The sequence below is a fragment of the Myotis myotis genome, unplaced genomic scaffold, assembly GCF_014108235.1.
Source record: "Myotis myotis isolate mMyoMyo1 unplaced genomic scaffold, mMyoMyo1.p scaffold_m19_p_15, whole genome shotgun sequence".
Taxonomy (NCBI): Eukaryota; Metazoa; Chordata; class Mammalia; order Chiroptera; family Vespertilionidae; genus Myotis; species Myotis myotis.
Window position 1 is genome coordinate 2,068,955 of NW_023416319.1, and position 69,712 is coordinate 2,138,666.

Genomic DNA, 69,712 nt, shown 5'->3' on the forward strand with positions numbered 1-69,712 from the left:
TAAAAAATATTTTTATTGATTTCAGAGAGGAAGGGAAAGGGAGAGATTGAAACATCAGTGAGAGAATCATTGATCAGCTGCTTCCTGCACGCCCCCTACTGGGGATGGAGCCTGCAACCCGGGCATGTGTCCTTGACCGGAATCGAACCCAGGACCCTTCAGTCCGCAGGCCCACACTCTGTCCACTGAGCCACACCAGCTAGGGCTGTCCTTTCTGCTGCACGATGCCACTCCTCTTCCCAGGCCAGCTCACCTGTCACCAGCCCTGACAGGTGAGCTGCTCAACCTGGCATCCCTCAACCCCCTCCCCCTGCCTTCCCCAACCTTCCCTCCCTTAGGGCCTTAGACAACCCTGAACTCTGCCCACCACTGCATGGTGGCAGCACCAAAAGCACAACAGATGGAGACAGACGCCTCAGTTGATTAACAAAGGTTTATTTTTATGACCATGGCTCCATGCCAGAAACAGAGGACAGGAGGGCATAGACAGGCACAGCCCTTACACTCACACTCGGGGACAGCCACCTCATCTTCCATCCTCTCCTCAGCCCGGCAAGGCGGGTGAATGGGGAGGCGACTGGATGGAAGATGTGCTATTTTCTGACCAGGGGACACACAGGTGACAGGACACAGTGGAACATAAAAACAGAGATGCCAGCAGTTAGATGCATGTCTAGGCCTGAAACGGACGGAAGTCTGGACTTGACCTGCAACTGGGAAGTACAGCCTCCACTGGGAGGTATGCCCTCCATTGGGAGGTACGGCCTCGCAGTGAGAGGGCGGGCCCTCGGGGAAGGACCCTGGTGCCTGCTGCCGTCAGAAATGGCCTTGCATTAAGACGGCTCGTGTTGCTTCCTGTCCCCGGTGGGTGCAGAGCACCCTAGGCCGACAGGTGCAGCCAGAAAAAGCATAGGTGGGCCCAGGGCCAGCAGCAGCTCAGAAAACGTTAACCTGTTCTGCTGATGTGAGAACCTCAGGTCTGCTTGGCTCCGTCGTTCTATCTGGGAGCCTGACACTGGGAGCCAAGACGGTGTCAGCCTGAGAACCGAGCCCCTGGCCAATGGGAGGGTGGATGGGTCCTTCTCAGATGAGCACAGTCCTAGTTTAGGCAAATACCACGTGAAAAAGGCACGCCACCAATAGGCCCCGAGATGTCTGCCAGACTCCTGTGCCCTGAAGATGGGGTCACAGGCCATCCTCCGGGCCGCGTTGATTCCCTGAGTGACTGGAGTCCCGGATGAGCCTGCTCTGTGCAGACACCCAACCCCGGGCACCGACACAGGCCTCTGCACCGTGAAGACACATCTAGAAGCACCAGGAGTCTTCCCTTACCCCTTCCTATCGCTTCCCGAGGGCCCTGCCTTTGGGGTCCTGACGGGGACACAGACAAACACAGAAGCATTTACAATGCAAGTGCTCGAGCCCGGGGCGGGGCTGACCGGGAGAGGTCAACTTCAGGGCTGCATTGGCAAAGTTGAAGGGTACAGCTTGGCTCAAACTCCCCTCCCACCCCCACCCGCCTTAAGTTGTTATTTCTGGGGACCCAGGAGACCCTCTTCATAACTCCAGGCGGGGTTTTTGAATAGACTATTGAGCATAATTTTTTAAAAGCTTTCTTCCCTTAAGCACCTGGATAGCATTATTTACAGAATCCACGTTTAAATTCACAGCAAACGTTGTTCTAGAACTTAGCACTAAACTACATTCCTAACCCCCCCCCCCACCTTCTCGAACGTTTGAGCTAAACATCGTCATGGCCCCGGCGGCTTCGGGTCCTTATTTTCTTGCCGGCCGCGTCGTCGTTCTCCTGTTTGGGAAGAAACGCAGCTCCGGTCACTTAGAGCGAGGACTTCTGTACCCCCTCCGCCCTGTGAGCCCCAACCCTCCCTGGGGCGACCCTTCCCAGAAGGGATTTGGAGGTTGGAGATGAGTTTTAGAATCCAGGGTTGGGGGCAAAATGCAGGTTTACAGTAGTGAGTACGGGAAACAAGGCTTGTGTTATTAGTAATTATTGTATTTGCCACCAAACCACCGTGATCGAGATCCGTCTGTGTCTTTGCTGACGTCAGCTGCTCTGTGCCTGTTCCCTCGTGACTCTAAGGGGCAGGGACATTCGGTGCCATCCTGGACGTGGGTGGACCCGCGTCAGGGCCTATGCAGCGGGTGCCGGACCCGACAGCCGCTGGTCAAGCAGGAATTCCCGCGGACGCCGGTCTCTAACTGCGTCCCCCTCACAGCAAGGGGACCTTTCAGCCTGTTCTTTGAACCCAGCAAATTGGAGGGCTCCCCAGAGGAATGCTGAGTGGGTGCCATCCTGCTTCGTGGGCTTAATCCCGTGCAGACAGCTCTCGGGCTGTGAGTCTGAAGGCGGTGGGCACTCACCATCCATTAACTTAGATGGCACCTGACTCGGGAGGGTGACAGGACACAGCCCTTCCTACTGACTGGACTCCTAAGAGTAGAGGTGCCTTGGGACACCCCCGACGTGGAGTCATTCTAGCTTTCCAAAGGGACCCCATGGAGACCCGACAGGGCCACCTCTGGGCCTTGGTGAGGCCCTGAACTCGGGAGCCTGGAGACCTGTGATGTCAGTACCAGGGGTGCAGTGAGCAGAGGGAAGCACTAGCCGGACGAGGTCCCGGCTGCTGACCCACGACTTCATAATGTGAATTCGCTGTTGACACGGGAATTCCCAGGACAGACAGCACTGGCCACAGCCACAGCGACAAAACTCACGCTTTACACCCGCGCTTCTGTGCTGTAGAACCCGGAGCCTGTCCGCGCGTGCAGCGTGTTTGTTCGCTTTTGCAACAGGAGCATTCTATGCTCGTTAAAAAGCGAAACAGTGCCCTGGCCGGCATGGCTCATGCTTAGATCATCAGGCTGCTCACAGAAGGGTTGTGGGTTCGAGTCCAGGTAAGGGCACGTACCTGGGTTGCAGGTTCTATCCTCCTCCTGACTGGGGCACGTGCTGGAGGTAACCAATCGATGTTGTTCTCTCTCATCGATGTTTCTCTCTCTCTCCCCACCCCACCCTTTCCACTCTCTTTGAAAATCAATGGAAAAAACATCGAGTGAGGATTAAAAAAAACAAGAAAACTATTAAAAAAAAATAAAGTAAAAACCGTTTAAAAAGTGAAGCAGTAAACGACTTGCCTGCTGTGACTTTTCCGCAGGCCGCTTGGCGCTCCGCGTCACTCTCGGTTTGGGCTGACTCTCCAAAGTGTCCCCGGTGGGAGGGACTGTCACCTTCCGTGCCCTCACGTGTGTGGAGCCCGCACGTCGGGGTCCTTTCTCTTCCCGAGTCTCCCCGTGGGTTTCCACGCTTGTCTCCCCGGCCGCGCTGGGCGAGGGCGCCTTCCCCCGTCTCCCGGGTCTCAGGCGCGTTCTCCTCTCACGGGCCGTGTCCCCCGATGCAGAGCTCCTGGCTCCATCCTCTGGGGTTTGACTCTCGGCCTCCAGGGAGGCCGTCACGGGCTTCTTCCCACTCCTCTTTGTTTGCACCTTGTCTGCTGTTAGGAGACTCTCAGGTGTCTGCTCAGCGCTGCTGGCTTTATTTGGGAGTCTGGAACGCAGCGACATTTCCTAAAAAACGGAAAAGACATCCACAAAATGCCAAGAATAAGTGATGCACATCTGAACACCCAACATGGAGGAAAACCCAAACTGAACTCAGAGGGAAACTCATCTGAACGTCTTACACGGGTTAATCTTCTAAAACGCCAGTAATCTAACTACTGTTTCCTTTGGAGAAATCACCACCTCTACTGATAAACCATAAGGAGTTTGGTATAAACCTCAGTCACAGTGTCATATATGTGAGGTCTGGTTACAGGCATCACAGGGCACTACAGGAACACGCCCCTAACATGGGCAGTGAATGAACGCCTCCGGCTTCAAGGACGGCTAAGGCAGAACCGGCTAAGGCAGAACCGGGAAACCTGCTGCCGGAAGTCCCCAATCTTCTCTCCCTAAGGAGTGGCCGCTCTACTGAAAACCTTGACAGTTGACAGTTACATTCTGCTGAGGACATCCCTCCCGGACAGCGTTCTAACTGGTTAGGTACCGCACTCCTGGCTGTGGGGTCTGAACAGGCCGAGCTGTTCCCTTCTCTCTACATCTTTGAGGATGAACACAGCTCATTCAGTCCCTGAGAAAAATCTTGTCAAAATCTGCAGTGATAACTTTAGCTGTATTTCTCCCCAAATAGCCTAGTCTCTCTAGAGGTGCCCAAAGGATTCTCCGCTGGGCCCGCAGGTACTCAGCACTCCTTCCGGAAGGAGCACCCACATAAACTCAGGTTCCTTCCGATCTACCAATTATGGGGAAACGGAGAACGTCCCCCCCAGAGCACCAACCAGTCACTATGCAGCAGCCATCCTCACCTTGCCTGAAAAGGTCGCCCCCGGTGCTCTTCGGCCCCTATTCTTAGTTTTCATGTCCTCGCTGGGCATGTCTTCCGTGCTTTCTGCCAAAGCTCCCCGCCTCTTCTTCACGTCCAGGGGTTCAGGCAGCTCACACCTCTCTCGGGGAGCTGCCCGCTGTCTCTTCGGTGGTGGCTTCTCCTCTGCAGGGTCCTGTGCTCGTGTGCCAGTGCGCAGCCTCCTCATTCTGGTGGGACTTCCATCTTCACGCTTCCTTTTGGGGGCCAGGGAAACGCTGCTCCCCCTTTGGGACTTTACAGGGTCTCTGCTGCCCACCTGGTCTTCCACGGGCTTTACGTCCAGGGCCCAGAGGACTCCTCTGGGCTTTGCAGGTTTGCTTTGGCCGGGTGCTTGCATTGGAGTTCTAACGCTCTCAGCTCCTATGCCCAGTTCCTCATCCTGAATTGAGCTTTGCAAGGGTTGTTGGCAGCGGGCTGGGCCTTCTGGGAGCTGGGCCTTTCCCTTCTGTGATCTTAGCTGGCGTTTGCTGCCCTCGGTGTTTTCTGCAGCACCCAGTTTCTGCCTTGGAGATTCCTTGAATGCCTTGATGTCTACTGGTTCTCTGTGGGACTGCGTGGTTTTCCCTGATGTCCTGGGAGCTGAGAGCTCTTCCTCTACATCCACCTTCCCGGGAGGCGCCTTGACCTGCCTCTTCCTGCGCCCTGGCAGGACTGCTTCTGGCTGTGGAGATTTGGAGGGCATTTCAGTGGTCATGACAACAGTCTCTGGTTCATCTTTGAGGCCAGCCAGGTCTTCTAGGGGCTGGGCCTTTTCCTTACGTGCCCTTGGCCTCCTCTTGCTTCCAGTTACATTTTCTGCAGGGTCTGCTTTCTCTTCTGGAATTTCCCTCAACAATTTGATATCTTTATCAGGAACCTCTGGTGCTCTGTGGGACCTCGTGGTTTTCGCTGACGTCCGTGTGGGCTTCCTGGGAGCTGAGAGCTCTTCCTCCATGTCCACCTTCCCGGGAGGGGCCTTGACCTGCCTCTTCCTGCGTGCTGGCATGACTGCTTTCGGCTGTGGAGATCTGGAGGGCATTTCAGTGGTTTTGACAACAGTCTCTGGTTCTTCTGTGTGACTTGGTATTTGGAAGGGCTCTTTCAGGCCGGCCAGGTCTTCTAGGGGTTGGGCCTTTTCCTTACGTGTTCTCAGCCTCCTCTTGCTTCCAGTTACATTTTCTGCAGGGTCCGATTTCTCTTCTGGAATTTCCTTCAACAATTTGATATCTTTATCAGCAACCTCTGGTGCTCTGTGGGACCTCGTGGTTTTTGCTGACGTCCGTGTGGGCTTCTTGGGAGCTGAGAGCTCTTCCTCCATGTCCACCTTCCCGGGAGGGGCCTTGACCTGCCTCTTCCTGCGCACTGGCATGACTGCTTCTGGCTGTGGAGATTTGGAGGACAATTCAGTGGTTTTGACAACAGTCTCTGGTTCGTCTTTGAGGCCGGCCAGGTGTTCTAGGGGCTGGGCCTTTTCCTTACGTGTTCTCGGCCTCCTCTTGCTTTCAGTTACATTTTCTGCAGGGTTCGATTTCTCTTCTGGAATTTCCATAAACACTTTGGTATCTTTATCAGCAACCTCTGGTGCTCTGTGGGACCTTGTGGTTTTCCCCAGTGTGCGTGTGGGTCTTCTGAGTGCCGAGACCTCATCTTCTACAACCACTTTGCCTTGAGGAGCTTTGACACGTCTGTTTCTACCTGTTAGCATGATGACTGGTTCTGGGTTTTGAGATTTGCAAGGTATTTTGGTGGTTTTGTCATCAGTCAATGATTCCATGATGTGATCTGGTGTTTGGAAGAGCTCCTTGAAGCCAACCAAGTCTTCAATGGGTTGGACCCTCCTCTTGGGTGTTCTTGATCTCCTCCTGCTTCCAGTTACATTTTCTGCTGAGTCCGGTTTCTGTTTTAGAGTTTCCTTAAATGCTGTGATACCTTTATCATCACCTTCTGGCTCTCTGTGCGAGTGTGTGGTTTCCCCTGGTGTTGGCTTCCTGAGAGCTGAGAGCTCTTCCTCCACATCCATTTTCCCCAGAGGTGTCTTGAGTTGTCTCATCATGCTGGTGGAAGTGATGACTGGTTCCGGTTGTGGAGACTGGCTGGATATTTTAGTGGTTTTGTCATCAATCATTGGTTCTACTGTGTGATCTGGTATTTGGAAGAGCTCTTTGAAGCCAGCCAGGTCTTCTATGGGTTGGACCTTCCTCTTGGGTGTTCTTGACCTCCTCCTGCTTCCAGTTACATTTTCTGCTGACTCTGGTTTCTGTTTTGGAGTTTCCTTAAATGCTGTGACACCTTTATCATCACCTTCTGGCTCTCTGTGTGAGTGTGTGGTTTCCCCTGGTGTTGGCTTCCTGAGTGATGAGAGCTCTTCCTCCACGTCCACTTTCCCCAGAGGTGTCCTGGAACGTCTCTTTGTACTGGTTGGTGTGCTGACTGGCTCTGATTTTGGAGATTTGCAGGGTGTTTTAGCGATTTTGTCATCAGTCACTGTTTCTGCGATGTGAATTGGTGTTTGGAAGAGCTCTTTGAAGCCAGCCAGGTCTTCTATGGGTTGGACCTTCCTCTTGGGTGTTTTTGACCGCCTCCTGCTTCCAGTTACATTTTCTGCGGAGTCCAGTTCCTGCTTTGGAGTTTCCTTAAATAACTCAGTGCTTTTACCATCACCTTCTGGCTCTTTGTGCGAATGCGTGGCTTCCCCTGGTCTCGGTGTTGGCTTCCTGAGTGCTGAGAGCGCTTCCTGCAAGTCCACTTTCCCCAGAGGTGTCCTGAAACACCTCTTTGAGCTGGTTGGTGTGATAACTGGTTCTGGTTTTGGAGATTTGCAGGGTGTTTTAGTTATTTTATCATCAGTCACTGTTTCTGTGATGTGAATTGGTGTTTGGAAGAGCTCTTTGAAGCCAGCCAGGTCTTCTATGGGTTGGACCTTCCTCTTGGGTGTTCTTGACCTCCTCCTGCTTCCAGTTACATTTTCTGCTGAGTCCGGTTTCTGTTCTGGAGTTTCCTTAAATGCTGTGATACCTTTATCATCACCTTCTGGCTCTCTGTGCAACTGTGTGGTTTCCCCTGGTCTTGGTGTTGGCTTCCTGAGTGATGAGAGCTCTTCCTCCACGTCCACTTTCCCCAGAGGTGTCCTGAAACGTCTCTTTGTACTGGTTGGTGTGCTGACTGGCTCTGATTTTGGAGATTTGCAGGGTGTTTTAGCGATTTTGTCATCAGTCACTGTTTCTGTGATGTGAATTGGTGTTTGGAAGAGCTCTTTGAAGCCAGTCAGGTCTTCTATGGATTGGACCTTCCTCTTGGGTGTTCTTGACCTCCTTCTGCTCCCAATCACATTTTCTGCTGAGTCCAGTTTCTGTTCTGGAGTTTCCTTAAATGCTTTGATACCTTTATCATCACCTTCTGGCTCTCTGTGCGAGTATATGGTTTCCCTTGGTCTTGGTATTGGCTTCCTGAGTGATGAGAGCTCATCTACTACGTCCACTTTCCCCAGAGGTGTCCTGGAACGTCTCTTTGTGCTGGTTGGTGTGCTGACTGGTTCTGGTTTTGGAGATCTGCAGGGTGTTTTGGTGGTTTTGTCATCAATCACTGTTTCTGCGATGTGATTTGGTGTTTGGAAGAGCTCTTTGAAGCCCGCCAGGTCTTCTATGGGTTGAACCTTCCTCTTGGGTGTTCTTGACCTCCTCCTGCTTCTAGTTACATTTTCTGATGAATCCAGTTTCTGTTCTGGAGTTTCCTTAAATGCTTTGATACCTTTATCATCACCTTCTGGCTCTCTGTGCGAGTGTGTGGTTTCCCTTGGTCTTGGTGTTGGCTTCCTGAGTGATGAGAGCTCATCTACTACGTCCACTTTCCCCAGAGGTGTCCTGGAACGTCTCTTTGTGCTGGTTGGTGTGCTGACTGGTTCTGATTTTGGAGATCTGCAGGGTGTTTTGGTGGTTTTGTCATCAGTCAATGATTCCATCATATGATCTGGTGTTTGGAAGAGCTCTTTGAAGCCAACCAAGTCTTCTATGGGTTGAACCTTCTTCTTGGGTGTTCTTGACCTTCTGCTCCCAATTATATTTTCTGCTGAGTCCAGTATCTGCTTTGGAGTTTCTTTAAATGCTTTGATACCTTTATCATCACCTTCTGGCTCTCTGTGCGAGTGTGTGGTTTCCCCTGGTGTTGGCTTCCTGAGTGATGAGAGATCTTCCTCCACGTCCACTTTCCCCAGAAGTGTCCTGAAACGTCTCTTTGTACTGGTTGGTGTGCTGACTGGTTCTGGTTTTGGAGATCTGCAGGGTGTTTTGGTGGTTTTGTCATCAATCACTGTTTCTGCGATGTGATTTGGTGTTTGGAAGAGCTCTTTGAAGCCCGCCAGGTCTTCTATGGGTTGAACCTTCCTCTTGGGTGTTCTTGACCTCCTCCTGCTTCTCGTTACATTTTCTGATGAATCCAGTTTCTGTTCTGGAGCTTCCTTAAATTCTTTCATGCTTTTGTCACCACCTACTGGTTCTTTTTGTGTATCGGTTGTGTCCCCTGGGGTTTGTGTGGGCTTCCTGAGGTCTGAGAGATCTACGTTCACTCTCTGGGAAGGAGTCTTGATACGTGTGTTCACCTTGGTTGGTGTGCTGACTGGTGGTGGAGATTTGCAGTGCATCAGTATGGTTTTGGCTTCTGTACCCACTGGTTCCTCAGCATGACTTGGGTTTTGGAGGAAATTGTGGATGCCCTCCAAGTCTTCCTTGGATTCTGTCTCTTGCAATCTCTGGATGCGGATCAGGCCTGCTCTTGGTGTACATTTCAGCTCTGATGATCTCCTTGATCTCCTCACAGTGATCAGTTTTTCAGAATTTTCTTTAGGTTCAATATTTTTCTTACATGTTTCAAAGGATCTTTCCCTTTCCTTCATCTCTCCCTCTGGTAGTTGTGCTTGTACTGATGATTTTCTCAGACATCTTCCCAAGATGTTCTGAACAGTGTCAACTTCTTTGTCATCCTTTTCACATTCTGCACTTGTCACCTGTATATTTCTGAGCTCCACGGACCTCCTGGATTTGTTTGTACTGGATGCCGCCTTCGGAGGCTCTGTCTCAGATCGTGGGGTTTTCATATTTCCATTTACTGTAACATACTGTTGTGTTAAGGCTGGGCTTGAAGACTGTTTATCCCATGGCCCTTCTGGTGCATTCTGAGCCCTGAGGTACACATTTTCTCCTGTAAGGAAAAAAAAAGCACAATAAATATATTCTCTTCATTGTGTTGTAACCAATTTGGTATTTTACCCTCAGGAAATATTGTGTATGAGGCAATAATTCACCCTCCTCTCCACCTTACTAACAATATGAATCTGCTTGTGTGGTTATAAATCTGTCTGACATATGAACCATGCACGTTTAAGAATAATGGTATTTGGTGGTATACAGTGGGCTCATACATAGGTGGTGGTTAGAATCCACAGGGATTAGATCAGGAAAAAAATTCCCACAGCAGGGTCTCCTAAAGGCTGCCCCGCCATATCTCAGTGACCTGTTTCCTTCAAACATGAGAAGCAGCTGTTTCCTTTTGAACCACCAATGCAATAATATGGCTGCAACGTCCACGTCACACTGGAAACATCTACTTTTCACCTACGGAAGCCTGTTCAGTGTGGCAAGGAGCTCACTCTAAAACACATGGTACAAAACGAGAGCAAGACAGACTCATGCCTCCCATCTCACGCCCACACTTGGACAATGTGCAATTATTGTGAGTTTGAGTAATTTACATATAAGTATGGTGAGAGATTACACTTTTCTGCTTAGCGCCCTCTTTACTTATAATAAAGAAGGCAAACGTGTTCACAGGTGGTTTGATTATTAAAGGCATATCCTTTCCACTCAAGTCACTGAATGCCAGTGCGGGTTCAACTGTGGGTAGGGATTTCCCCTAAAGCAATAGAACAGAGACGCTGGAAACTGTATCTTATCATGAGTACCTGTTGTAGAGAAATAATACAATATCTGTTACAAACAACAACACCCCCATCTACAGTTCTATGGAAGACATCAAGAGAGTTAGGGGAAAAAAAAAAAAAGTAAACCAACCAAACTTTTCTGGGGTGCAGAGCAGAGCTTCTTCTTCTGAATTAAGTGCTTGAAACTTTTTCCCAAGCAAGTCCTCTGAACTTGAAAAAGTGGTGGGACCTATGTTCATTGTTTGTGGCTTCTCTTTTGCTGGGGTCTTGAACATTTCAGTTAACCCTGTTATATGGAAATAGTGGAAAAAACAATGAATAGATCACTCTTATATATGCAAACAACATGTTAGTCCCCACACACAACCGAGGAATCACACCCTAGAACTCCTGGGAGAGAGGGTCTCCGGGGAGGAGATACATTAATAATAATAAAATCATTTTGTTAAAAGAGGGTGATAGGATGGTAAAATCTCATAGGTGCTCCCTCTTCTTTGCCTTTCCCCTTGGAAAGAAAAGCAAGCAAAGGAAGCTGTCTGTCTCCCGACGTTGTGCCCAGTTGAGCACTGGCCGGAGGATGGCGGCCGCCCTCACTGCCTGCTCTGCCAGGCACCCAGAGACCTAGTGACCTTGTGCTGCCTTCAAAATGCCCGAGGTTATGCAACTCTGAATACTAATTATGTACAAGTGAAACGTCCCCCAACTTTAAAAATGACACAGGGCTGTCCATTTTAGTACTGTCAGGTAATAACATCCCCATCTTTTCCGAGGACAACTCTTCTATGTTACAACCTGCCCTGAAATAAAAGAGCCCACCTAACAGGCTAAAGCCTCATCTCCCTCCACAAGTATCCAAAGTGGGAACCACTGGTCCAACTTGGTGGCATGAAACCCTAACCCTGGGTCTGGCCATGGTTCAAATCTGCTACAATCATAAGGATTCTTCTAATGAGAAAGGCAACATTGGCTCAACATTATTCACGCTTAAAGAAAACTTCTTCACAGTCCTTTGATTCATGAAACAGTTAAGTGACATGAAAAAAAGGAACTCTTGAAGCAAAACATTGCTCACACCAGTTGCTCCAACTCTGGGAAATTGCTTCGTATAAGTGCAGGGAAGGGACAATTATAAGAGCAAGACGGTCTCCTTCCTGAGAGCAGCTTCCAGTTTTATTTACACCTGTGCTGCTCTCTGAGGTAAAGGTGTGCATCTGCCTTGCATGCCTGCCTCATGCAGGACATGTGATCGCCAAGGTGCTGGGGGCCCGTCCCTGTTCCCAGATGCAGCTTTCTCGTCCTGGACCATCCTAACCCCAAGAAGTTGACTGGATCGTTTGGTCTCCTGTCCCCCTCTGCAGACAGACACCCATCCACTTCCTCCCAGAGCTAAGGGCTGTGGTTAAAAGAGACATGCCTAGCCCTAACCGGTTTGGCTCAGTGGATAGAGCGTCGGCCTGCGGACTGAAAGGTCCCAGGTTCGATTCCGGTCAAGGGCATGTGCCTTGGTTGTGGGCACATCCCCAGTAGGAGGTGTGCAGGAGGCAGCTGATCAATGTTTCTCTCTCATCGATGTTTCTAACGCTCCCTCTCCCTTCCTCTCTGTAAAAAATCAGTAAAATATATTTTTTAAAAAAGAGAGACATGCCTATGATTTTACCTGAAAGGTCTTCATTGAAGTCGATTTTTTTGTTGATCACGAAGTTGTTCAGCATTCTGTAGGGCCGAGCTGGCACGGTGACCTTTTCGATGTGAGCCTTCCCTATCACGATGGTGCAGGGAGAGGCGGCGTGGCCTGTACTGAACTCGTTGTGAACACTGCCCAGAGGCTTCTGGAAGAAAGGCAAGAGAGCATGGAACGTCAAAACACAGCCGCTTGGAAGGTAACTCCGGAGAGCATGATGGTAGCGGCCATGCACCGTGGACACAGACCTTTGGGGTGTTCGTTCTTCTCTGCCTTTTGCTCGGCGGTCTTGGAGGACCATGTCTCACGACGACTTTAGTTTGCGTTTGTTTGGCACAAAGTTTCACGACGTCTGCCCACGATCTCGCCACTGTCGAAAAGAAAAGGAGGTGAAACTTCCCAGCGCTGGCAGCAGTGAGGAAATTCACCCCGAAACATACGCATTCCCACAACACTAACCCATCAAATTGGCCTCTGAGGCTCCGCTCCGCCGCCGGGATTGAATTGTCTGCAGGATGCCATGTTGGCCGCGGTCCACGGAGGCCCTCCTGGCAGGCCCGCTGCTGCTCCGCCTCCCTCCCCTCTGAGGAGCATCTGTTTGATGTGGAGATTTGCTGCCACTCGAGGCAGGCGATTTGAGGGACCGCCGGCGACCATCATTTGCAAGTGGAGACGTTTTTGGAGGACTATGCACCAGGGAGCTCGTAAACATGTTTTGTGTGGTCACTTCCAAACGGATTTCTGAAGATCCTCCCTTTTCTGATGGCGGAGGCTGTTCCTGGCGAGATGGAAACGCTCCCAAGTTAGCTTCCTACAAACGCGGCACCTCTGGAACCTCTGTGATGACTCACCCGAGTAAGAACTGACTCTTTCAAAGCACAAGAACCCCCACAAACCAGAAACAAGCACGTCTGGTGGTCATAGGAAAGTCTTCGTACTGCTCCCCAATTCTCGAATAATTGTAACAAAGCTGGATTGGAATAGACACACCCCAAGAATTTTCGCTGTTTAAATCTTGAAGCACCAAAACATTTCACCCGCTGTCAAGAGCAAGGTGGGGGTGAGAGTCTGTCCCCCACCATTTAAGAAAAAAGAGAGAAAAAAGCAGCAAACAAGCCTTCCCTGGGGTGTTTGAGGAGGAAAGATGGAGGGAACCGCCCGAGGAGAGGCCAGGGCTGTGCCCTGGGTCCCAGCGAAGGCACCTGTGGGTGTGCGGCCACCTGAGGCCTCCCTGCGGGAAAGGAGGCTGCTCTTCGGGAGCCAGTGTAAAACGGGAAGAGGCCACACACCCCTTGTGTGCCTCTGCGTATGAACAGCAATGGAAGCACAGCCTCCCTGAGCTGATTGCAGCTCTAAGCAGCTGATGATGAGAATCGCAGCGTGTTCCTAACCAAGCGTTCCCTTTCGCCTTACACTCCTGGAGAACAAGCAGCCGCCCTGTGCTCATGTGTCCTGATGTCCCCGGACTCTTCTCATTGGAGTTGTCACTGTGACCCAGAGTGGCCCTCCCGCCCTGGAGACGGCCGGCAGGAGGCTGTGCAAGACGACCCGCGGGCTCTCACCTGTGCGTGGCCACCTCCCAGCCGCGGGGAGAAACCAAGTGTTCATTTGCAACACCCGGGTGAATGAGCTCGTTTAGACTTTTTATTGTTACTTTATATTAGAAAGGAGGTTTATTTGTAATTCTACTCGTGGGAGCAGCTAGGAGAGAGAAGGTACCCGGACGTGAGCCATCAGGCAGGAGGGCGAAAGCCAGCTAGGGAACGTACCTTGATGATTTTCTTCAGGACGGGCGGAGTGTGGGTGACCAGAGAGCGTCTTGTCATTGGCGTTTCTCCTCTTTTGAGAGGTGTATTAGGAGGTAAGTTTTCATCAAATAATTCAGGTCTCAGATGACCCCCGAAGGAGACCCGCCTTCTTTTGAAGGGCTTCCCCTCGGTCTTATCTAAAGGAATGAATGCAAACGGGAAAGGGAATGAAAAACCATCCTGGTACTTATGACTTGTTTCCAATTGATCTTAAAGACAAACCAGTGACTCCTGGTGCCGAAATACCTTCATTCTCTGGTGACGCCAGGGAAGCTAAAGGTGCTTCAAGAGCAAACGACAGATCGGGGCCAAACCATCAAAATGCCTGGCCCAACTCGACAGTACAGAGATGTTCTTTAAAATGCTGAAAACTCCTGCCTGGACACAGCTTCCTAAGGGGATCGGCCTGACGCAGGGGCGCTCACCGTGGAGCCAGGGCTGATGGAGATGGATGCTTTAGCAGTGACGCGAGAAAACTTTCCCAAAAGACACATCCTGGGGCCTCACCTGGACATGCACGGTGAGTAGAACGAGCTGGCAAAGTTCTGCCGGTGACTCTCACAGGCAATTCACGGGACCCCAGCCCCCCCCCCCCCCCCCCCCCACACACACATCTTTACAAACCAGCAATCAACACCGTGAGCCTGGAGGTCTCGTTTTACAGACCTGCACGGCTCTGCACTACGCACCCTGCAGAAGCACAGCCTGCGTGGTCAGGGCCGTGTCAGACGCCCGGAGACCCTGCAGAGGGCAGGCTGCCCAGGAGCCACGGGGGCCACAGAGGCCCTGCCTCCGCCACTCACTGGGGGCATTAGGCTGTCAGCTTCCTCACTTGCAGAACAGAGAGAACTGCCCGTTAGCTCCACCACCTGGCCTGCGGACGCTCCTGCTGGGCGCTCCTGCTGCAGGCACGGAGGGTCAAAGTGTGGATGTCGGGAAAGCTCCCCAAACAGCAGCTCGTGGGAACAAATACCCGAGGGCCACCCTATAATAACAGCTTCCCAAGGGCTCGCCGCTGACTTGGATCAAGCCCATAGGACACCGGTGCTTGTGCCTCAGAATGGAGCTGCCTGGGCAAAGCGATGCTGCTCATTCTCCTTTCTAGGTTGTGGCTGGAATAGAACCAAGCCTGTTCGGAGCAGCCTTCCGCCCCTGCTATGTTGGTCCTTCTCTAACAGCCCGCACCTCCTGTCACTCCCTGTCCCCTTAGCCAGGTCTTCAGGACAAAGCTCTCAGCGTGGACAAGGGACACGGATGCCTGGCTGTCCCCTTAGTGCCCTGGCTCCTCGGCCACAGAGCAAAGTGTTATTTTAGAAAGGCGTGTCACAAATTCATACCTAGACACAGGTCACAGGTACGTGTGAACGTTCGGGGGAAAATGAATTTAAAGTGAAATAAACTTACTAAGGGAATCGCCAATGTTGCTGACATCCACTGCACTGAGGCCCGGGAAACCGGGGGTGCCCTGCTGCCTGGGCGTGCCCAGGGCCCTGCCTGGAACCTTCTGCTCCGCGGGGACCAGCAGCGGGGAGAGCAGGGTCTGCTTTGGAATGTCTGTTCCTGTGGTGAGAATGCTGGCACTGGGAGACAGGCTCCTTCTCCTTTTTCTGGAAAAGACTTTTTCTGCTGTGTTCCCAAGGTCGCCAGCGCCTTCTCCTTTGGCGGGTGTTTGCTGTCTGGCCGAGAGCCTCCTGGGAGCAGACACCGCACTGCCTGCCCCGAGGTCTTCGCTTTGCTGCAGACTCACAGGTTCACCCCCAGGGGTGACACTCAGGTCTCCGCTCCGGCGTCTCCGGGAGGAATTGGGCTGTGGACATTGGACTGGGGTCTTGGCTTTGGTCATCTCTGTGGGGGGGATGCTGGGATTCGCGGTGGCCTCGAGAGTCTGACCCGGCCCCTCACCCGCTCTCTCTGCCTCCATCTGGCTGCTCCGACCAGATCTCCGCCTGGACTTGGGCGAGACCCGTGGTTGAGTCGCGCTCTGTGAACCGCCAGCGCTTTCGGCTTCTGATGCACGATGACCCCGTGCTCCCGATTTCCTACGATTCTGTAGAACAGTCTCCGATTTCACATCTAACTCTTCCTTCATAGACTCATAGAGCTTCCGAAAGGGAGACTCATTCGCTCCGTCCTTCTCCAGACCCTGTCCCCCATTCCAGCGCTGGGGGGTCACATGGGAACCTGCTCCGAATCCCCCAGCAGGGGGACCGGCTGCGTTTCCGTGGTTATCTCCAGGGGGCTCTGAGGAACCAACATCTGCTGTGCCTTTGGTAGTGGGACCTTCTGAGCCACGTGAGGGGGTGCGGGTTGCCCCGACATGCTCCCTGCGCTCCCGGGGCCCTCCTGAACCACCCTCTTCAGTGACTTGTGAGCGGGCGGCACTGGGATCTTGAACTTTCCCATCTTGACAGCGAGACATGAAATAAGAAACCAGATGTTCTCAATGGTTAACGTGTGCAGTATTCAAATCTTACAACTGTTTCAAACTACCTTATCGCCTAGCTCTTCACTTAGCCTACACGTTACTGAGTGTCCCAAAATGGTAAGAACAGTATTCTGATACTAATATTATGATCTGATCCAAATAAGTAAATCACATTAGTCTCCTGTAGCTAATCTGAGATAAAATGCTATTATTCTACTCAGAATTCAGCAGACAGCTGAGCAAGACAATTTATTTACGTGTGGCTTCTCCAATAAGCCCCCACATGACTGGAGAAGAAAGTTAACCCGGGGTCTGCCTGAGCCTGGACGTCGGACATGTGTGACACTGGTGTCCCCTCCTTGTCATTATGCTAAGATAACTGGCCTTGCAGATCTAGAATGAATGAAAAACTACTTACCGGGGTTGGAAGAGAAGCTAGACCTTGAGACCCGACTCGGAGATGCCTGTGAATTGGTAAAGAGTGAACAGCCATTTAGTGCCTTTTCCGAAACCAACAGCCAAGTTCATGAAAATACCCTGTCTACCGATGCGCATCTTTGCCAACTGCTCTTATATGACTTTGGGAGACTGAGAAATGGGCCGGAGACTCGCAGGCGCTACTGCTTAGATACAAGTATTTCTCCGCTGATTTAAAAGACATAGTGATGGGGTGCGTGCGAGCTGTTATAACGTCCTCAGACTTCTTCTCCTTCGTCATCTGAGGGACGTTAAACGTAAACATCACCGACACTCAGTACCCGCGAGCCTACCAAAGGCACAGAACTACTGACTTTATACTCGGCTTCACCAGAAATCGGCACAGGACCTGTGGGCTCCATTCCGCGTGTGTGCTCTTGGCTGGCAGACACCTAGGGTGTGTCTGAGCCCAGAAGTTAAGGCAGACACTACCCACTCGGGGCACAGGACCAGCCCCAGCACACCCACGTGGACCCCTGACAGTGCTGCCAGAGAATGTTCTAGAGGCCGAGGAGCAACCACAGAATGACATGTATTTAAGATATAAAGTCCAGTATTGTTTCCAAGAAGGAGAAAAATATATCATCTGAATAATTAAGAGGGAGGGGATATCACAAAATATATCCAAAGGCAAATAATTTAACTTCTTTCTTTAATCGATTTCCAATTTCTTGATATCTAACATGCGGCTTCTCAAACTTCCCATGGGAAGGGCCAGTTTCTAATTTCCAACCTGAACTTGATCAAGACACTTATGACTACATAAAAATGAAGTAAAATTTGCCCTGCCCAGGTAGCTCACTTGGTTGGAGCATCATCCCATAAGCCAAAAGATTGCAGGTTCGATTCCCGGTCAGGACACATACCTAGATTGTGGGTTTGCTCTCTGGTTATTTCCTAGTTGGGGCTAGTATGGTAGGCAATCGATTGATGTTTCTCTCTCATATTGATGTTTCTCTCTCTTCCCCTACCTCTCATTAAAAAAAAAAAAAAAAAAAAAAAAAAATCAATGAAAACATCCTTAGATGAGGATTGAAAAAAAAGTAATCTAAGTTCACCTTGTTTTAATACCTTGGTTACACTCTCCTATTCTAACTGGTACGTCACCCTCCCTTGTGAGACACTGGTCATCAGGGTGCACATAAATGATTTCCTGTCTTCATGCAAAAGAATCAGAGCCCAAAGTTTGATACCACCCCAACCCGGTCACCTGTTCACGTCTTTGTCCTGGAAATTCAGGTGACTTGCTTCCGTTCTGATGACTGTCACTTTCATACCTGAAGTGCACAGAATGACAGACACATATTCAGATTACTGACCTGTAGCCTGAGTATCTGATGAATATCCAAGGAATAAGGAGCAAACTTCAAGATGCTACCCTATTCCTGGAAATAAATTTAGAGCTGATTGCCTTGACTTTCTTTCGGAACACCGGAGTCTGAGGCTGGGCACCCCGACTAATTTCTGAGCACTGACCAGCCTGTATGATTCATGCTCCCTGAGTACCTGCTATGTGCGGACCTACTGCAGTGGGAACAGAATCGGTGTCCGCTAGTTTACGTTCAAGGAAATCAACCAATGGCTTGGAAGGCTAACCAGGAAGCCAGGGGCAGCCGATGCCTGAACCTCTGTGACGTCGCTTCCTGCAGAGACTAGAGCTATGCGATACCTTGAAAGCACTCTGATCTCGTCAGCCCCCACTTATTCCACCTGTGTCTGAACAGAGGCGGGCACGTTGCATGAAGATGAGAGATAGCCAGCAAGACGCATCGTTGCCCTCACAAAACCGCGGGCTCTGCATCACAGAACAGCCGCGTAAAAGGCAGACAGAACCTGGGTACCTGGTGAAAGGGCCTGATTCAAACTTAGATGCCACCTGAGTGCCATCGGGAGCAGCAAGGATTCTGGGATGGTTTCTCAGGGAGCAGAGCTCTGGATCCAGTCCTCTTCCTAAGACCCGTTTCCAACTCACTGTTGGACGTAGTCAGTCATCTCAAGTAATGTGAACTTGAACAGCAGCTCCTTTTGGGGAAATAGTTCTGGCCTCGGTTTCACATCAAATACTTCCTACCTAGAGCTCTCTAGCCAATAAACATACCCTTTAAAAATGAAGCAAATTCACAACAAGCACAGTAAAAGAAATGACCGGATGCCAGGAGGCACAATAGACAGTACTATTATCTAACAAAGGCCATAGTGAAGGCAGAGCTCCGCTCAGCAAAATGGGTGAAAAATGATCCAACTACACGTCTCTTCAAGAGACACAACTTAGATTCAAAGACACAAACAGGATGCCAGTAAAAGGGTGGGAAAGGTATACCTGCAAACAGCAACCAGAAGAGGGCTGGAGAGGCTACGCCAACTCAGAAAAAACAGACAAACATTGTTCTCAGAGACCAAGCAAACCCACAAGACTGACGATAACAAACGTGCCCCTAACAGCTGGTTCCAAGAGACAACCTCAACCTTAAGGATTGTGAAAAGTTCAAAGTATGTGATTAAAAAAAAGTAGTGTGCAATCCTAATCAGAAGCACTACTAAAGGCACAGAACACATCAAGATGACACATGATAGAGCCTCACCCACCGGATCATTCTAAACTTAAACACGTGGAGAGCAGAGCCACCAAGCATAGAAAGGAAACTGACAAGAGCCGAAAAACAAAATGCCCTTGATGTGTGATTTTCACTCGCTGGTTGCAGTAGCTAAGAATCGGGGGGGGGGGGGGAGGCGACTACTGTGATTCTAGAATTTGAACCTAATGGGCACAGACCATAGACAGAACGCTGCCCCCAACAGCTGAAGAACACACCTTCTTTTCAAACACAGATTAGTAAAAAGTTAACCCTATGGTATCACAAAGCAAACCCCCACGCATTTCAAACATGAAGTTACTCACACGTCCATCCAGAGTGAATAGATTGTGTAGGTAACTGTATATATAGGGTGTCCCAAAATTCACACAAGATTTGCAATTCAATTCAATTGCAAATCTTGCGTACATTTTGGGACACCCTATATTATTTCAAAGAAATACTCACGCACTGAATGCCACCACCATAAGGGAAGAAATCAGTTACAAATATGTCCATCATTATTACAAATTGATGGAGTTTAATAGACAGACAAAAGCACGGTGGTTAGGGATGCAGGCTTACGCAGTAAAACTCCAGGCTTTCGTGCGATCAGAAAGCGAGGTCAGAGAAATAAGCAGAGATTAGAAGTTGCGTGAGAGAAGCTTCAGGCATCTTCTGAGTATGCTGTAGGTGGTGGATTAGTTTGCTCGGGCTTCTGTAACAAGACACCACACACTGGGTGGCTTCAGCAATTTCCTGTCTCACTGTTCTGGAGGCTAGAAGTCCAAGGTGAAGGTGTCGGCAGGGTTGGTTTCCTCTGGGGCTGGCTTCTCGCCTTGCTGTGGTTTCCCTTTGCCACCTGTACACACAGTTGTCCCCCTGAGCACCTGCTCCCCTGGTTCTCTCTGTGTGTCCTCATCTCCTCTGCTTTAAGGACACCAGTCAGATCGGATTAGGGCCTGTTCTAACGGCTGCATTTTACCTAACCACCTCTTTAAAAGCCCTTAAGCCCTGCCTCACGTTCTGAGGTCCTAGGGGTGAGGACTTCGACACATACATTTGGGGGAGGGGGAGGCATTCAGCCCATAACAGGTGACGTCCACAGGGCTGTTCACGCCTGACTTGTTTTGTACCTTCCTCTATGAATACCTTTTAGTTTAAAATAATAAACTGAAAAACGTTTGCAGAGTCTCAACTCTTCCAATAAAGTGAAACTCCCGTAGGACCAGGTCACCCCTCCCGGGCAGCATGATGGGTTCTCAAATCCTTGAACGGGATTACGTCGGCCGCACATGTCCCTGTGATTTCAGATCGGGAATCAGCGTGGAGAAAGTCCATCTCAAACACTTGGACATTCACCCACCCTGAGGAGAACCGCAGAAGGCCTGCAAGGCTGGCTCCCGGAGCGCCAGGAGGCCCCCTATGGCCACTGACCTGAAGGAGCGGTCAATGACCGTGATCACGTCCCCATGCCTGAGTTGCACGGGCCCGTCGATAGCAGATCCATTCACCTGTGTTGGGTTTGTGGCACTGAAATTAAACAAGACTGCCTGAAAGTAGAAAAAGGGGGAAATGTGTCATGCCTAGGTAACAAGTGAAGCGAAGACTTTTAAAAATAGACCCCCAAGCCCCGCTAACCTTCTGGTCACTGACTTCAATCTTGCAGTGCTGTTTGGACACGACAGGAAGCTGGATACGAATGTCACACTCAATGCCCCTGGATTGAAAAGAATGAAGACTTTTTTAGGTTGTTGCATTTTAAAAATTACATCAGTGTTTCAAAATAAAACAGCATTTGACTCTATGTTTGATCTATAAATGTAATGACATAAAGAACTAATAAACTGGGTAAACATCAATGCTCTCTAGATTTTGCCAAAAATTTTTACAAGTATTCTATAAGCAACTATTTTAAATCTTTAACATTTAGAGTACTTAAAGATAATTACACTAGAAAACATCTATAATAATAAAAGGGTAATATGCTAATTAGACAGGATGTTCTTCCTTTCGGAGAAAGCCAGTGGGGTAGCAGGGCCCCGCCCGCTCCTCCCCCCAGGCAGAGGTGGGCGGGCAGGGGAGGGGGGGGGGTCAAGGCCCTTGCACAAGTTTCATGTGTCCGGCCTCTAGTTACAATATAAAATTGATTTGCCTTTTACTAAGATATCTATGCTTATAAGACCCAACTAAAGGAATATTTTACATCAGTTTTGAGAATGAAAATTACTTTTAATCCTGCTTTTTTTTTTCCCAACACAAAGGCTTATGTTCACTTGTAATGTCATGTATAGTTCAAGGTTTAATCATCACCAGAAGTGCTGTATTTTATGCCAGCACCTCTCTGTGCCTGTTTCTTTATAGACAAAAACAGGGTTACATTAGCACCTATATCATGGTGTTCTTCAGAGGGTAAAATGAGTTATGCATGTCATCATTTGGCTGGCACACAGTAAATGCTACTACTTGTGAGCTTGTTACTGTTGTTTTAAAACTATAGTCCATTTACTGACAGATGCACAAATCTATCACTAAAAGTACTAACCTGAAAGCAACAACAAAAAAAACAACTCACATTCTCTAGATTTGACTTGTCTTTTCACAAAAAGCTAGCGCCAGCAGGAAGCACAGAGAGGGAGACTTCCCAAACCCACAGAAACCCATCTGAGGCCCTCGGTGAGGTCCGCTGGGGGTCCCCGCTACCATCTAGTAACTAGAGTTTGAACAACTCTAGACTCTGATCTCTGTTCTCAACCTGAACCTCTGGAGTCTAAGATCTCTCTTCCCAACCATGTCCCACGACCAAACACTTACTAATGAGTTTCTAAATGACAAAATCGTGCATAAAAACGTTCATCGTTGCTGTATAATAACCACAGTTACTGCCATTCAACACCAACATGTTTTTAAACATTTTTTTTTCTTTAGAAAAGCTATGAAAAGTGAACAGCTACTTTAAGTGAAAGATGATTTGTTCTTTAGGTGAGAAAGTTCCAGGAAGAGAGACTGTCTCATTAGCACTGGGAGGTCGTTTGTCAGGAGACTGCCAGCTGGGACCACCGCAGGGAGTGCTTCTTAACCTCACGCTGCGGACCTTTCCGGCCACATAATGCTTCCTGGTGGGGACCCTCCGGTTCGGGCCGGGCGGGTGGCTGCACCCCTACCTCTGCTCATGGAGGCATGCACCGCCCACAGGGTGACACAGGAAGGGAAGCTCTCACAACACTAGCCCGACAGGAGCCTCCTTCCTTCCTTTGCTCGGCTGCGTCCCCAGGGTTTTCAGATGAACACGGCCGTCTTCTACAGAAGGGAGTCAGGGCACTGCAACCACCTACACGTTCCTCCATTTAAACATGTGCATCAAATCAATTTCAACACGTATGTTCGCCTGAAGCACCAGTTAACACACAAACATTGTCTTGAAATTCTCTTTGGTAATAAGCCGCTCCCCGGAGTTGACAGTACAGGGAAGTGCCCAGCCAGGGTGACAGCGGAGGGGCCGAGGCCCGGCCTGGTCACTTGGAATTGGGGCCTTCAGGTCTCACGCGTGCGCAGGGCTCACCTCCCGAACAAGCAAGTGCTCAGGCTCAGTGGGAAGTGGGGGCCGTCCAGCCCGCTCCTCTTGATGGTCACGAGGCGACCTGTCGGGCCCATTTTCTAACGAGAATTGGCGACTGATCCTTATGGGAAGGTCAGGCGGAAGCAAACCTAGCGAGCAGCTCTTCCCCGCAGGACCACGCGCTGGATCAAACAACAGAAGCAGAAAACGCGGGTTGCGGGGAGGGCGGCTACTCTCAGAGCAAAGAGCCAAGCAGCCGCTTGTAAGTCGGCGACTGGGGTTCCCTGCGCAATGCACCGGTCGCCCAGGCCCCCGCCCCATCTGACAGCTGGGGAGCCCCGCCAGGCCCTGGGCTGCCCCCCGGGCGCCCTCCTGCAAGCATCGCCCCCAAAGACCCGCGGCCAGGACGCCGCCCGCCAGGGTCCCGTCCCCCGGGAGTTCCCTCCAAGACCCCTTTGGCCGCGCTCCGGGGCGGTCCCCGCACAGCCCCGAGGGGTCACCGCGGCTGGGCCCGCGCCCGTGGCACAGCCCCGAGGGGTCACCGTGCTGGGCCCGCGCCCCTGGCACAGCCCCGAGGAGTCACCGCGGCTCCAGCCCCGCCTCTCGCACTGCCCGGAGGGGAGTCCGCGGCTCCGGCCCCCGCCCCCGCGGCGCCCAGACTCACCGACGAATCGCTGCACCGCCACCCGTGCGTCCACTGCTCGTCGGGGCGCAATCCAAGTCCGCGCGGTGAGGAGCCCGCCCCGCGTCCACTCGCACCCAGCGCCCACCGCCCGCCCCGCGCTACAGGGTCGGGGCCTCAGCCCCGGGCGCGCGCCCACCTCCGCCGCAGCCCGCTCCCCCCGCCGGCGCCCTCCCCGGTGCCCGGTGCCCGGTGCCCGCCCAGCCGCGTCCACGAGCTGCGCGGCGTCGGCGACGCAGGCGCGGAAAGCCTCCCGCCCCGTCCCCCGATTCAAACCAAAACAGCGATTCAAATTTGGCGCAAAGCGCTGCGATTGGACGCGGCGGGGCGGCATCCAACCAATGGGGAGGGGCGAGGGCCCGGGGCGGGGCGGGGCTAGAGAGGCGGGCGGGCGGGCGGGATCCGCTGGAGGGGCGGGGGGAGCGGAGGCGAGGGAGGAGTGAGAGCCCGGCCGGGCGGGCTCCGCGGAAGAAGCGGGCTCTGGGCGCTCCCCCCGGGCCACAGCGAACGCGCGGGAGCCCCGCTTGCAGCCCCGTCTTTAAGGACCAAATGCAGTTGTACAGTGAACACTTGTACGCAATATGCTGTTCATTGCTGGAAGGTTAAACATTCTTTAAGTTTCTGTATGTCCCCAAAGATAACCAATTATTATCAGCAGTTTCCCGGTTATACATGTGTTATTTTCTTCCCAAAACACACTGAACAGGTCACGTGGTTCTACATTTGTGTTCTCTCTTAATAAGCCCGGAGGCTGCATTTGTAATGAACACATCCTTCCCTTTTATTTTATTTTTTTTTTTAAGGCAGCAGAGCATTGGGCTTTGGAAGCCACCCTTTGCCTAACCACCACTACTGCTATCCTTGCGGGTTACGATGGTTTCCTCCTAGAAAAAATTCTCCAATGCAAAACCCTGTGGGTGGCAACAGTGGGTGAGTGCCAACTAACCACAGGGTTTCTCCGTGGAGCCAGTTGCCTGGCGGGGGAGGGGGACTTCCGTGGGTCCGCGTGTGGTTAAGAGAAGGGTTCCAAAACCTGCCCGCCCCTCCTGTCACTTCCCTCCCCTCGCCCGCTCCCCTTGGAGCAGGGCCATCCATCAGGGCTCTCACTGGGTGGCCTGGGGACCCCGTGGGCTGGAAACCACCTCTGCTTGGTGCTGGAATAGCACCAACCTGAGTTCTGGGCCCGTTCGCTCCTGTTCTCAGGGTGTAGGCTGGGGTTTCCCGAATGCAGAAGCAGAAGTGAGAACCCAGCTGCCTTTTACTAAATCAGGCACTACAGAGAATTGCAAAAATATAAAACGATGCTCTTCGTTTCCCTACCTAGAAAAAACTGTTTATGTTAACATGAAATGAGTGCATCGTGGCTTTAAACGGACAAATGACGTGTTTGTAATTATTCAGCTAATCACCATCATGTGCATTCACATGTGCACGTTCCCGCTGCTGTGATACGCCAGAGCTGGGCTCGTGTTTCCACTTGAATTTAAACATTACTAGTGAGATGGAGCCCTTTTCTTTCCGTTTAAACATCTAATCTTTCTGACAGTCACCTTTTTGTGCCATTTCCTTGTTTAGCAGTTAATGTCTTAGAGTTTCCGTTGTCAATTTATTTAACAAATCTATGAATTCTTGTTCTCCAGTCAGTAGAACTTTAAAAGTCAGTCCTAACCCCAACGAAAGTTGAGAAGCCGCTGGCGAGCAGGGGCTGTGAAAAGTCTGTGACTCACAGACCTGAGGGGGGGGGGGTGGATCAGGACAGGCCTCCCCCGCAGGTCTGATGTGGCCTGAGACAGAAGCCTGGAGGCTGGCCGCAGTGTCCTTGTGAGCAGGGAAGGGGCCCGCTAGAGAGGGGCCAGAGGCAGGGCTTGGTGTGAGGAAGGAGGGAGCCGCCTCCCCCTCCTCCCCCCCCATGTCCTTCATCACTTCTTAGGAAAGGATATAGATGTCAGAAACATCCAAACCTATAGAGAATTTTTTAAAATATGTTTTTATTGATTTCAGAGAGGAAGGGCGGGGGAGGGAGAGAGAGAAGCATGAATGATGAGAGATTATCACCCATTGGCTGCCTTCTGCATGTTCCTTACTAGGGATCAGCCCTGTCTGGGAATCAAATCGTGACCTCCTGGTTCATAGGTCGAGGCTCAACCACTGAGCCACACCTGCCGGGCTAGAGAATTTTTATAGGAGTTTATTTGAGCCCAGCTGACGAAATATGCTGGGGAGCAAGAGCTCAAATGCTCTGGAAAATAGTTTCTTTTATGCATTTGAAAGTAAAGAGAGAAGGAGGAAGATGGGAGAAAGCAAGGCGGGGATTCGATTGTGGGAGAGTCAGCGAGATGACCACTCTCCTGGGTGCTGGGGTTTATGTGTGCTAGCTCCCGTGGCACAGACACCGTGGGCAGGCCTTCTATTAGAGCCACAGGCCTGGGGCCGACGCCCACCATCACCTGCCAGGTTAGGAATTCAGGATAAGGTCACCCTGTGAGGTTACTGCCACAGACCGCCCCCACCCCTTTTTTTCATCCACAAATGGTTTTTATTTAAAAATTTAAATGACAATAATTGGCAGCTTTTCAAACAAAAATCCAGTTTTTGGCTTCTTGAAAGCAAAGGATCAAGACACCTTCATCAGCCCCTCCTCCTCCGTCGTAGAGGCGGGAGTCTGGGTGGCAGCCCTGGGGCGGGGAGGGGGGCGCAGTCCCCGCCTGCGCCCCTCTGCACCCCTCTCTGCCTGCCTCCTGCTGCCCCCCGCCCCCCCTCCCTATCCTCTTGACACCGAGCACTATCGCTGGGGCCGCAGCGCCATCTGGCGACCAGGCCGGGCCAGCGGGCCCTTTGGTAGCGGCAGCAGCTCCCTGGGAGCCGGAAGGTGCAGAGCAGAGCTGGGCGCTGGCTTCAGAAGGGTGCTGACAGCCCGCGTCGGGCCGCGTGGATGTGACATCAGGCAAAGGACAGTTCCATGTCCCACCTGGCGGGTGTGCTGTGGTCATCGCCCTTTTCAGACCCCGGGCTTGGAGACAGGCAGCCTGGGAGGGGCCCAGAGACGCTGTGGCCATCCTGGATGACAATCCCGTTTCCGGCACTATCTCACCAACCTCCGTGCCCACCTCCCGGGAGAAGAATCCTCCCCATGTCACAGATGGGAAGTTGGGGCTCGGAGGGTACCGTGGCTTGGTCCGCGAGCCACGGGCAGCAGGTGGCCGCGTGTCTTCCTGCCACCCACGCCCCAGAGCCCTCTCTGCACTTCAGTGACCTTCCTGCCTGTGAGTGTGAGGCACTGCCCAGCGGAGCAGCTGGGTCCAGGACTTAGGACATTTCCCATGGAGTTTGGGAGCGAGACTCAGATGCAAAGGGTGGAGCCGTCTGCTTCCGTGATGTTCTGGAAAGCTCCACGGGGAGCAGGTGGGGTGTGGAGAGGAGGCGGCTGGGAAGCAGGGACAGGTGGGGAACGGAGTGGGGGAGGGGAGGGGAGGGGCGGGGCCAGAGGTGCAGTCTGGAGAGCTGGGTGAGGAGTGTGAACCCTGGCGCAGTGCTCAGGCCGCCATAACAACGCCCACGTCCCCAGAGGCTTAAACAACAGAAATGCATGTTTGTTTTTTAATATATTTAATTGATTTTTTCCAGAGAGGAAGGGACAGGGATAGAGAGTTAGAAACATCGATGAGAGAGAAACATCGATCAGCTGCCTCCTGCACACCCCCTAATGGGGATGTGCCCACAACCAAGGTACATGCCCCTGACTGGAATCGAACCCGGGACCCTTCAGTCCGCAGGCCGATGCTCTATCCACTGAGCCAAACCGGTTTCAGCCAGAAATGAATGTTCTTTTCGATCCGGAGGCTGCAAGTCCAAGATCAAGGCGGCAGCCGGGTTGGCTTCTCCTGGAGTCTCTCTTCTTGGCCTGCAGGTGGCCACCTCCTCACTGCGTCCCTGGGCGCCTGGTCCTTCCTCTGCGTGAGGCCCCTGGTGTCTCTTCTTCTTCAGGCAGCAATCCCAGGGGCTCAGGGCCCCGCCCCAAGGATCTCACTTTACCTCCATCACCTCTCCAAAGGCCCTCTCTCCAAACACAGTCACGTTCTGAGCCCCTGGGGGTGAGGACTTCAACCTTTGGGTTTGGGGGGTGCAGTTCAACCATAACAGACCCAATGTTCTCTTTTCATATATCTATACTAGTATTTATAAAAGGCTAATATGCAGTGTCTCCTCTGAGTTCTACAGGGAAACCAGGAGTTTGATTGCTCTCTATGACGTGCACTGACCACTAGGGGGCGGCGCGAAATGAAGGAAGGCCTCTGCCAGCAGCTGGAAGGCCCCAGTGGGCCTTGATGGCCAGCCAGGCCTAGGGACCCTACCTGTGCACTAATTTCACGCACTGGGCTCTGGTATGTTTTTATTGATTTCAGAGAGGAAGGGAGAGGGAGAGGCAGAAACATCAATGATGAGAATCATTGATCCGCTGCCTCCTGCATGCCCCATGCTGGGGAGCAAGCCCACAACCCAGGCATGTGCCCTGACTGGGAATCGAACTCATGACCTCCTGGTTCATAGGTCGATGCTCAACCACTGAGCCACGCTGTGCAGGTGACCCAAGGTTCTTGAAGAAACCCCAGGATGGCGGGTGGCAGGAGAGGGTGCTGTTGTTGGGGAAACCCAGGGTCTGGATCTCCTTGAGCTTGGGGGTGGGGGTGGGGAGCAGGCAGGTGAGGAGGAGGCAGAGGCCTTTGAAGCAGGAAGGCAGCTCTGATGACCAGTGAGAGCCCGCGGCCAGCCTGCTTGTCTACAGAAGGGGCTGCTGGGATTGGGGGTGTGCGGGAGGCAAGCTTGGCTTTGCACTCTCTTCGGGAGTCAGGCTTTTGATTATTTCCCCTTCTCTGCCTTGGTCTCTCATCTAACCACCGCCGTTCCCCTTTCTTCCAAACCAGAGGAGGGCGGGTAACCCCGGGTGCTGTTGGAAGGAGCCTCAGTTGAGCCCACCTACTTGTGTCCCTCCCCCCGCCCCCCACCCCCCTGTTGGTGGGAGGCCCAGGGAGGCTCTGGATCTAATGTGTCAGAAGCATCTCCCAGGACCATTCAGTATCATCTGCTATGGAAACGACCTCCCTTTCAGAAGCCAGGCGAGGCAGCCTCTTGATCGTAGGTGTTTACATTTCTTGGGCTCCCTAACCTGCTCCTCATTGCGGGGCTGATGGGTGTAATAACGAAGCACGCGATGATGGACGAGGCTATCACATGATCGATTGCCTGTCCACCAGGAGGGCTGTGCACCAGGGGAGGCCAAGGGGAGGCTGAGGGGAGGCTAAGGGGAGGCTGAGTCACTGTCCCAGAGTGGAGCCCCTTGGTGGTGCACCAGGAACCTTCTGGAAACCCGAAGGCAGCGCTCATTTTAGACTGGGAGCCATCAGTGAGGGCCGCTGAAGTTCAGTGACGGCGTTGGAGCTGTCTCGCCACCCCAATGGCCCGTCCACTGAGGCAGGCTCCTCTGTAAACAGGGAAACTGGGCAGCTGACGGGGGGCTGTTTCCTTCTGCCTTTTCCCAGCAGCTAAACCACAGCCAGGGCTTCCCGGAGCTGAGTGAACCGAAATGACGCAAACAGAAGTTACTGGATCCCATGCCAGACAGTAAACTAATGTGAGGACTTTGCTGGCTCCACAAACAAGGTCTCTGCATTGGGTCTTGGGGAAGCACACACAGCCTTGGGGCACCACCAGGACTCGTCGGGGTGGCAGGCGCCCTCTGCTGGGGTTGGCGGACTGTTGCACCTACAGGTTTTCACAGGAGCAAGGGTGAGTGGGTGCCTCTGACTGCAGCCACCCCCCTCAGTTCCTGCAAAATCATGGGGAGAAACAGGAACATGGAAGGAGGCTGGAACGAGTGAGTTAAACCCTGCACTTAGGAAGCAGTCTTGCCAGCAGAATCCACCCGGACGCTTGATAAATGCTGTGGATTCAACCACCAGTTCCTGAGAAATAACAGGGGATGGGGAACCCCGACAGGGGACCCCACCGTGACGCAAACTCCAAACTGAGGGAAACTCTATGGGAAAAGGGACTTGTCTTCTTCAGATAAATAAGTTGATGAAGATAGAGCTAGTGATGGGAAGGAAGAGAGAGAGAGAGAGAAAGAGAGAGAGAGAGAGAGAGAGAGAGAGAGAGAGAGAGAGAAGTGTGTGGAACATATCAGACAATTATAACACGTGGAACTTATTTGCATTTTGGCTCAAACTGTAAAAAGTATCACTCAGAACATTCGAGGGGAAATTGGGAAGCGGAACTCTGACCGATTATCCACGAATGTTAAGGAATTCTCATTAGAGTGCTCTAGGTGTGATGGTAAAAAAGAAAACTTTGCTCTTCTGGGCTACACCCCGAAGGCCTGCAGTTGGGGTGCTAGGCTGCCTGGGACTTGCTCCACAGTAACTTGGGAAGGAGGGAGGGAGGAGGGCAGAGGGAGGGGTTGGGGTCAGCCATGAGTTGGTCCTAGGAGGCTGGGCTGTGGAACTCAGGAGGGACTCGGGGGTTCATGCTGATGCCCCTCTTTACTTGTGTGCCTGTTGGCGTTTTCTTGGGCGAAGAAGTTTGAAGGAAGCTGCTCTGGCTTTTCTGGGATGACTCGGACCCGCTCCCCGGGCTAGAGGTCTCTGCCCACCTTTTCCTGGGGGGCCCTCCGGTCCTCCCAACCCCTTGCCTGCTTCTTTTCTTTTTAAAAAATGTTTTTTATTTTTATTTTGTAAAATATATTTTTTATTGATTTCAGAGAGGAAAGGAGAGGAAGAGAGAGACAGAAACATCAGTGATGAGAGAGGATCATTGATCGGTTGCCTTCTGCACGCCCCACACTGAGGATCATGCCCGAAACCTGGGCATCTGTGACCTCCTGGTTCATAGGTCGACGCTCAACCACTGAGCCACGCCAACTGGGCTGCTTCTGCTTCTTTCTCGCTCCTTCTTAATGACCCGAGGATGCCTGGGCTGCATCCGCTGGAAGCTGGGCCCCTGAGCAAGATGCTTCGAAGTCTTTCCATTTCGGGAAGCGTTTCCTCCATCAGACCGGAGCTTTCCGTGAGGGGGTCTCCTCCGGCCACGGAAGCCGCTGCCGCTCACGGTGGGCTGAGATGCCACCTTCCCCGTTCAGGTACGTTACCAGCCGAACCCGAATTATTAGCCTTCATACAATTTTAAAACAATTATTGAGCTAACCGGATGCAAATTAAACAAAATGAACCTATAAATATATGTGTTTTTCAAATTAGTAATTGGATTTTTTGATGATCTTTGGCGTGACATTGATAAGCTGCCGCTCATAACGGTCTAATTAGGCAATATGTAAACTTTGGCACTCGCTTGTGTCCTAGTGGCTTTTTCAAATGATGTTTGTAAAATTTGCAATTTCATATTACAGATTAAAAATTAAAAACTGCAGGAGGCTAACATTAAAATGAGAATTCATTTCAGGGAAAGCCCTGTAGACAGAATTCGCCCTAATAGAATTGTGCCTGCGAGGCTGCAAATCACGGTGTATCGGTACACAGGGGAAGGCCTGTCAGAGCCAGCATTGTGGGCCCGTACTTCTATTCACAGCGCTCAACCCATCAGCGGAGCCACTTTGGGGAAAATGTGAACATTATCAAAGAACAGTAAATTAGCAAGAAATTAAAGCATATACCCTTGCATTTCCAAAACAAAAGATCCCTTCATTAAAAACCTTTCATCAGTGGTTTAATATTCATAGCAGTAATTTGCATAACTAAATCAGTTTCCACTGATGAGAGACGACCAAAGTTTTCCCACTAATTTCTTTTTTGAATGAGCTCTCTAGTTTTTTGATTAAAATTTCACACCAGTAGTTGAGCAGCCTTGAATCCACGGCTTAGCCGTATTTGCAAGTATCATCGTTTAACGCAGATTAAAAGTTATTTCTTAGGAGGGAAGGTATTGTTCACGCGGCTTTGTTTACTTTACCTGCTTGTGTCTTTCTCTCCTTGAGAGTTAGGCCTTGGGTAACAAAGCTCTATGGGGCAGGAGGGAGGGGGTGGCATGGCGCTGGCTCCCTGTTCCTCCTGGACCTGTAGGCAGGCACCATGCCCAGTAGCCACTGCGACCTGCCAATGAGGACACAGCCATCAGCCCTGAGTACGTTCCTCATCCCAGCATCTTTGAGCCTGCAGAGACCTTCCAGGGTGCGGTTCTCTTAGGAAAAGGTGGTTTCCCTGGGGGTGGGGGAGGCCGTTGTTTATACCCTGGAGAAGGCAGCCAGCAGAGGGCGTCTGTGAGCCCAGTGGGAGCTGCCTGCTCCTGGAAGAGCTCCTGGCCCGGCCCAGCCTGGGGGCCGCAGCCTGTGGGGGTGAGCCAGGTGTCACCCATCTTCTTGATGAGTTTCACCTCCTCACCCAGGAAGTGGTTCCCCAGGAAGTCAGAGCTGAGGGTCTGTGCGGGAGAACCAGGGCCTGCAGCTCCCAAAGGGCCTGGGTCAGGCTCCTCTCCAAGGCCAGGGCGGCCTCCATGGCATCCTGAGCTTTGCCCACTCACCTTGGGGGGCTTCAGCTCGGCCTGGAAGAGAATGCGGCCACCACGCTGGTTTTGCAACTTTAAGCTGCTCAACGCCCTCAGCTGCTTCTCCACCAACTCACGGAAGAAGTGGCCCCTGCCCTCCATGGCCACATCATCCGGGTCGCCCAGAGAGAGGTAGGTGTGGGGGCCGCAGCAGCAGGTGGCCAGGCGGTTGGCCGCAGCCTCCACCTCGGTGGGATCATTCTGACGAATCTGGGAGCTCATGGCTGTATGGCAGTAAGGAGTTAAGGTAGAAAAGAAACGGGTGCGTTGGGTGGGCTCGGAGGTGGGTGTGAAGGTGGAGACTGGGTAAGACGCGGGAGGGTGGCCTGAGGCTGGGAGAAGGGGTGTCCCTGGGTCTGTTCGTCCAAACACCGTTGAAGCAGGAGATGGACCCGGGACCAGGACCACCGAGGGCACTCGTGCCTGTCTTCTCGTGACCCAGCTCCTCACAGGGGCCTGGTGCGGCCCTTCTATAACCCGCAGGGAGGCAGAGTGACCGCGGTGTGCGGGGCGTGGGCGCTTTCCCGCGACACGGCCTCCGGGCTGTCTAGCAGTTTAACCCCAGTTCAGAGCAGACCTGCGGCCTGTGCTCAGAGCCAGACGGTGCGTGGTTAGTTTCTCCTCACTTTCTTATTTCTTTATTATTTTAAATCCTCACCCAAGGATAACTTTTCCTTTGATTTTTAGAGAGAGAGTGTAAAGGAGGGAGCGAGGGAGGGAGGGAGAGAGAGAGAAACATCAATGTGAGAGAGACTCATTGATTGGTTGCCTCCCACACACACCCTGACCAGGGAACCTGAACCCAGGTACATGCCCTTGACTGGGAATCGAACCCAAGACCCTGCAGAGCATGGCCCGATGCTCTAACCATTGAGCAAGGTTGGCGCGGGCTCCTCTCACTTTCCACCAGAGGGGCTCAGAGGTCAATCAGTGCACATTGGGGCGGGGCGGGGGGGGAGTCACATGACTTCACCAGTGGGGGTGACTTCAGTGGCTCCCCCAGTGGAGAGGGCTGCCAAGCCGGATCCTGGAAAGACGAGGTGCCCCTCCCGCTGGGAGCAGCTCTCCAACTCTGTGACCTCTGCAACCCCAGTCCCTGCCTAAAATCTGGCCAAACGGTTTAAACCCTGAGGGTGGTGAACCCTAAAACACTGTCTCCCCCATTAACCCAGCTCTGACTCGAGGTCGGGTTCCTGGAGATCCTTACATTTTGGATCAGTTGCCTTTCCTCAGGCCCAAACGGAGAAACCCACCTGCTGGCATAAAATAGGGCATAGGGACACGTTTCTATACGGCACACGGGGTGGGCCTCCCTGGGTCCGGTTCTCACTTACGGGGAACCTTTCGGACACTTTGGACACCCTGGTCTGTCTGCGTCATGGGGACCCCGAGGCCACGGCGGGTGCTGAAGGTCAGACCGGGGACCAGTAACCGTTCTCTCCTGCCAGCTGTGCGCGCGCCTGGGATGGCAGGTTCCACGCTTCGGCCGGTGAGATTACGTGGACCCGGCAAAAGCCAAGTCAATTTCTTCCTCATCGAAGTATCAAGTCAGCGTTCCAACCTGGGAGCCCTGCAGCCAGACCTCGCAGCGGCTCACTCGGATGCCTTTGAAATTAGAGAGAAACATCCTGTTTCGTAAGAACTTAAGGAAAAGTGATTTTTTTTGCCTTCGGCAGGCCTGTTTGTCATTCCGTGGTCCGTCTCTTAAACAGGCATTTTTCTTTCTTTCTTTCTTTCTTTCTTTCTTTCTTTCTTTCTTTCTTTCTTTCTTTCTTTCTTTCTTTCTTTTTGTTTTACAAATATTTTATTTATTTTTTAAAATTGTTTTATTGCTTAAAGTATTACAAAGGGTATTACATATGTCTCTTTTTTTTCCCGCCCTTGACAATCCCCTGGCCTCCCCTACCCCCCAGTGTCTTATGTCCATTGGTTTGCTTATATGCACGCATACAAGTCCTTCGGTTGATCTCTTACCCACCCCTCCCACCCCCCACCCCTCCCCGGCCTTCCCGCTGCAGTTTGACAGTCTAAACAGGCATTTTTCATGCGCTGGTCCCCACGGCTGCACTTAGCGGCCTCCTGACCGAGTGGGGTCAGACGTGGACCCTCCCACGGCCCCTGGAGCGGTCAGTACCATCGTGGGAACAGGGAGGAGACAATCGGCAGGGCGTGTCTTGGGCAGCGAGGGAGGAAGCGTGGACCGTGGACCGAGGGCTCCTGCGTGCGGGGTGGTGCGGGGTGGAGTATGTCCCTTGCGAGGGAAGGGAGGTGGCGTGGGGGGACCCTGGCCTCCCCCCATGGGGCCTGGTCATGGATAAGCCGGTCTGAACTCAGAGCATCCTCGCCCCTGCCCTTCTCAGCAGCGTTGTGCCAGCCGGACGAAGGGCTGGCGCTTAGAAACCCGCCACGGCCTGGGCCCAGGTGGGCTTGAGACACAGAGAACCAGGCGCCTGTCCTGAGAGCCGCGTCCGCCCGCCGGTCAGTGAGGCTGGCTGTCGTGCACACTGCCTTCTGGTCTTCTCTCCATCCGGGTCCCCTTTCCTGGCTTCCCGTGCCGTTTCCAGGTGGGCACGCTTTCCCCACCGAAGTCCATGAGTTGGAGGACAACCCGCAGGCTCTTTGGGTATTAAGTAGACTCGTTTCGTAAAGTGCCGAGCCCCACTTTCTGTCCCGATGTCCAGTCCCGTCTTAGAGGGGTTCCGCCGTGGCTGGGGCCCCGCTCCACGCCCCTGTGGCCTCCTCAGGGGAGAGGGCCCTCAGATCTCAGCACATCCACGTCTGAGGCTTCCAATCCCCGACACCCTGCCGGCTCAGGAAAGATTCCGTAATTAAAAATGCGGAAATGTTAATTACCTGAAGGTACTTCCTGATGGGTAGCCTGATCGGGAGGGGAATTGGTGGTATTAAGACAGGGGAAATGATTAGACTCCACATGTTCCCGGAGACGGTCTCCTAAGAGCGCCCTGTCTGGCGTCCTGTGGCCGGTAGGAGAGCGCGCGGGACCGAGGCTGCCGGTCACAGAGAGGGTGGCCCCTGGCAGCCAGCTACTCGCAGACCCGGGGACGGGGCCTGCAGCAGAGGGGGAGAGACCACTGAGCTCGACACTTTTAAAAATTTATATATATTTTTTAATTGATTTCAGAGAGGAAGGGAGAGGGAGAGAGAGAGAGAGATAGAAACATCACTGATGAGAGAGAATCATGGATCGGCTGCCTCCTGCATGCCCCCCACTGGGCATATGCCCTGATGGAAAATCGAACCCTGACCTCCTGGTTCATAGGTCAGAGCTCAACCCCTGAGCCACACCCACCGCGTGAGCTTTGACAATCTTGTGGCCGCAGGAGAGAGGGTGTGGGGGTGCAGCTGGGGAGGACCCGCTGAGGATCCAGGCAGGGACCGGTGGGTCGGCTGAGCTGCGTGAGCTTCTGTCCCTGAGGTGGCCTCTCCTGCAGGGGTGGAGGGGGTCTCCCCTGCGGGTGTGGACCCAGCACCTTAGACGTGCCTGTCACGTGACTTGAATGTCCGACCGTGTGTCAGGCCCTGGCAGGCTTGGAGGTCAGGCAGAGCCCCAGGACCCAACAGCATTTGCATCCGCGATGCCCGTGTCAGTCCTCTGACCGCTGGTCTCTGATCCCGGCTGGGCCACCGCGCCTCCCGCCTCCCAGCTCTGGCTCCGAGACGCCGGGCCTCTCCCGGGTGCGGCCTGGGGCTCTCCTGGGTGCGGCCTGGGGCTCTCCCGGGTGCGGGGGGGGGGGGCTCTCCCGGGTGCGGCCTGGGGCTCTCCTGGGTGCGGGCGGGGGCTCTCCCGGGTGCGGGGGGGGGGGGTCTCTCCCGGGTGCGGGGGGGGGGGCGGGGGGGCTCTCCCGGGTGCGGGGGGGGGGGGTGGGGGCTCTCCCGGGTGCGGGGGGGTGGGGGCTCTCCCGGGTGCATGCTCACACCGGGACAGGCTGAGCTGAGGTGACGTTTCACCACATTTCCCAGCCCCTCTCCCTCCTGCTGTCCCAGGCCCAGCGCTCCCCTGTCCCAGGTGCCCGCCCACCTGGAAATCAAAAGCCGAGCTCGCTGCGATTCCCGGGCCCTGCCTGATGGGAGGCGTGCAGAATAGCCGGGTGTCTGGGGTTTTGGAGTAAAATTTCTTCTTCTGACTACAACAGATTCGCATCTCATCAAAACCCTTAATTAAAAAAAATCTCAGGTACTTAATTTGATTTGCTTATTTGCATAATATTGGAGGACAAAAGGAATGGGTCCCACAGCCTGCATTCCTGCTGCAGGCCCAGCTCTGCCCCCCACAAGCTGCTCCCCCCCCTGTGAGCCCCCCTTCCCCCTCCCCCCAGCCTCCCCCCTGCCACCTGCCCCCTGCGATTGGCCGCAACCAGGGTTGACCTTGGGGAGACAGGGGCCTTGTTCCTGTCAGTGTGATTCAGCGGCTGGGGTGCTGGGGGTTGCTCCATACGCTGGAAGATTCTGGAAAACCCTTTGTAGGAAACGGGCTTTTGTCCCCCTTTTCAACTGCTGGTTTAAACCGGCAGATTCTCTAAAAGTGGGCGCCTTTTGCCTGCATGGGGCCCGGGGTACGAATGGAATGGGAAGTCAGGAGCTGCAGGGAATCAGCTTGGTGGGGTGCTGGCAGGGGGGTGAAGGGGGCGCCTGGAGGCCTGCCGCCTGCCTCCCGGTGGGTCTGTGCCTCCCGTGGCCGACTTCTGTTCCCCAGAGGGGTCCCCCTCCCTGCCCACATGGGAGCGCCCCATTAGCGTCTAAGGACAAACGTTCAAAGCAAATTTGTCTTAAGGACCAAATATCGAAACCGAGAGGGACGGGAATTTCCGTGTCGATGGGACTGACATGAAGCACCAGAGCCAGGTAGCACAGGGGCCCTACCTGCTGGGGTCCCAGGGCGGGCCATGTGCTCTCGGGCCAGCAGGGGGAGCCCCCGAGTCCGAGGGGAGCCAGGCAGGCCGCCGGCTTTCAGCGCAGGACAGAGCCCGGCAGGAAAAACCTACCTGCTGAGAAGGGCAGCTGCAGGGACCTGCTCCGCTGTCTACATCGCCCATTAAGCGCCGCCAGGAAAAGGTAAAGCCGGGCCATCACCATCGTGAAAAATGCTTGTGTCCCTTTTACGATTAAAAAATGGCGTCTGACAAGAGTATTTTCCCCTCAAATGGTCTAAGCGACCGCTTCGAAGAGCTGCGTTTCACGTCTTTAATGTGGAATTATTCTCTGATCTGTAATAAAGCACCAGCCAGGCACGGGATTCGTATTCTGGAAGAAAGGGCTTAATGAGCTAAAACATTTCTGTCCGGGGTAGGGAGCCGCGTGCCTGCGGAAGGAATGTGGAGGAGAGAGGCAGGATGTGCGTGGGACCGAGTGGGGAACAATAGGTGGGCCCCTCCTCCCTCCCCGTCCCGTGTCCCGTGTGCACCTCAGCCAGTTGGCAGGGCCGCACCTCACTGTCCCGGGAGGGCCGCCTGGAGCCCTGGGTGCGGACGGGGTCTGCCTGCGGGCGCGCTGGGCTCTCGCAGGAACAGGCGCTGAGGAGGAGCGGCCGCCTCTTGCCGGCATGTTTCTGGCGTCGGATGCGGGCCGTACATCATCTGCGGCGGACGGACGACTTTCCGAGAGCTGACTATTAGCAACTTAATTGCCCTTGAATATACAATGCAGGCTAGATTGCCGGCAGACAGTGAAATTACAAAGAATGGCCTCCTGGGCGACATCTGTTACCGGAGTTTTCTGGAAGAAATCAAAGAAGATGTGGCGGCTCCTGGAAGTTTCGGCCGGAGTTTCACAAGTGTGTCTCGCTCTGTTTTCGGGCCCTGTGAGGACTCTGGCTGTGGGCAGAAGGGCCGTTAACATGTAGCGCATGGGCAGACAGGTCCTCCCGGCAGCATCATCCATGTGGAGGATCGTTGAGTTATCAATGAAGAAGGATCTGTAAAATATACATTTGATGGTAGTGGGTTCATAATAAAGCCTAGTCACTAGATGCGTTTTTATGAGTTTTGAGAAATAGATCTGGGATTAAGAGGACATGCAGCAAGACCTCAATTATAGAGCAAATTGGATTTTTTTAAAACATTTTTAAAATTGATTTCAGCGAGGAAGGAAGTGGGAGAGAGAGAGATAGACACATCAGTGATGAGAGGGAATCATGGATCGGCTGCCTCCTGCACACCCCACACTGGGGATTGAGCCCTCAACCCAGGCATGTGCCCTGACCGGGAATCAAACCATGACCTCCCGGTTCATGGATCGATGCTCAATCACTGAGTCACTCCAGCCTGGTGCAAGTTGGACTTTGAAACCTCGAATATCCAGAACTGTGCAAGTCAGGAATTTGAACAGCCTGCAATATAGGAGGTTCTTTATCTCCAGAGTTGCCCCAAAACAGATATCTCGTCTATAGTGGCAGTGTCTCCAGGGATGAGCAAATGGCACTGGTTTTGTTTGGGTCCATTATAAAAAGAATTCAAGTAGAAGGCTGGTCAGTGTGCACATCTATATATATAAAAGCCTAATATGCAAATTATCCACTCGGGAGTTCAACCGGGAGACAGGGAGTTCGATCGCTCGCTGTGACGTGCACTGACCACCAGGGAGTGGTGCAGAATGAAGGAAGGCCCTGGCCAGCAGCCAGCAGCCTGGGAAGGAAGGCCCGGCCAGCAGCTGGAAGGCCCCAATCTGCCCTGATTGCTGGCCAGGCCTAGGAACCTTACCAGTGCATGAATTTTGTGTACCAGGCCTCTAGTTTGGACATAAAACATGAAACAGGTTAATGAGAGTCATGTGGCGCCTGGGCTATGGAATGGAGTTAATTCTGGTTAGTTATGGGTGCGAACATCTTTTGAATTCTGGTAACCACTGAAGGACACAGAACATTTCTTCACATTAATGCACAATAAAATGCCTTCAAATAGCTCAGTGAATTATAGCAGGTTGTTTAGGGTCACGTAACCACCAGCACAAGCAGCACTCAGCCCAGTCCCTTCTCCCCCAAACTGCTCCCTGCTATTCCTCTCAGACACACGCTCTTCCAATCTTCAGCACTGGCAGCCATGTTCCACTCTCCACCTGACAGTTTTGTCTTAAAAAACAAAGAAGTTTTACTGTTTTTTTAGAAGAAGGGAGAGGGATAGAGAGATAGAAACACCGATGAGAGAGAAACATTGATCGGCTGCCTCCTACATGCCTCCTACTGGGGATCGAGTCCACAACCCGGGCATGTGCCCTGACCAGGAATCCAACCGGTGACATCTTGGTTCATGGGTTGACACTCAACCATTGAGCCGCACCAGCTGGGCCAGTTTTATCTTTTGCAGAGAGATGAGTGCATAGAATGAAGCAGTAGGCACCTTTGGGGACTGGCGTCTTTCACTCAGCACGGTGCCTGGGAGATTCGCCCATGATGTTGTGTCCATTGGTCATTCATTTCTTTAACGTCTGGTTTCTAACCCGTTGGAAATGCTCCCCAGCTTGGGATCTGCTCATTAGAGGAAGGACTTCGGGGTTGTTTCTAGATTTGGGTGATGGTGAGTAGACCTGCTGTAGATGCTTGTACACGGATTTTTGTGTGAACATCAATTTTCACGCCTCAAGGAAAAATCCCCGTGAGCAGATTGCATGTGTATGTTAGGTGCGTGTTTAAGTTTGTAGGAAACTCCTGTTTCCTGGCGCGGCACACTGTTCTGCGTTCCCGCAGCCGCACTGGAGAGGCCCAGGTGCTCTGCGTCTCCTTGTCAGTACTCCGTCTTCTGAGGAGTTTTTGGCCCTTTTAGTAGGTGTGTCCCGGTGCACTCACCTGATGGCTAATGACAGTGGCCATCTCTTTGTGCTTGTCGTTCCCATACACTCTGCAGGAAAGTGTCTATTCAAGTCTTTTGCCTATTTTAAAAGTGGGTTGTGCTTCCTACTTGTGAGTCCTGAGAGTTCTTTATGTATAATGCACACCAGTCATTGTTAGATATGTCATTTAAAAATATGCCCGGCTGGGGTGGCTCAATGGTTGAGCATTGACCTGTGAACAAGGAGGTCATGGTTTGATTCCCGGTCAGGGCACATGCCCAGGTTGCGGGCTCGATCCCCAGTGTGGGGAGTGCAGGAGGCAGCTAATCACTGATGTTTCTCTCTCTCTGAAATCCCTTCCTCTTTGAAATCAATAAAAAATAAAAATAAAGAAATAAAGAAATATTATCTCTCTGTTTCTTAGATACTATTTATTAGATACTGTTTCTTAGATATTATTTCTAGTTTTCTGAGAGTTTTTAAAAAAATCATGAATGAGTGTTGAATTTTGTCAAATGATTTTTTTTTTTTTTGGCAACAGTTGATATGATCATGTGGGTTTTCTTCTTTGTACTCTCAATATGGTGGATGACACAGATTGACTTCCACATGTTGGACCAGTTTCGCATGACCAGGATAAGCTCCACGTGGTCAGGGAGCACTATTGATTTTGCATCCTGCTAGATTTGATCTGATGGTATTTCATGGGGGTTCTATATCTATGCTCACCCGGTGCATCAGTTGGTAGTTTTATTTTCTTGTACTGTCTTTGTCTGGTGTAATGACCAGGATAATGACGGCCTCATAAAAAATGTGTTGAGAAGCGTTCCCTCACCTCCTGGTTTTCTTTAAAGAAGGGATCGTGTAGAATTGGTGTTATTTCTTCTTTAAATGTTTGGTTGAGCTCACCAATGAAATTGCCTGGGTCCGAAGGTGTCTTTTGTGGGAAGGTTTAAACCACAGGTTTAAATTATTTGAAGTTGTAGGACTACGCAGGTTTTCTATTTCATCTTGGGTGGTGTTAGCAGTACGTGGTTTTGGGGAATTGATTCATTTCACCGGAATTGCTCTTTGCAAGTAGGTTTGTTGTTAGTATTCCTTTATCACCCTTTTAGTACCTGCTACTATTTGTACCCTTTCTTTTATTCCTGGTATTGAGCATTTGAGTCCTCTCTTTCATTCCTGGTATTGATCATTTGAGTCCTCTCTTCCTCTTGTCAGACTAAAGTTTATCAACCTATAAAAATTTTTTAAAAATCCTCACCGAGGCTATTTTTCCAGCACTTTTAGGGAAAGTGGAAGGGAGGTGGGGGGAGACAGAGGGAGAGATGGAGGGAGGGAAAGAAAGAAACATTGATGTGAGAGACACATCATAGGTTGCCTCCCACACGCACACTTACGGGGCCAGGGATGGGGCCTGCAACTGAGGTACATCCTCTTGACCAGGAGTCAAACCCATGACCCTTTGGTGGGTGGGCCAACACCCTAACCACTGAGCAAAACCGGCCAGGGCTGAAGTTTATCAACTTTTTAAAGAATCAGGTTTTGCTTCATTGATTTTTTTTTTTTACTTATTTTCCTCTTATTCCTATTCGTATCTTTGTTGCTTCCTGCCTTCTCCCTGCTGGGGGTTTATTTTGCTCTTCCTTTTTCTAGTTTCTTAAAGTGGAAGCATAGACCATTGATCTGAGGCCTTTTGCGTTTTCGAATGGGAGCATCTAATGCTGTAAACCTCCCCCTGGGCCACTCCAGTGAAAAGAGGATGAATAGTAAGACTCAAGTCATCTCCAAGAAAGCGAATCCCAAGCTGTCCACCCCCACCCCCACCCCCACCCCCCGGCCCACCAGCTACTTCAATTAAAAAAAAAAATTCGCTTGTGTGTCTGCAGAGCTGGGCTGGAGAAGGGTCCGGTGTCCCTCACCTGCCCTCACTACCTACAGTGGGGCCTTGACTTAGGAGTGTCCCGACTAATGAGTTTTTTGAGATACTGGCTGTCTCTTGGCCGATTTTTTGCATTGAGTTGACAGAGTAATTTGAGTTAACGAGCTCCTTAACCAGCTCGGTCTCTGAACGAATTAAACTAGTAAGTCAAGGCCCCACTGTATTTGTATTTCTATGGCAAGATGGTGACCTCAGGTCTCGAAGGAAAAGGGAGATAATGTCCTCCAGCTCCCGCTCGCTGTCGTGGGATAAATGCACCATGTAAGTTAGAAAGAGCCCATGACGTGCCAGCGGGTTGGCCTCCCGCGCCCGCTCCATTAGAGCCTCAGGGCGAGGGTGCTGTGTCCGGAGGACGCTTCCGTCAGACCACATTTCAGACCCAGAAAACGCCCCCGGGGACGCCTTGCCCGTGAGAGCTTCTCCCAGAGAAGCGGAACCAGCCACAGAATTGCGTTTATCAGGCTCCTCACAGGAGCGGGGCGGCGACGGGTCACGGGCTCGGGCCACGGCCGCCCTGTGTCATGACTGTTCCCACGTCGGCTGCCGCGGAGAGGCCTGGCCTCCCGGGTGTTTGTGGGATGAGTAAATGAGCAGCCAGTAGAGTGATGGCGGAAAAGACTGGTCGGCCTTTAACAGCCCCGCGGGCGCTTATTTACAATCAACGCAACGGCGTGACGGCCTTCCCAGCTCAGAACGCGGCCTGGGGAAGCCAGCTGGCTCCACGCATGGCAGTGCCATCAGGGGAAGAGCGCCAGCCGCCCCCCCACCCCGCCCCCCATCCTTGGGGGTTCGCGCTGGCGGGTTAGATGAGCTCCTTGCAAACTTTCCCTCTTTCCAGGAGGCAGGGCAGGCAACCTGAGCTCGTTTTGAACGCAGATTTCTTTTACTTCAAGTTGCTCTCTTTTAGAGCTAATTTAGCAACACACATGCCCTTTCTCAAGATTTTTATCAGGTGGTGCTGAACTTTTAACAAATATAATAGAAAACATTCCCCCCGCCCCCCGCCCCTGAGAACGTGGAGGGGATGGGGACGGGTTTTGACCTCATCAGCTGCTTTCATCTGGCCTCTGGACTCAGCTTTACAGAAAGCACAGGGCTGCCCGCCCGATCTTGATAAAGAACAGTTTTCTGTCCATTAAAAAACCACGGAGAACTGTTTTCAATCTGGAGAGGACGGGGTACAGTGGAGGCTGTGGGGGCACCCGTCCGCTCGCCCCCCCGACCTCCCCACCCCTGTTCCCCGGACAGGGAGCTCACAGTCCTCCTCTGGGTCCTGCTCCTTTGTGACACTGGTGCCGTCTGGGGACACTGCCCTTCCCCCCACGGCTAACAGGGGGCACCCCCCACATCCAGGGCAGGGCGCAGAGTGAGGCAGTGCGTCCAGTGCAGGGACATCTGCCTGCTGAGGGAGGGAGGGAGGAAGGGGTCTCGGGCTTCATCAGAGAATTTTTCCAAATGGGAGGAGGTCGGAGGCCAGGGGCCCCCTCCCCAGCCAGGGCTCAGGGTCCTGCCCGCGGGGTCTGTAGACAGTGGGAGCTGCTTTCGCAACGGCGTGGCGTGCACATGAGCTAGTGCGGCCCTGCTCCCAGTGCCCAGTGCCTGTGAGCGGGAGGGAAGGAGCCCTCTCCCTGCCAAGCCCCACAGGGTGCTCATGGTGAGCGAGGGCCGGACAGGTTAGTCCTCGGGCCGGTTGGAAAGTTACAGAAAGGAGGGACATGGCAGAGGGAGTCGGGAGCCAGGAGCCAGGGATGGAGGAGCGTATTTTATTTTTTTAAAGATTTTTTTTATTGATGTCAGAGAGGAAGGGAGAGGGAGTGAGAAATAGAAACATCCATGATGAAAGAGAATCATTGATGGGCTGCTTCCTGTACACCCCACACTGGGGATCAAGCCCACACCCAGGCCTGTGCCCTGACCAGGAATCGAACCGTGACCTCCTGGTTCATAGGTTGACACTCAACCCCTGAGCCCCGCCAGCCGGGTGGGTCTGCATATTTAGCAGGAAAATTGAGATAAGCCTCATGGGAAAGGTCAGGCCCCGCCCCCCGTCGTCCCCGCAACCAAGCCAAATGAAGACAAATGCCCGAAACCAAACAACAAGAAATCCCAGGCATGTGATGGGTAAAATACTCAGATCTGTAGCCTCATGTCCACCTGGTGAGGATTGCAGGGGAAGCATGAGTCTGAGTACTGACCCCGATGGGGCAGGTCACAGCCGCGGGTGGTTCGTCACCCGCCACCAGCTCCTCCTCCGCCTCACCTCCAGGAGCAGCACCTCCTGCCTCCCCCTCGGACCGTCTCCTCGTGTAAGTGTCCTCTCTGTCACCCCACCTGTGTCCTTGGACACGCTCGCCAGGACCTCGGCTCCCACACCCACGGGTGCCGGCAGCCCCAGGCCCTCCCTGGGCTGCGTGCACCTCCTCCGCTTGGCCCATGGGCGCAGCCGCCGGGGTAGGTGGCCGGTCCGAGATGGACTCGGGGAAACTTTCAGAAGCTGATGGGCGAGTCAAAGCGCAGGAAACATATTCAGACTTTGCTGTCGCTTGTTGCCAACTTGCTCCTCGAAAAGGGCTAGTCGCTTGCGTTTCCGCCACAATGTGGCACTTTCCCAGGTACTGGGAGGAGTTTCCAAATCTTTGCCAAATTGCATTTCCTGGGTCCTGTGGGGATGAACGTTTTTCGTATGTTAATGGCCAGTTGGGTGCTCTTGCGGCTTGTGTGTGGGTGTCTTTTTGTAAAAGGCGAAAGATTTATGCGGTCTGAAGAGAAACCAGAGCATGTGGGTGTCTTTTTGTCCGTGTTTGCATTGGGGTGTTTCCGTCCTGTGAAAGTTTTTTGAAGGGTCTGTTCTAATGAAGAGACGGTCCCTCAAACAGGACTGCTCCGGAATCTCGGGGAGTGAGCAGTGCCCAGGCCGCGTGCTCTTTATCACGCCCACAGCTGCCCGGAGCTGACCGCTCTGGCCCCTTTGCTCCCGGGAAACCTACTAGGGCTTCCAGGTGGAGGCATGGGAACCCGGAAACCGTTTTTTTGTTTTTGTTTTTTGTTTGTTTGTTTGTTTGTTTGTTTTGGCAACCCTGAAAATACCTGCTCCAGGAAGCTGGAGTGTGAAAAGGCGGAAACAACGTTGTTCTCCCTCCCAAATGAATATGGAACAAGGAGCAGCTTGTACTTGGGGATTAACAAGTTCTCCAGTTGCCATAGGAACCGAGAAGAGGCATTTAAAAATATATTCCACCTGACCTTGTTCCTTTTGATGGATGGATATGAAGACTGGCTGCAGGCCAGGTGGCCCGTGTGGCTCCAGGACTGGCCACCAGAGGGCGCGCGGTGGCCTTCCCGGCATCCAGCCAGGGAGTGACCGCAGAGGGTCCACTGGACTCAGAGCCTGTGGGTCCCGAGAAGGAGGCAGCCCGCACTGTGCGGACCCACGCAGCCCGGCTGAGTCTCTGCCTTTCCCCGTCTTCGGCAAACCTCTTTCTCCGAGTTTCACTGCCCAAGCCCCCAGTGAGGCGGGCAGGGCTGCAAGTGGCGGGGGAAGACGGAGGGCACCCCACCACCCCACTCACCTCTGCTGCCTGTCTCCCTCCAGAGGCGCAGTGTCCCCGACCCGGGGCATTCTCCCACCCGCATCCCCTCGCCGTCAGGGAGGCACGTGGCTTCTGGCCTGGGGGAGGGAGGTGACACGGAGACAAATGTCCCTCTTCAAAAGGGACCGGAGCCAGTGTGAGTAGCTGTCGCCAGAAGCTCTCTGTGTCCATGCTGCATATTACTTATTCATCAGCATCGATATTCAGTATCAATACATGTGCGGCAGGTGTCGGGGAGAAAGCATCAGAGAGAGAACAAGTTATTTATGTGTCATATTTAGAAACCCCCACGTGTTTGGATTAGGGGTGGGTATTGCCGGACAATTTAGCTTCCACGGTTTCCCTCTAATGTGAGGTTTATTGAGATCTACGAGGCAGCGGCCGGGGGTGCCTGAGGCCGGGCAGAGTCCCGAGGAGCGGAAGCGGGGTGCTGCCTGGTGATTTCGGCTTCTGCGGCCCCACGGCAGCTCGCCTCTGCTCGTCCGTTAGGAAGGCGCCGGGACTCGCTCTGCATGGATAACGGCTCTGGAATGTGGCCTTCGAGGAGCAGGAATTGGTGCAGCCAGCCTGCGGGCTGGGCATTTCCATCATTCCAGAGGTGGCCACATGTTTCAGGGGAGGGCGGCTGCGAGTTACCGCATCCACAGCAGTAAATAACGAGGTGCGGTTCCTGGAAGGGCCACCAGATGGCGGCCTAGAGGCTGCCAGGAGGCCCGGCAGGTGGTCCTCAGCTGGGAGAGGCTGTAGCTCCTCCAGGTGTGGGTGGCCTCCTTTGGCCTGGACGTCATTTCACCCAGAGGGACGAGGGTGCCCCCCTGAGGACCGAGGCCTCGGAGGAATTGTTTTATATCCCCGATCTCGTCCCTCTGTCCCAGAGCTCACTGCCAGCTGCCTCCCGGGCGGAGCTCTGGTTGGAGCCCAAGGGTTTGCTTTGGGGGCTGTGGTTTGCCTGCAGAGATGCAGCACGGAGCTGGAGGGGGTGGGGCGGTAGCCAGGGAGGAATGGACGAGGGTGCGGTCAAGCCCCAGCTCTCTGCTATGGGCTGAATAGTCTTCCCTCCCGCAAAAGGTCACCCCAGTCACCGCCCAAGGGGCCCTTCCTCGGAAATAGGGTCACTTTGGATTTCATTAGTTACGATGAGGCCATGCTGGAGTGGGGTGGTCCCCTCCTCCCATGACTGTGTCCTGAGAAGGAGGCAGCCACGTGGAGACAGAGACGCAGGGAGATGCCGAGATTGGGGGAGGTGGCCACGAGTGGGGGAGGGGGTGGGGCACAGAAGCTGGAGGAGGCAGGAAGGACCCTTCCCGGAGTCTCCGCAGGCAGCCTGGCCCTGCCCACACCTTGACTCTGGCCTGCGGGTCCCCAGAACTGTGCGTCAATAGTGTCTGTTCTTTGGACAGGACCCCTGTGTGGTCAGTGTTCACAAAGCCCAGGAACCAATGCGGAGACCGGAGGGTTCTCAGTGCCTGGCAAGTCTCGGCCCCTTTTGTGCCGGCTGTGGACACAGGAGGCCCCAAGACCCCGCGGTGGGAGGGACGGCCCTGGACTGCACCCCCAACACTCCCCGCCCCGGCCAGGCAGGCAGGGGGTGGACGGAAGCCGTGGCTGGGACACCGACTGGGTGTCCCTGCTCAGCCTGCTCCCCACTCATGGTCCTTGGAGTCATCTCCTCCTGTGCAGACCTGTGGCTGAGGGTGGAGAGCAGGACGTGTTTTAGGTTTCAAGTCCATTCCAGGACTCGGAGCAGGGAGCCTCCTGAGTGAGTGCCACGTGTCATGAGAGCTGCCTGAGCACATGCTCGGCTGATCCCCACAACTCACCCGGGAGAGTCATGCCTGCGACCTGCTCCGGTCCCATCGAGTCCCGCTGCGTCAGAGCACGAGGACAGGGGGGGGGATGTGGCGTCCTGGGCACTGACTGTGGCCTGGAGAGAGAGGGCCACCCGACCCCATGACTCCATGGGACCCCAGGGGGCCTGGGAACTCTTCCTGGCCAGGTGATAAGTGAACAGAGGGGCCAGGGCCTTCCCTTCCCCAGGGGCAGCGTCTCTGAAACAGGGCTGCTCCGCTGAAAACAGGAGAGGTGTGGGGTCCCGGCTTCTCCCTGGACCCCGTCTGCTCTGGCAGCCAGGCCAGGTCTGAGGCCCCACCGGCCAGAGAGTGAGAGAGGCTGGTGGTCCCAGGGAAAGGGAAGGTGATCGGGTCCCCTCTCCTCTCTCTTGTGATCAGAAACCACATTTAGCTTGGCCGACGGGGCTCAGTGGTTGAGCATGGACTATGAACCAGAAGGCCATAGGTTCAATTCCTGGTCAGGGCTCATGCCCGGTTGTGGGCTCGATCCCCAGTATGGAACTTGCAGGAGGTGGCCGATCAATGATTCTCATCATTTATGCTTCTATCTCTCTCACTCCCTCTCCCTTCCTCTCTAAAATCAATAAAAATATCCTCTATAATAAAAGGCTAATATGCAAATTGACCGAACTGCAGAACAACTGGTCACTATGACGTGCACTGACCACCAGAGGGCAGGTGCCAGTGCAGGAGTTGCCCCCTGGTGGTTAGTGCCCTCCCACAGGGGGAGTGCTGCCCAACCACAAGCCAGGCTGATGGCTGGCAAGTTCAGCAGTGGTGGCGGGAGCCTCTCCCACCTCCACGGCAGCGCTAAGGATGTCAGACTGCGGCTTAGGGCTGCTCCCCGAGGGCTCCCTGAGGGCACAGGCCAAGCTTAGGGGACCCCCCACCTCCCCCCACCCCCCTGCACGAATGTCGTGCACCGGGCCTCTAGTATTTAAAAAAAAAAGAAAGAAACCACATTGTAGTGGGATTTCAGCACCTGGGAGCCTGGGCTCATTGCTCTGCTAACCTCTGATCAGATGCAGACCATTCGCAGGCAGCCAGCCCCAGGCAGGGTGGGCCTACGTCCTCTCAGAAGACAGAGCCAGGGAGTCAGGTGCGCCTGCTCCAGGCCTGGCCAGGGGCCCGGGCATTGTGTCACATTCCACAAGGGGGGTGGGAAGGCGGAGGGATGGTGGTGGAAGTCGGGGTGGCGGGGAGAGGGGCCATCTGCGGCCCCAGCCCCCTCGTGGGTCGGGCACCCTTGTGGACTTGGGGTCTTTGTGTCGCCCTCGGCTTCCGGCACCTGTGAATGGATGGCTCTTTATTCACCGAGCTTCTGTGTTTGAAAGATGGTCTCCAACAAAAAGATCCTATCAGTGTGTTGCACTTTAATTTATTTTCACCTTTTTTTCTCCTTCGGAGACCCTGGTGGTTCGGCACTTTGTTTACCGCAAATTAAACCCCGAATTGTTTACCGGCTCCAGGCCCCTGTGCATCGCTCGCTCTCCTTTTTTTTTTCTATAATCACAACCTGGGATTCATCTGCAAAAGGCCCTCATCTGCATGAGAATTATACAATTAACTTTTGATTAACCACCTCGTTCTTGTGGAGACCACAGTGGGTAGGACCCTCCGCACGGAAACAACTCCCCTTCTCGGGGAGCAGGCCTTCCATTCGGCGGGTGCGTTCGACTAAACAACAACAGTTGGCGACAATCAGGGTCACACAATAGGCGAGGCTGCAGGGTAGAATGTCATCTTTAAATATAACAGCGGAGATAAAGGCCCCCAGATCGCGCCTTATCAAAACACAAGCAAATCCGAGCGCGCTCTTGTCTGGGGCCCGTGGGGGCGGCGGCGGGCACCATTGTCTGGGCGCCACGCGGCAGGATTTGCATGCGGGGGGCTCGCAGACACATGACATCACGTGGCGCCCTTATCTCCACGTCTGACAATAATTATCGGGGAGAATATACGCAGAATGACTTTTTGTGTGATTTTGATGCCTCCCCAACACAAGGAAGGGGAGATAAGGGCGCGAGGAGAAAGGGGCGAGTCTCCGAAGGCTCTCCCCGGAGCTGTTGCTTCGATTAAATTCGCGGTGCCACGCCGTGCGGCTGAACAAGGCGTGAGCGAGCCCGCGGGCCTTTTATGTGGGGGGATAATGGGCCTAACACAGCCCGCGCCCAAAGATAAGATCCATTGTGCGAACTGACAAAGGCGGCGAGGAGACACCACCCTAGAATCGCTCTGAGCGAAGTTCCCTCTCCCCTCCGCGCCCTCACCTGGTTCCGCAGGCCCACGCGGTGCGGCCAGGCCCGGAGAGCGCCACGGGGCCTGGGTGTCCGGAGCCCTGGGGTGCGAGCTCCTTGGCCTGGGGCCAGCAGGGACCCAGTTAGGACTTTCCAAGGTCATGCCCTTCTTCCCACTTTGCTTCTTCCCCAGGCCCAGCAAGGAGACCTTCCTCTTAGGTACCAAGGTCCCCGGCAACTCGGGGAAGGTCGGATTCAGAAGACACCGTTCAGGCCCTCACTCCGCTCGCATCCCACGTGGCCCTGCTTGCCGGCCATGGGCTGTCAGGGCCACAGGGACGAGGCTGCCCTCACAGAGGTCGGTTCGGTCCCTTCTGCTCCTGGGCATGGCAAGCGCCAGGGCCGGGCACGGCGGTCAGACGGAGCTGAGGCGCTGATGGAGGCCCCCGGAAGCTACAGCCAGGGCTCCCGTCGGCTGCTCTTCCCCAGCCTCCTGCACTGGGGCTGCGACAACACGGCATTAGCTGTCCTCCGGTTCCCTGTGTCAGCCTCCCCCACCTGCCCCGTCAGCGCCCCAGGGGGGTGGGGGGGCCCAGGACACTCCGGATGCGGAGAGTGAATGTTCCCGTTTGATTTAGACCCGGACGCCAGTCGTGTGTTTTTCCTCCACCCGAGAATGACCCACAGTCAGACGTGCTCAGCATGTGTGCCTCTCAGCGCGCAGCCCTTTCTCGCAGTCCACCCGCAAACATTCTCCCTCCTGTTCTCTCCTGTGGGTCTGGGTCTGGGTCCCAGTGGAGATTGTTCCAGAAGGCTCTCCCCAGATGCTCTGATCCATTGTGTTTGCGCAAGGGGTCTCTGAGCTGCTGTGTTGGGACAGGGAGGGTGTCTGGACTGGCCGTGGCTGACAGTGACCCACACATGCATGCAGGGAGGCCACAGGCTGGGGGACAGGAGCCGCGAGCCCTTGGTCTGAGTGTGCTCTGTGTGTGTATGTGTGTGTGAGGGGGGTGCAGGGGGCCAGGAGGAGGGGCGGGGGACTTGGGGGGCAGTGGGGGAAGTAGGGCCTCCCTTCCTCTTTCCACACTCCTGCTGTGTGGCCTCAAGGAAGCCCGTTCTTAGAGCCCCCGCTCCTCCTCTGTAAGGCACAGGGCCTCTGGGGGCGCAGCGCATGGGGTGGCCCCTGAAATGGCGGAGGGGGCGGTCAGAGACCTTGGGGACTCCTCGGCAGCTGGCTTGTCCTCTCGGGGCTCTTTTGCGGTGGGAGGAGTTGGGGAACACAATGAAAATCTGGGTGCAGCCCCTTGTGTGGGAACCTTGTCCAGAGCTGTTCCCGCAGGCAGGGAGCAAGCCCAGCAGAGAGGCCGCTTGCCCGCCGGACCAGGGCAGCCGGCACCTGTGACATCTGTCCCGTGGCCCGTCTCTCCAGGGCAGGGCCCCTGCTTGGCCCTCGGGGCTGCCCGCCTCTGCAGGCCTCAGGGGAGGAGCCACCCACCGCCACTGCCAGGATGCAGGACCCACGTCACAGCTGAGGGCGGACTCAGAAGCCGTCACCCAGGGTTGATGTGCTGGTATTTCCGTGGGAGCTCGAGGAGAAGGGGCGGGAAGGGTTGGAGGACCACGGAGCTCTCTGTGCTGCCTTTCATTGTAGGCCATCGACTGGGGTCATTCACTGGGGGGCCTCTGACGCCTTCTGTGCCCGCACCCCCCCTCCCGCAGGACCCTTTGGGCGGACCTTTCCGCCCGAGGTGGCCTCCTCATCCAGCCAGGCCCCGGGCAGGTGACTGGAGGCCGCACCCAGCGGCTCAGAGCTCCATCCCTCCCTCACGCCCGCAGAACATCTCAAGAGCCGCACTTAAAAAAACCAGGAAAGCAGCGAAGTCTGATTTTCAAAACCTTCTCCCGGTGTGTGGCTGAAGTTCTTTTAAAAATCCATAGAAATGCGGATTCGCGGCCACGGGGGCCGGGGTGGGGGTAGGGGTGGGGGGTGGGGTGGGGTGGTGGTGGTGGTGGTGGTGATTTTACCCAGGTTGCCACCAGGGATGAAGCTCAAGCCATCCTTCTGAAGGTCAGTCACAGCACGTGGTGGGGTCTCACGGAATGGGGCTGAGCACGTGGTCCTGGGCGGGGTCTTTCCCATCCTGACGGGTTTACAAATGGGCACGAGGGGCCCAGGGCGGCTGGAAATGCCCGCTAGAACCGGCCTTGACCGGCACAGTGAGGCGGCAAGGTCTCGGGCACCTCGAGGGTGGGAGAAAGCGCTCAGCCGAAGCTGAGGTGGCCGGCACCACGACTATAATTAAAAAAGGCTCTGCAGATGGATTCTTTAACTAGTCTCCGTCTTATATCATAAAAAGTGGAAAAATATAGGAAGGGCAAATTGGGGACTGGGAAGATTACAGTCATATAGCTTCTCAGCTAATTGATTAGCAATTATGGCTGGTAATATTGTTCATTTTAATTGTGTTTAATCTGTATTTTGGTAATAAAGATTATTGTTTTGGATTATGACTTTATCCTGCTATACTAATTACTAACTTGTGAAATTAAAGTGTATATTTTCGCATCCCGAAAAAATTCACACATGCCCTCTAACGGAGCTCCCTTTCCGAGCAAGCCCACGGTTCAGGATTGTTTTATTCGGAACATCTGAGAAGGACTTGGTTTTGGCAAGCAAAGTAAATATTCGGTCTCTTTACTAAGAAATATAGGCTTTAAAAAATGTTTTAAGGGGATGGAAGAAACAGAAGCTACGCCAGAAATAAATCTGAGATCTGAGAGAACACAGTAGATTTACGCGGAGAGCGGGTTTTTCGTTTGCAGGACTGCACTGAATCATCAAAGAAAGAAAGGGAAGAAAGGCTGTGCTAAGTAGCGAGGGATCTGAGGTCTCCCGGAGTTCTAGCTGGTATATTACACTAGTTCTGGCCTGTTACATTCATGATATATTTTTTAAAAAATATATTTTTACTGATTTCAGAGAGGAAGGGAGAGAGACATCAATGATGAGAGAGAATCATTGACCAGCTGCCTCCTGCATGCCATCGGGCCTGCAACCAGGACATGTGCCCTTGACTGGAATTGAATCCAGGACCCTTCAGTCCACAGGCTGCTGCTCTGTCCACTGAGCCACACCGGGCAGGGCCACATGAATGATATTGATTGCGTACCTTCGCGTGTGAACCGTGTGCTCTGAGACATGGGAGGGCCTTCAGGTTGGAAAGCCGTTCCCTACAGGTTCCCCCCCGCCTCCCCTCAAGCCCCCCATGAGGCTGAGTGGGCCTCACCCCCATCACCAAAGGCATTCCTGCCCAGAAAGGGTCCCACCAGAGCCTCAGCCGCAGAGGCCGGGGTGCGACGCACCAGGCCTCCTGACCCTTGCTCTGCCCTCAGTCCCTCGCGGATGTGGCTTTCGTTACAAATAGCCCCAATCCCCTTGCCCACTGCACTGCGTGTGGGCGTGTCCCTAGGACGAGGCCGAGCCTCCCCACCCCACCCGGAGGCTTCGGAGCTCTGAGGTTCAGTTTCTGGCCACAGGCATCCTCCGGGGTTGCTCTGAAGGCAGGGCGGCTCCAGGTCCCAGGGCTGCATTCCCCCTGAGCCCTGTAACCTCTGAGTCCGGCCTGGGCGCCCCTCCCCTGTGCCCCCCACTCCTTCTCTCTGTCCTTGGAGCTGCATGTGGAGCAGGTATCACCTGGCTGCTGAGACAGAGAATGTAGCGAGAGTAGCATTCTCTCAGATAGGCGAGGTGGGCCCTCGCCAGCTTGGCTCAGTGGATAGAGCGCTGGCCCTCGGACTGGAGGGTGCCAGGTTCGATTCTGGTCCAGGACACATACTAGTCTCAGTTGCAGGTTCCTCAGCCCCAGTTGGGGTGTGTGCAGGAGGCAACAACCAATCAATGCATCTCTCTCACCCTTCCGATCTCTCTAAAAATCAATGGAAAAATAACACAAAAATAAAAGCATAAGATAGGCGACGTGGGCTTCAAACAGCCTTCCTTTTATTAAACAACAACAAAGCCATGGATGTCTGCGGTGCCTCCACCCGGGCGTCCCAGATCCCTTCCTCTCGGCCATGAACCACTGGAATGAAAGGCTTTAAAGGTGCCCAGGGGTGAAGCTGGCAGTGAGTGCAGCCGCCAGAGCCACGGGCGAGAAAGCAGCGAGCTCTGCCCTGGCCTCGTCTGGGCGCGGAATCAGAGATGAACCCCGTCCCTAACAAACGCAGCCTCGCACATTCTCTGAATGAGCGCGCTGAGCGAAGCTGGCACGATCCAGCCTCCGGGGCGCGCTCTGCCCACGGCGCCCGGCCAGGCCTGCCCTCCGTGGCGCCCTCGGTGCCCTTGGAAAGGCCCGCGTTTGCCTGGCGGCATCACAGGTGTGGCTCCTGATCCTAGATACGTTTTGGAGACATCACTGGAGGGTATGGCACGGCAGCGGGCTTTTCCGGGCTCACGACCCAGGCCAGACACGGTGGCCGGGGACTCACCCCGATCGGAGAGGACCCTTTGATTTATTTTTGCTCAGCATGTGTGCCAGAACCAGCTGCATTACAGGCTGGCTAATTGAGACTTGGCAGCGCACAGCCCAGATCAAAGCAGCGGGCACAGATCTCGGCTCCCAGGCCGGTGGGCACTGAGCAGTCTGGGAGCGCAGTGAGCCGCCCGCTCCCCGGCAGGGCAGCGCGTGCCAGCCTCAGCCTCAGCGGCCCCCGCTGACCGGGCCTTGCTGCGCCATCCGCTCCAGAAGGAGCCGCTCGTGAGCTGTTAAAGACGGCAATGAAACAGGGTGACAGCGGTGACAGGGGAGATGGAGGAGCCATCCAGGAGGGCAGTCTCCGTTTTCCACTGTGCAGGGTCTGTGCTGGGGCCTCTCCACGCCCCCCCCCCCCCCGCCCCCCAGAGGCAGCGGGGAGGCCCTGGTGGGACCTGGTGTGGTGGTGGCAGTGGCGGGGTGGGGTGGGGGGAGGTGCGAGATCCTGCAGAGAAAGGCACATGAAAGGACATTTTATAAGCTCACAGGCAACCCCCTTCAACCATGTTCCCGGACGTTTGCTAATCCAAGATTGCTGTTTTCAAGAAATGACAAAAAGGAAGGCTCGTTTAGTAATAATGACACAGCTATTGGACACAAGTGCAAATATCCTCAATATTGATCTATAGACTTCACAGAGAAAGCACCCAAATCCCAGCTGCCATTTTCTTGATTAAGAAGCTGTTACTAAAAATCATGCATTTATGGGAAGGTGGAGAAAGCCAGAACCGCTGTGAGAAAGAAGGTTGAGGACTCACAGGACTCAACTTCCAAACGTACAAGTTACAGCAACAGGGGCTGGCAATACCGCCTTCCAACCGATGAATATGTAATTTCTCTCAATTTAGATCTTTAAAAATTTTGTTCAAAAATGTTTTGTATATATTTAAATCGATAGACTTGACTTTTTAGAACAGTTCCAAGTATGTAGAAAAATTGTGCGGAAAGTTCAGTGTCTATATACCACCCTACCCTCCACATACAGTTTACTCCACTAAATTTTTTAAAAAAGATATATTTTTATTGATTTCAGAGAGGAAGGGAGAGGGAGAGAGAGATAGAAATACCCATGATGAGAGAAAATCATTGATCAGTGCCTCCTGCACGCCCCACACTGGGGATCGAACCCACAACCCGGGCAGTGACCTCCTGGTTCATAGGTTGACGCTCAATCACTGAGTCAAGCTGGTTGGGCACATCTTAGTTTTTTTTGGTCAATTCTTTGGGATGCTCTACATGGATAATCATGTCATCTGTGAACGAAGACAGTTTAATGCCTTCCTTCCCAGTCTCTCTATATTTTATTTTCTTGTCTCATTTCATTAGCTAGAAACTCCAGCGCAGTGTGGAAAAGGAGTGATGAGTGGGCTTATCCTTGTCCCTGCTGTTGGGGGAATCATGCAGTTTCTCACCATTGTTTGATTTGCATTAATCTATAGACACATTTGGGGCCGATTGCCATGTTAACAATATTGAGTCTTGTAATCAATGAGCAATGGAATTTCTCTCCGTTCCTTTAGACCTTCTTTCATTTCTTTCAGCAACGGTCTGTAATTTCCAGCGGGTGAGTCCTGCACTACCTTTGTTGAATTTATGGCTACGTGTTTTATTCTGTTCGCTAGTCGCCTCATTAATCTTCTTTTTAGATTTTTTGTTGTTTGGGAAATTTCATTATTTGGATTTTTTACCTATAAATGACGGTGTCTGTGAATGAAGACAGGTTTGCTCCTTCCTCTCCAGCCTGGATGGCTTCTATTTCTTTTTCTTGCGTGATGAGCATGTTGGCTAGAGCTCTAGGACAACGTTGAATGGCAATGGTGAGGGGCGACCTCCTTATCTTTTCCCCAGATTTAAGGGGAAAGCACCCCACCTTTCATCGTTATGTGTAATATTTGCTGTCGGTTTAAAAAAAATTAAATGTTTTATAAATTCCATTTACCCTGTTGAAGAAGTTTCCTTCTAAGCTTGCTAAGAGTTTTCATCATGAATAGGTGGGCTTTATTTGGCTTTGCACAAGGATGTGAGCCACTTACCACCCAGAGGGAAGGAGGGCAGATGCTGGGACTGAAGGGAGGCTGTCGGAGGCCCTGATCAAGTCCACCTGGGGCCTCCCCCAGCTCCACTCAGCATCTCGTTGTCCGACCCAACCCAGCAGGTGCCTTCATGGCTCCTCACCGATACACCACCTCCTCCAAGCAGTCTTCCCGGATCCGTCAACCAAACGTGCCGTTTCCTCTCTGACTTCCCATCGCGCTTTGCAGCTCAGTCATTGCACACTTCCTTGGCAGCCGTGACGGACGCTTTGTCTGCGTCTTGGTTCCCCTGCCGTCTCCTTGGGCAGAGGCTCCGCTGCCCCGGATGTTGCCTCTCTCACGGCACTTGGCGCTGTGCGTGCCGAGGGTACACTCAGCTCTGCAGTGGCTGAGGGGGAAGAGCCTGGCGCCGTTACTACGGAAACTGGATGAGACACTTTCATTTAGGAAGACTCGGTGGAGAGACTGTAAGACAGACCCGCGTTTTACACAATTTTTATTTATTTTTTTAAGCCTGGGAGCTATTTGCTCAGTTGGTGCAGCTTTAGAGGAGTCCGTGGGGTGAAGCGAGGGGGCCCAGAATTCTCCTTGTGTGGGAAGGGCCCCCCGACCCCGTGCTGTGCTCGGTGGAACGGCTTTGAGACATGTGGACCCCGTTTTATAGATGGGCCTTGCTGGCTTCACACAGCTGGTGGCAGCAGGAGCTGGCCGCACCCATGCACCCTGAGTCCAGGCCAGGGCTCCGCGTGCCTGGAGGGAAGCCCTGGCGGCGGTCACTCCCCTCCCACACCCAGGCCGCCTGCTGCCCACCTTCCTCCTGTACAGCCCCTGCATTAGCGTCCCGAGAGCCTCAGAGATTTACGATTCTTTCATCTCGCAGGTGAACGCACAGATGCCCCAGGGGTGCCGTGGTCTCGGAGGTCGTCCGCGGGGGGTGGAGTGTGGGGCGGTGTGCGTGGCTTCCTCTTGGTCGGTCGTTGTGTCCCCGGGCTTCAGACGGCACGTCCTCCCGGGGAGGCAGAAGAGCTGGGGAGGCCGTGCTCTGTGCCGACATAGGGGACCCGTCACCTGTGTCCTGTAGACACCGCGGTGGCTTTGGAAAGCCTGGGCTGGACCAGGGCTTCTGCTGCCCAGTGCCATCCGCTGAGCCTGGAGCGGCCGGCTCTCCGGACTCCACACCTCGGGAGTGTGAGTACCAAGCAGGAGCACCTTCCCTTTCTGACCAGGCCACCCGGGCGGGCCTGTCGCCAGCAGCAGCAGCGGGTCACCACAGACCGAGCCATTTACTCCCACACGAGCTCATGCCCCTAGACTCCCGCCATTGTCCCAGGGGTGCCCAGCTCTGGGCCTTCGGGGAGCAGCTGGGGCGCCTTCACTCTGAGAGGAGCCGTGAGTCCTGCCCTGGGGGTGCTGGTGGGAACAGCTGGTGCAGAGGATGCCAAGCTGCATTGGGCAGACACCTGCCCAGCGTCTCCCGCACAGCGGGTGCTGCAAAGAATGTCTGTCGGGAGGACGTGAGCGTACCCCGCGTGCTGCAGCCTCCCTGAAGGAGTGGCCTGTGTTCTCTTCGCCTACACCCTGTGTCACACCAGGAAGCACAGAGCACACATGTTGGGGTTTCACGTGCTCCTTGAGTTTTGAACGGAGTCGGGTGGGCTAGGGAGCCCCACACCTGGATGGGCTGAGGTTCCTTCCTAGACAGAAGTCCTGGGCAGGGGGGAATGCAGGCCTTGGGAATGGGAAAACTGTTCCGAGACGAAAACCAGGAAAGCTTGCCCTAGCTGGTGTGGCTCAGTGGATAGAGCGACAGCCCATGGACCAAAGGGTCCTAGGGTTCAATTCTGGTCAAGGGCACGTGGGTGGGTTGCAGGCTCCTCCCTGGCCCGGGCCCTGGTCAGGGCTCGGCCAGGAGGCAACCGATCAATGTGTTTCTCTCACATGGATGTTTCTCACTGTCTCGCCCTCTCTCTTCCGCTCTCTCTAAAAATCAATGGAAAAATATCCTCGAATGAGGATTTACAAAAACATACAAATAAAAAACAAACAAACAAAAAAATCCAGGAGAGCTTGGTGAGGAAGATGCACTAAGAAACTGGTCTGGAATTTGGGAGAGAAAAAGTGGAAACAAAAAGTGAGCCCCTGGCTGTGAGCCGTTCATGTCAGGTCTGGGGGCCTCAGGTGTGAGGGGCGTGGAGACCAGCTGTGCCTGCCTCTCCCTGGCCGGGGAGCCACAGAAAGAGCCACACAGGGACTCAGGTGTCAGCCGTCTGCCTGGGAGGGTCCCTGGGCCCGGGCGTGGCCGGGAACTTGGGGCTCAGCCACCAGAGCTGTGGGGAGGGGCCGGAGGTGAGGGGGACGGGGACATGGAACCTCCCCGTGGGCCGTCGTCCTGCGTCCTGCGCTCGGAGGCGGCTGCAGGGAGTTTCTGGTTTCAGCCCCGGGCCCTGGGAGCCTCTGATTTCCAGCTTTGTTCTCAAAGCAGGCAGGGCTGCGGGGTCAGCGGGGGCCAGGGGTCAGAGGGCAGGCCTCTAATGACTGTCATTCCTCGGGTCGCTGGGAAGGGTCTTGGGAAAGTGACCGGGCTGCCTGTCGTGCTGGATGGCGCAGCCAGCTCTCCGTCCTGGCAAAGGTGTTATTGTTCCCGGAGCCGGCACTGGCGCCCAGCAGCGCCGAGGCCACGGGCGGGGCAGGGCGCCCTGCGAGCCGGGCCTGCTTCCCACCGTGAGCTTGGGGTCCAGGTTCGGAAAAGGAATGGCCTGGCGGAGGCCGGTCCAGCAGCCTTCACCTGGATCTGAGGTGGAACCAGATGAGAGAAACCATGTTACCAGGAGGAACGCTGCCCCGGGAAGGCAGGGGAGCAGCGGGCTGCGGGGAGATGGGGCGAACCCCATACCCCAGGAAGGGCTCCCAGGGGACCTGCACCTCTGGCCCCGGAAACTGTGGGCTCAGCACAGCCCTGATCCACCCATTTGACACGAACACCAACTGGTCATTCACCTGCTCCTTGCACCCCTCCCAAGAGTTCACCCCGATCCCAGCTGGTCCCTCCGCCCGCCAGGCCCGGCTTCTGGAACTGAAGGGAGCAGTTCCTGGCTCCGTGGAGGCCCCAGGATGGGAGCCACTGGGTGGTTCCCCTGGAGGGAGGGAAGGACACTAGTCTCATCCGTCAACCTGCTCAGAGCACCCAGGGGTCTCCCTGGCTGGGCGGGCAGGGCAGTGTGCAGAGGGGGCGCCCCTTCTAGCGGGCTCTGTCCAGGAGAGGTGGCCAGTCCCTTTCCAGGTCCCCGGGGAAGGAGGTGGGGCCGGGGCTAGTGCTGTCCCTGATGACCTCCGTCTACCCCCTGGGGACTCGAACTCAGGGCCCGGCCCTCCCCGTGGCAGCGTTCATGGATTCCAGGAAACCGCCACACTGGGTTGTTGATGTTAACCCTCCCCCAGGACATTTCCCCAGTGACTTTTAGAGAGAGTGGGAGGGAGGGGGCGAGACACACAGAAATATCAATGAGAGAGACACATGGATTGGCTGCCTCCTGCATGGGCTCCAACCGGCCCGGGGATAGAGCCTACATCCGAGGTACAGAATCCTTACCAGAATCGAACCCGAGACCCTTCAGTCCACGGGCTGACACCATCCACGGACCCAAGTCAGCTTGGGCTCCACACTTTTTTTTTTTTTTAACAGTAGAAGAAATCCATGTGCGTCATAGAAACATTGGAAAATACAGATCATTCAAAAAAGACAGAATGAAAACCAGTCCTAATCCCGTTGCAGCCCCAATGATGGTTTTGGTCCGTGTCATTCCGGCCTTTCCCTCGTGTTTGTGTATTTGGACACGTGTGCATGTGTGCATGCAAAATACAATGGGGGTGCCCCACTGTGTACAGTGTCTCATTACCTGCTTTTTACGTAACAATATACCTTGACTGTCTTTCGATGCAGATTTTTCATTTAATGAACATGGGTCATGCGGGAAGACTAGAGATGAAGGGACACGGCCAGATCCATGCAGACTGATCCAACGAGATCAGTCGAACATGATCTGAGTGTCAGGGGTGAGGGATAGGAGATCTGTGCCCCCTCCTCAAGGAGTTAGAAGAGATACACAAATACTCGCCCCAGCCCCCCGTGATTAGCTACAAACCAATTCTGTGTGGAGTTACTTGGAGGGCTTCATGGAAGAGGTGGCATTTATGGAGTGGAACAGCTTTTTTTTTTTTTGCCTTATGGGGTAACCATATTCATGTTCTATTGTGGGAGGCATCCATCCCGGCAGAGCAGTCAAGGGCCCTGACTTGGAATGAACAGTGTGGCTGGATGCCAGCTTAGGCTCCGCCACTCACTGGCTGAGTGACACCGGGCCCGTTCTCAGGCTCTCTGGTAATAATATCAGGAACGTGCTGATATGACTCTGACGGAATTGTGTCTTCTGCTCTCTCTCTCTCTCTCTGAAAGATGATGGCACTCAATGAACAGACTGTCCCGGCTGAAAATCTCATTCCGTTTCCTTGTGCCGCCGTGTTGCATCCAGGACTCAGCAGATGATGGTCGTGTCAGTCCGTCTGTGGAGGGAACACACCGGGTGGGATCTGTTTTGGCGAGGGGTGTGCTTTAGAGAGAACCCTGTTGAAAAGAAACTCACGTGGCTTTGGAGGGAGGCCCGTTTCCAAGGAGCTGAAATCCATTTGTGCGCCATGAGGCCCGGGCCTACCTATGGAGCCGACGAAGCCTCTGGCTTTAGGCGCTATCGGAGGAGGCCTCTTACTGTCTGTCCGAATGAGATGCTCTTGTAAAGCTCAGGCACCGCGCGCACGGCGGCACCATCCCGATTTCTCCTGCCGCCGGAAGTTACGGCCAAATTAAATGAATCCATGAGAGACCCGCTTTGTCCGTGCCCGCCGTCACGCGCGCCTCCCGGCAGGCCCCGCTTCTCACCGGCCCCCTCGCTGAAAAGGTTTCCCGTGTCTCCGTGCCAGGGGTTGTCACGCTTCAGAAAAATCACACGCAGCAAAAAGTCAGGATTGTCAGTTCAGACGCCGCCGCCTGCCCCACTGGGCGCCCCGCGCACCGCACGCAGCGCCGGCAAACGATCTTTAGACAACACGGAGGAGGGAGCGGGGCAGCGGGAGGTGGAAAGGGCTGCGGCTCCCTTCCCGCTGCAGGCTGGCGGGAGTGCGGAGGGACGCCTATCGCATAGGTCATCTGCCGGGTAATGAAGAGGAGAAGACAGGAGGCGGGCGGGGGAGCCCCGAGAGAGGCCGGAAGCACACCTTGCTGCCACCTGTCTCCGCCTCTCATCTCACGCCCAGGGGCGCGGGAGGCAGCCCCTTCCGGGAGGGGCCCTGCTATAAGCTATAGGGAAACGTGCAAATCTGCTTCTCCTTTCTCCGCGGTCTCATTCCTGATGGATTCGCGTCTATTGTTCTATTAGAAATTACTAACATGTCACTAACTTCCTGGTCCCAAGACGCTGATGCTCCCGCTGCAGCATCTCCCTCCGGGTGTGTGTGTGTGTGTGTGTGTGTGTGTGTGTGTGTGTGTGGTTTTATGAAGATGAAGCAAGATTACGGTGATAGGTAGTAACCGTTTTTTTTTTTTAATTAAGTAATTTTAAAAATATATATTTGTATTGATTTCAGAGAGGAGGCGAGAGGGAGAGAGAGAGATAGAAACATCAATGTTGAGAGAGAGTCATTGATTGGTTGCTCCTGCACGTCCCACACAGGGGATCGAGCCCGCAACCTGGGCATGGGCCCTGACCCAGAATTGAACAGTGACCTCCTGATCAGATGCTCAACCACTGAGTCACGCCGGCCGAGTGCTAGTAACTATTGTAAATGCATATTTTTGTCAAGGAATTTCTGCCTCACGCTGATCCACCCATAAGAATGCATTGTGTTTTGCTTTAAAAAAAAAATTCAGAAGATGTGTCCATTGTGAAAGTCACTTTATGAATATCCTGTTTCAATCATGATGACATCATGGGACCGTGAGGGCTTTGGTGTCTGCAAGGAGGTTCAGTTTGTCTTCTTTATCTTGCAGAAAGCCAGCTGCTGACTTGGCTGGGATGCTGGCTGGGGTGGTGGCCAGGGCTGCCCGGGGCTGGCTGGGCCTGGGGCGACTCCAATCCTTGAGGGAGCGCAGGGCAGCAGGAAGGTAAGGTGAGCTTGGCCCTCCGTGCCAGGGTGCCCAGCATCCTGCCTGTCTGTTGACTCTGGAAGATTCGGGAGGCACAGAGGAGGCCTTTCAGGCCAACACTTTGGCCGAGGCCCTGCCAATGAGGCATTTAAACTGGATCTTCTAAACACACGGCGCTGCGGTGGCTCGGCTGTGACCCCACGGGACCTGCCTCCTCTGGCCAGCCGGCTCGAATCAATAATGACCATTTGTGCTTCGTGAGAGGAGTAGGAGTCATCCTTTCTGTATTGACCGGCGGGGGTACACGCCAGCCCGCCCCGGCGGCCAGCACCCGGTGCCCCCACACCAGGCAGCCGGAGGCCTGGGGGGACGGGCGCCTGGACGCGGGGTGTGCCATCCATCAGCGGCCTGGCCCTCGCCGGTGCCTTGCACGCACGCATGCATCATTCATCAAGCCCGCCCTCCTTCACAAACAATCTAACGGGGTATGATTCTTTGCTTTCTGCCTCTGACACGCGGGCCTGGTCGCGGGCCCCAGCAGTAAATATCTATCTTAAACAAATTGCTGTCAGCGCCCAGTCACCAGGGGCATTTAAGAGGGAATTAGGAATTAAGAATTTGTGGCGCTGGGTAATAAAAGATGGATTGGCTTATTTGTGTGGCTCTGAAAATGTGTGCATTAAAATAGGTGGAAAAGGCTCTAATAAGATAGCGATTATGCGTCTCAATAGGTCGCACCCCATTCTCGGGCAATTAATTTGCCGGTTACTTGGTTAAAATGGCATATATCTATGCCTATACTTATATTAAATCTCTATCTCTATATCTATCTCTATCTCTATCATCTGTATCTATCTATACCTATTTATATCATATCTATATCTGTATATCTATCTATAGTGTATCTTAGACAGATATTACTGTGCATTGTGTATTTATATGTAACTGTGTAGGGGTAGTATGCATTATGGACACACGCTTTAGAAAGGGGAAGTTAGAACAAACGGGCTCCAGCTATATGTCTTAGCGGAATGGTTTGGTTATCTAATAGTCATGCTTTGCAAGAGAGGCACATTCAAGTCCTGCTTTTTATGTGCAGATATTTGACTAAATTAAAATTCAAATGGGAAAAAGTCTGTGTGCCCACATTTTAGGATTTAATCTTTTTGAAAATCTAAAAATAAAGAAGTTACCTAGCTATCTGGCTGTCCGCATTTTATGAGCTGCGAGTACGCTGTCAGGAGGTTAGGAGGTTTAAGATCAGGTTATAGATGTATTTTCTGTTTTCAGCCATGAAACCCTCCAAGTGGTTAGTCCTAAATCCTGTCATCTCCCTGCAGAGGCCGAAGGTTAGCTCGGAAAGACACGCACCGTTTTCCACCAGCAGAGGAGGGAGGGATGGTGTCTCAGGGGTGATCGCTTGCTTGGCGGCTCGCGTGGGAGAAAGGGGCTCTGCGTGGTGTGGGGCTGGTGCGAGCCGGGCGGGAGCCTTTCTGGAAGGGCCCTGTGTCCTGTGAGGACCTCGGCCACCCTCGAGGGGGCACCTACCCTGTGTGAAAGCTGAGGAGGCAGAGGCTCGCCGACGCCAGTGCCGCGGCCATCACCAAGATGCCGCCCCGGCCCAGGCCTCTCCCGTTCACACTCCAGGCTTGTTTCTTTCTTCTTTTCTTTTTTAAATACATTTTTATGGGTTTCAGAGAGGAAGGGAGAGGGAGAGAGATAGAAACATCCACGATGAGAGAGAATCATGGATCGGCTGCCCCCTGCACACCCCATGCTGGGGATGGAGCCCACAACCCAGGCATATGCCCTTGACTGGGAATCGAACCGTGACCTCCTGGTTCATAGGATGACGCTCGACCACTGAGCCACGCCCGGGCCAGGCTGGCTTCTGAAAGGGCGAGCTCCGTGGGCGAGCAGCCACGTCCAGGTCAGTGCTGGGGCCCGAGGCCCAAGGATGAAGGCCGTTCTGGGTCCTCAGGAGCTCCAGGGTGTGGGCGAGGCAGGTGTTCAGGTACAGCAGCTGCAGTCAGCGAGGCCAGAGGTGGCAGCAGAGGCTGGTGGGACTCGGGTCAGGGAGGCTCCCCTGGCCACCAGGGAGGGCTCTGTGGAGGGCGGTCATTGGGGCTGAGGACAGAGGGACAGGGAGATGATGGTGAGGTGGGCCAGGGAGTTGCCCCAGGTACCAGGGTAGGGAGGCTGGAGCCCTGGGGCCACTGAGGAAGGTGGTGACAGTGACCCAGACCCAGTGATGTGCCACCTGGGCACGGTCAGGAGGCCGAGGTCCCTAACCTGGCAGTGAGCCTGTTCCTAAGGGCCCAGCAATGTGATGAGCTGCAGCCCCACTAACCTGGTCTTGCTCCCCTGCAGTGCGTAGCCCTGAGCCCGCCAGGCGTGGGCTTGGTCCCGTCCTGGGCGACTGGTAAGGATGCAGGGGCTGCAAACTTCTGTGTGTACGAGGCGCCCGGGAGCTCGTTCTCAATGCAGAGTCCAGGGTGCCTGTGCATAGCTGCTGGGCCAGGACGCCTGCAGGGGGGCTGGAACCCGCCCCTTGGACTAGCTTCCCCGGGGATGGTGACTCAGGTGATCCTTGGGGTTCCCGCTGAGCGTGGCTGACTCTGCAGTGACTCAAGGACTTGGGGAGACACTGGGCCCCTGACTGCTGCCCTCGGGCTGTGGTGCCGCATGGACCCCGTTAGAAGTGAATCACGCTTTTGCAGCGTGGAAGCCTGTCTGTGTTTTAACGTGCCTGCCCCCGCCCTCCTCCTGGGAGAGATAATGCTGTTTTAATCTATGCTACAGAACAGCAACATTAATAGATTCATGCGTAATAATTTAATAGATCTTGCATGTAATAGAAATAATGTTATAGCTGATAATAAGATTTCACGTCCAGGGGTGCAGGGTGGGTGGCAGCTGGAGAGAGAAGGATGGGGCAGGGCTGCTGGGAACGGGAGGGAAAAGCCTGGGTTCGGGTTCTGGGGCAGGAAGAGGCCCCTCGGGCGGGAGAAGAAGGAGGGACGCCGACAGCCCCACTGGCTGGGCCGACGCTGCTGCCACTCCCAGCTGGGCTGTGCCTGCCCACGTCTCCGGTGCCTCCGTGAACAGGGTCCCCACGCGGGGTGGGCCAGTCGCAGCCCCAGGAGCAGGGCCTGTGGAGGATTCTCTCTGTGGTCTGCGTCCTCCTCTCGCCCATCTGCCAACAGGACCAGCCTGGGCCTTTCTCCAGTGCCCAGAGCCCCCAGCACCCCGGCCTGGCACCCTGGATGGATACTCGCACCCTTGGCTCGGCGCCCCGTGTCCCATCAAGCCCGGTGGCGGGCACATCTGCACTCAGCACGCCTCTCTGCAGACCACTGAGTCAGTAGCGAGATGTGAGGCGTCCCAGATGTTAGAGGAACACGGTGGCACTTCCCGGCCCACCACTGGGACAGATAAACGCGGGCGCGCACGCCGCTGGGTGCCAGGAGCTCGGCAAGTTGGCTCCCTCAGGGGAGGCTGGTGGCAGGGGAGGGCCGGTGGGGGAGGGGACGTGCTTTTATCCGAGCGTCTCCCCTGGGTGCTGACTTCAGTTTCATCCTCAGCCTCTTCTGATTCCGAGCAAACACTCCGGCCTCTCGTGTGCATTTCCAGCGAAATACGGGAATACGAGCACTGGGGTGTAAAACACACCTTTTATTTAAATGCAGCCCCTTCGAAAGTGCTGCTGCCCCTGGGTGGTACCAGGTGAGCAAGGGCTTTGAGGAAAGTAATGGGAAAATGGTCACAAATGATATACACTTAGGATTCTGCAAAGAAAAGGAAAGAAAAGAAAATAAACGTTTAGGACACATTTAAGTAAACCTTTGCATTAGAAATTTGTTAAAATAGGCCAGCGTGGCTTGGTGGTTGAGCATCGACCTATGAACCAGGAGGTTACAGTTGGATTCCCGGTCAGGGCATAGGCCTGGGTTGCGGGCTCCATCTCTGGTGTGGGGCGTGCAGGAGGCAGCTGATCAATGCTTCTCTTTCATCATTGATTTTTCTATCTCTTTCTCCCTCTCCCTTCCTCTCTCTGAAAAAAAAAAGAAGAAAAGGAATTAGTTAAAACAAGCCACTGTTATTGCCCGGTATATCACTAACACGATTCGTTGCACAGCGGAAGCTTTGCAGTTTGACCATGAGGATTCACCTGCTGGAGCCATTTCAGAAACAAAGATGAACGTTCAGAAGAGCCATCGCCTTGCTCTCGTGGGTAGACTGAGGGATTAATGAAGGTAAAGTGGACCAGGCCAGTGACCGCGACACGGACTAACCAAGATGCCCGGATTGTGCTACACTTTGGGCAAATGACCACAAAACTTGCTTTCCTATTTCGGGATAAAAATGAGCACAGCCCGCTGATTTCTCCCCACCCACAGTGGTGACCGCTCTTCAGGCCATTGTACCTGTGGCCACCACCCGCGTTTGGAGTAGGTTTTATTGAAAGGAAACCTCTCAGGATCGCACCGATAGGAACACTAGCACTGGCACCAGCGTCCTCGCCCATGGGGGCTCCATTGTTCCGGGTAAAACAATACGGAGCCGGAGCCAGGTTTTGCTGGATGCTCGGTGTGTTGAATGGAGACGAGAAACCAGCATCATCTTGAAAAACATTTTATTCAGTTATAAGTCTCATTCATTGAGTTGTCCAATATTTGTGTATCTTAAAAAATATGTCTTTATTAATTTTAGAGAGAGGGGAAGGGAGAGAGAGATAGGAACATCAGTGATGAGAGAATCATTGATTGGCTGCCTCCTGCAGGCCCCCTACTGGGAATCAAGCCTGCAACCCGGGCTCGTGCCCTGACCGGGAATTGAACCAGTGACCTCCTGGTTCATGGGACGACTTTACAACCACTGAGCCCACTCGCTGGGGAATATTTGTAAATTTAAACATCCAAGAAGGACCAGCAAGCAAAGAGCCGTCAAGATGCGAAGCTCAGGAAGGAGAATCATTCATTGATTTTCTCCCATGTATCCACTCATTTCTTCAACAGCCTCTGTTTGACGAATGAGACATGCTCCCAGTCCTCTCAACGCTCACAGCTCAGCGTGACACCGATGCTCACGGAAACCCACTCAATCGTGTGTCATCACCGGGGCCTCCAGGTCGACGGCAACACGGGGCTGGGAGAGATGAATCTTTTGGGCTGGGGCCGTGTCGGGGGCGGGGGCGGGTGAGGGGACTGAGCCAGCCTTGGATTTGGGGGACAGCTGGGCAGTGATGACAGAGAGAGCTGTGTGTGAGACCATTCCGGGGGGGGGTGAGGAAAGAAAGAGTCGGTCAGCATTGTGAGAGTCTTTAGCCTGAAAGACCAGGTCGGTTTAAGAAGATTCTCTCTCTCTTTTGATGAGCTTTTTCTCTGTAGGGACACATCGTGGCTGGTCCCTCCCCAGGTCCTTTTGTCCCTATCACCTGGTGGTATTTCAGCAACTGGAGGGGAGGGCACACGTTGGCCAGATCCTGGGGCAACATCCCCGGAGAGTTTAGTTTGAGCTGGAATTTCCCATGATGACTTGAGGGCTCCATGGAATATTTGCATGGCACACATTTGCCTTTGCCAAACTCCTCCCTCCTTCCCTCCCTCCCTCCCTCCCTCCGTGCATGCGTGTGTGTGTGTGTGTGTGTGTGTGTGTGTGTGTATTCCTTCTTTCTGGTTTACTATTTTCTCCCACTTAAGAGGATGTGCTCATCACAGAAAAATGTAAAACTACGGAAGAGTAGAGTGAAGAAAAAAATTGCTCCTAGTCCCCTGGTGTGCTAATAACTACTATTAATATTTTGATGTTTTTTTTTCCATATCTTTTCTCTAAGCGATCTTCCCTTTACATACCTATGATCGCAGGCCATGCGGATGCCATTTGTATCCCGCTGTTCTATTTATTTAATTTTCTAAGTGTTTTATCAGATCTTCCCAAGTGTTTCGTGATGTGGCGTTGGCCTGCTGTGCTAACCTCTTCCCTCGAATGGGCACTCCCACTGGATACACACGCCTCTCGGGCTCCCTGATGTAAGTAACACTGCGGTGGACATGCCTTTGTGGGAATCTCCTTCTGTACTGGGGGAGACTCCTTAGGAGTGAGGAGCACACGCGGGGTTGCTGGGTCCCTGAACTTCAACGCTGCCAACACTTCTGGTAACGACGGCCCTGCACGTCTCCACGCTTGGTCTCCATCGGGAACACACGTGCCTGGTTCCCAGCAAGCTGCGGACAACGGGTGCTCTAGTGACCATCCGCCGGGCAACCAGCTCATCAACAAAAACCCTTTACGGACGCCACAGGCAAGTTTATTGAGATATAAACTCCACAAGGACAGAAGCATTTGTCTTTTCTGGCTTGTTCTTTAAAAAAAAGTGTATCTACTTTTACTGATTTCAGAGAGGAAGAGAGAGAGAGAGAAACAGCAGTGATGAGAATCATTGATCAGCTGCCTCATGCACGCCCCCTACTGGGGATTGAGCCTGCAACCTGGGCATGTGCCCTTGACTGGAATCAAACCATGGCCTCCTGGGTCAGAGGCCGATGCTCAACCACTGAGCCACACCGGCCGGGCTGGTTTGCTCTTTTCCATGGACGTATCCCGGTCCCTTGGACTAGCACAGCGTGGGCACCGGCAGATGTTGGTAGGATGGGGAGTATTTTCTGAGCTGTCCCATCACTGGGGTGGGAAAGGGGAGCCTGTCCCCTGGGGCACTGGTCGGGGATCCAGACTGCCCTCTGGCTCCATGTTCGGCAGCTTCCGGTTAGTGCTTCTTTGGGAAACTTGACGTGGCCACAGGTCAGCTGCCAGGACCAGTATCCTGGGCGGAGAGATACTTCCTATCTCTGGACACATCTCATTCCCAGGTCCATCAGAGACGCTTTGCTGCGGACCCATGAGGACAGGAGATGTCCCTCGAATCTCATTGCTGGCAGAGGGAGACACCAAGCCCTATAGACGGTGGGTTTCAATGCCTTTGGGCCCAGGTGGCCGAGGCAGGCCTCCCTCGCCCGGGGGCTGTCCAGAGACCCCGAGCAGATGCCCAGGGAGAGCTGGGCAAGGCCAGCCGGGCCCTGGCTCCATCAGGACTCTCCGTCTCTGACGCGCCCACTCTTCTCCCGGCGTCTCTCCCGGTGGGTGGCCCACCCCTCACTCCTGGTTCTTCTCTCCACGCCCCGGTCCTTCCAGCTCGGCTTCACCGCCTGCCTCGTGGAGAAGGCCTCCTGCATGTCTCACCCACACACAACATCGCCTCCACTACAACTCGTGTCTCGTTGGGGTGTGATGGTCTCACTGCCAGCCTGATGTCCCCTTCACCTCTGTGTCTGCCTCTGACAACCTCGCCCCGTCATTCTCACACGCTCTGGAGTTTGGGCGGCCTCTGCCCCTTTTGGGGCCTCTGCGAGGCGCTGTCTCCCGGGACCCAGCCAGGCTCGTGGACACGGGAGCCTCACAGCCACGCCTGCCTCTCGGCTCCTGGTCACCCATGAGGAAAGG

At 53.9% G+C, this 69,712-nt stretch overlaps 1 protein-coding gene and 1 long non-coding RNA gene across 3 annotated transcripts; one reads left to right on the forward strand and one right to left on the reverse strand.

Annotated features, from left to right (window-relative positions):
* Positions 1-418: 418 nt before the first annotated feature.
* Positions 419-23,670, reverse strand: MKI67 (marker of proliferation Ki-67). Of its 2 annotated transcripts, XM_036335672.1 has the most exons (15): positions 23,543-23,670; positions 22,882-23,060; positions 20,961-21,039; positions 20,757-20,872; positions 17,957-18,023; positions 16,688-16,733; positions 15,249-16,247; positions 13,806-13,981; positions 12,496-12,814; positions 12,285-12,406; positions 12,013-12,184; positions 10,486-10,641; positions 4,386-9,616; positions 3,157-3,585; positions 419-1,807 (listed from the first exon to the last, which is right to left on the reverse strand). In XM_036335672.1, the coding sequence occupies exons 2-15, from the start codon at positions 22,971-22,973 to the stop codon at positions 1,742-1,744; spliced, it is 8,070 nt and encodes a 2,689-aa protein (XP_036191565.1). In that variant the 5' UTR covers positions 22,974-23,060; positions 23,543-23,670; the 3' UTR covers positions 419-1,741. The 2 variants fall into 2 exon arrangements, with proteins under 2 accessions (XP_036191565.1, XP_036191566.1); XM_036335673.1 differs by lacking the exon at positions 15,249-16,247 and having other exon boundaries at positions 23,543-23,669.
* On the forward strand, positions 16,242-17,752 carry LOC118669644. Its single transcript, XR_004972078.1, has 2 exons — positions 16,242-16,386; positions 16,491-17,752. It is a non-coding gene; the product is annotated as an uncharacterized LOC118669644 (long non-coding RNA).
* Positions 23,671-69,712: the final 46,042 nt, after the last annotated feature.

Excerpts from the sequence above, each read along its gene's own strand:
- MKI67 (XM_036335672.1), bottom strand. The coding sequence starts at position 22,973 with ATGGGCCCGACAGGTCGCCTCGTGACCATCAAGAGGAGCGGGCTGGAC. Across the intron at positions 20,873-20,960 it reads TTGAAGTCAGTGACCAGAAG|GCAGTCTTGTTTAATTTCAG; the intron begins GTTAGCGGGGCT and ends TTCTACTTTCAG. Across the intron at positions 9,617-10,485 it reads CTGCACCCCAGAAAAGTTTG|GAGAAAATGTGTACCTCAGG; the intron begins GTTGGTTTACTT and ends TTTTCCTTACAG.